At 48.7% G+C, this 72,089-nt stretch overlaps 1 protein-coding gene across 1 annotated transcript; it reads left to right on the forward strand.

The window, feature by feature from the left end:
* The first annotated feature begins 6,002 nt into the window (after positions 1-6,002).
* Positions 6,003-22,077, forward strand: HTR5A (5-hydroxytryptamine receptor 5A). Its single transcript, XM_040260137.1, has 2 exons — positions 6,003-6,746; positions 20,557-22,077. The coding sequence occupies exons 1-2, from the start codon at positions 6,003-6,005 to the stop codon at positions 20,887-20,889; spliced, it is 1,077 nt and encodes a 358-aa protein (XP_040116071.1). The 3' UTR covers positions 20,890-22,077.
* Positions 22,078-72,089: the final 50,012 nt, after the last annotated feature.

Raw genomic sequence — 72,089 nt, forward strand, 5'->3', positions numbered from 1 at the left:
AGAGACATTACTTTGCCGACTAAGGTCCATCTAGTCAAGGCTATGGTTTTTCCTGTGGTCATGTATGGATGTGAGAGTTGGACTGTGAAGAAGGCTGAGCGCTGAAGAATTGATGCTTTTGAACTGTGGTGTTGGAGAAGACTCTTGAGAGTCCCTTGGACTGCAAGGAGATCCAACCAGTCCATTCTGAAGGAGATCAACCCTGGGATTTCTTTGGAAGAAATGATGCTAAAGCTGAAGCTCCAGTACTTTGGCCACCTCATGTGAAGAGTTGACTCATTGGAAAAGACTCTGATGCTGGGAGGGATTGGGGGCAGGAGGAGAAGGGGACGACCGAGGATGAGATGGCTGGATGGCATCACTGACTCGATGGACGTGAGTCTGAGTGAACTCCGGGAGTTGGTGATGGACAGGGAGGCCTGGCGTGCTGCGATTCATGGGGTCGCAAAGAGTCGGACATGACTGAGCGACTGAACTGAACTGAACTGAAGTTACTCATCTCATTAGAGCCCTCCCAATGCGGCAATTTAATTTTACGATTGTAACGGTAATTTGAGCATTCAAGCTCAGTCGCCTCAGAACATAAGACATTTCAAGGCTGAAACACGTAAAAAGTGTCCTCTTCTTCTAGCATACACTAGTTCAAAAGTCTCATCACCGTCAATAGCTCATTTGTTTTAGGCCAGTGAGTAACTTCAGCCAGCAGAATAAAAGACAGTAAGTACCAAGGTTCTTCTCCTCCAGAAAACTGGCTCTCCGGGGCTTCTGCCTGCATTCACCAAGCCCTGTGCTGGAGATCAACCACGCTGTTATTGTTGTTTGGTCGCTCACTCATGTCTGCCTCTTTGCGGCCCCATGGACTGCAGCACGCCAGGCCTCCCTGTCTGTCGCCAACTCCTGGAGTTTACCCAAACCCATGTCCATTGAGTGGGTGATGCCATCCAGCCATCTCATCCTCTATTGTCCCCTTCTTCTCCCTCCTGCAATCTTTCCCAGCATCAGGGTCTTTTCCAATGAGTCGGCTCTTTGCATCAGGTAACCAAAGTATTGGAGCTTCAGCAGCAGTCCTTCCAATGAATATTCAGGACTGATTTCCTTTAGGATGGACTGGTTGGATCTCCTGGCAGTCCAGGGGACTCTCAAGATTCTTTCCCAACACCACAGCTCAAAACCATCAATTCTTCAGTGCTCAGGCTTCTCTATAGTCCAACTCTCACATCTGCACATGACCACTGGAAAAACCACAGCTTTGACCAGACGGGCCTTTGTTGGCAAAGTGATGTCTCCGCTTCCCTAAGACACCTGTAAGTGAGCCCTGTAGAGTTCCCCTTTTCCTGTGAGAGCACAGCAGTGAGGAAGGCCCATGACGACTGCTGCGGCTTCACACTGCTACTCTGCTCGAGGGTTGGGCAGGTCTCCTCCCCATCCACCCACACCCTTGATGAAACGCCAACACCATGGGAAAAGCCAACGATATCTTTCTGTTATTGTGAAAACAGTTTGGACCTTGCAGACCCACTGGAAGGGATTAGGAACCAAACTTTGAAAACCACCAGTCTAGACGACCCAGGGCCCTTCAGACCATGTAGAGGAAGCGGGAGGGAAAGCGAGCCTCGCCCTGGTGCAGGAACCTCCTCCTGGTTGCTGCTGGCTGTTCCAAGGGAGCTGGAGCCACTCTGATTCTCCAGAGTGATAGGGATGGAGCCGGATTGGTGGCTGCCCGCCAGGCTCTGAAGGCTGTGCTCACCCACGCTAGCCGAGATGCGGTCCAGTCCTGCACAACCGAGCTCGGAGCTGACCCCTGTCCCCGCCAGGACCCCACTGGGGCTGCCGGGACCAAGGACCGAAGCACACGTGGACTCCCCTCAGCCGTGTGCTGCTCTTTCTGCTGTCTTGCCTGCCAGGTCGGAGGAGATGTTTTGGAGATTTTTCTCTTGGCCTTCCTTATTACAACAGCTTCTACCTGCCCAGGTCAAGGAACCAGGGGGTCTGCCCACTGCCATTAAGTGTATTCCAATCATGGACTTGGGAACTGGAGAAATAACCAGTGACAGAATCCCCGATAGAAATTTCTGATGTATGATCACATGGGGATATCATTTAATGTCTGGTATATAATACAGATTTTCTGTAAGAAGGATTATCTGTTAATGAATCATTGATTTCATAAAATTGTGGTGGTTAGGGTGCGTAGGAAAAAAATCTTACCCATCAGATCCTTGCAAGTGGAGCAGAATTAGGTTCTATTCTGTTTCCAATTTTTTTCTTACTTTCAAACTTTCAGTTAAGAATCAGCTCCTACTTGAATGAAACAGAGGCATACTTTACCAATAAGAAAATGTAAAATAAGCCGTCTTCTATATGCTTCTTTGCCTTAATCACAAACTGTAAGTAACTTCAATAGACCACTGAGCCTGCAATCTAATTATTGCCAGAATGGCCACAAATTACATTTTATAAAGACATGTTTTGGTAGCTGTCCTACAATTGGTTAATGTGTCTATAAAACCACCACACAGCCTATCACCCTAGTTAGTTATCTGGTTGCATCTTTTCAGCAAGTAGCTTTTGTTGATGGTGTATTCATTTGCCAGAGGGCCATATGGAAACAGCACACAGCAAGTTAAGAAACAGGAATTTACTTTATGTTTGACAGTTCTGCAGGCTGGAAGCCCAAAGGCAAGGCGTCATCAGGTGTGGCTTCTCCTGAGGCCTAGCCCTGGGCTTTAGATGGCCTCCTCTTTGCTGGGTCTTTGCTGTCTTTCCTCAGCACACCAACATCCCTGGTGCTGCTATGTGTCCAGCTTCCTCTTCCTATAAGAATGCAAGTCAGATTCAACGAGGGCCCACTCTAATAGCCTCACTCTAACTTAATCTTATCTCTCAAGACCCTATTTCCAAACACAATCACATTCTGAGGTACTAGAGATCAGGACTTCAAAATGAGGGTTTAGGAGAGAGGATACAGACTACATGCAGTAAACAAGAAAATCCTATTCCCCAAAGCTGGCATTTCTGAAGTGCTTTATGGCAGATGAGAGCTTTACACCTGTTTGCATTTTTTCAAGCTAAACCTGTGGCCATGCTTTAAGATTAAAAAGCTGAAATGTTCTGATCTTTCCTTTGTGTCTGTGTAAGAAAATAAAACAGGATTTCTCAACAGAAATGGGCTCTTCTGGAAATATTCCATTGGATCTCCTCTTTCTTAGAGCATTCTCATCAGTTCTCAAGTTTATGATGCTCCCATTTGCACAAAATATCCTCAGTTATCCCTGGCTTTGTCCCTTATGGGACAGCTGCTCACTTAATGATCAGTACAGACAGCTGTGCCAGGCAGTCCTGGGGGGTGGGGGGGTGGGGGTGGGATATCATTTCAAGCCCATGATGTCTTCCAAGGGCTTCCCAGGTAGCACTAATGCTAAAGAACCTGCCTGTAAATGCAGGAGATACAGGTTGGGAAGATCCCCTGGAGGAGGGCATGACAACCCACTCCAGTATTCTTACCTGGAGAGTCCCATGGACAGAGGAGCCTGCTGGGCTACAGTCCACAGGGTCACAAAGAGTCAGACAGGACTGCCATGACTGAGCACGCATGATGTCTTCCAAATCTGTTCTGACATATGTCATTATCCAGGCCTTCCTTAACCATAAGTACAGCTGAGCCATCCCACCCAGCCATGGACCCCTGCAACAGAAGGCAGAACTGTTCAGAGCACTTTTTTTTCCCAAAGAAGGAGACTGTCTACATCTCATTCTAATTAGCTCTGTGACTCCAAAAACATGACGTTCTCTAAACAACCACGTCTGCCCCTTGACTAAAGCCACGCGGAGTAGCGGTGCACAAGGCAGCCACCGTCAGCTGTTTCCAGGAGACATTTGGGGAAGCAGCTCTGCAGATAAGCTTTATTTAATGAATAACATTCTCATCAACTTTCCCTAGCTGTGTCCTCTCCTCTGAGCTCACAGGGAGGGAGGACTTCTCTCTTCTCAGAGCAGTCTCCTGGGGCTTATTTCACTCCCTTAGAAGCAGAATCTGGTGTGTGTGTGCTCAGTCATTCAGTCATGTCTGACTCTCTGAGACCCCATGGACTGTAGCCTGCCAGGCTCCTCTGTCCATTGGATTCTCCAGGCAAGAATACTGGAGTGGGTTGCCATGCCCTCCTCCAAGGGATCTTCCCCACCCAGGGATGAAACTGTGTCTCTTATGTCTCCTGCATTAGTAGGCATGTTCTTGACCAGCAGTGCCACCTGGGAAGCCCATCTTTTTCTCATTTTCAAACAGCTAAAAAGTTTCCAACCAAATCTGTGGACAACCACTTGTGAACGAATAGGATCCAACGACACCCGTTGTAGGCACTTTGTAAAATCAGAAAGCTTAATGCCATCTCACTTTTCTGTCATCTCACTTCCCTGATTTTAAGTTATTTTATCTTGCTATATCATGTGTCTATCTGTGAGTGCTGTAAATCATGACTTCTGTATAGGAACTTTGATATTTTCTGTTACTGTGGGTTTGTGTGTGTGGCTATGTGAGTGTGGGTGGGGAAAGAGTTAAATGTGCCCTCCTCCTTTTTGTGAGATGGAGCTTTTATAACAACTTGCATCCATTTTTTGCCTTCACAAGAAGCAAATGTGGTAGAGCTCACTGGAGACTGCAACTTCTCCGTGACTTGGAGAAAATGGTCTAAACATTCTAGCTCCAGTATCTCAGCACCTCTAGGACAGCAGCCAACTGCTATCCTGCTCTTCCTTCTTAAAGGAAAACAACCCTCTAAGGGAAATACCAGGTGTTGTGTAAGAAGCATGCAATCAGGTGCTGAAATCTTTCAGAGGCGAAAAGCCAGTGAAATCATATTAGACCCTTAACTTGGAAAGTGAAGTCGCTCAGTCGTCTTGGACTCCTTGCGACCCCATGGGACTGCATCCCGCCAGGTTCCCCTGTCCATGAAATTTTCCAGGTAAGAGTACTGGAGTGGGTTGCCATTTCCTTCTCCAGAGGATCTTCCCGACCCAGGGATTGAACCCGGGTCTCCCGCATTGCAAGCAGACGCTTTACTGTCTGAGCCGCCAGGGAAGCTTTTTACTCGAAAGCTTAACTCGGAAGACAGGTATTAAAAGAAAGACCTGTGGAAAGCGAAGAACCCTCTCAAGGCATCGAGACCACCTCTAGAAAGGCCATGGGTTTGGAGTGCTTAGGGGAATATTTCAAGGAAAGTTCTTTGGTAAACTCGTTCCACGAGGGGCGCTCATTTAGGGGAGAAGCGGCAGCACCAAGGACAGCAGCAAGCTCCGCGCGCGCGGGCCAGGGCGGGGACAGCCGGCAGCACCCGGGACAGCGCCAGCGCAGCGCGCTCGGGGCCGAGAGGCGGCCTCATCAGCTGATGCTTTACGTAGGCTGGCTCCCCAGTTTGATAAGGCGGGTCCGGTGGGCGCGCCAGCACTCGCTCTGCGGGGCCACGGCCCCACACGGGGCGGGAAGGGGCCGGGGCCGAGCAGAAGGCAGGTCCCTGCCGGGCTTCCCCCAGTGCGGAGTTGCGGCTGCAGCCCGCGGCCGCTGAGGGGAGAAAGGGGCGGGCGGGGAGGCCACGCGGCGAGAACTACTGCGCTGACGCACCAGTCCTCTCGGCGGCCACACGCCCCGGGGCCGCGCAGCTTGTCCCCGACACTTGGGGGACGCTCGACTCTAGGGAAACAAACTGCTGTGTCTCCGCCGAGGCGAAGCGCCTTGGGCGTGCGACCCTTAGGTGGGCCCTGGCTGAGACGCAGCCCCCAGCCTCCGAGGACTTCAGATCTGCCGCCGGCTTGCAGCCCAGCGCCCGCCCATCCGCCACACCGTCTCCCACGGATGCAGGAGATCGGCCCGTTTCAAAGGCGCTCCCCAGAAACCCTGCCTCTGGCCAGAGGGGACAAGCCTCCGGAGTGGCTTCCAGCAAAGGGGCCACCGTGCGTTCTCCTGAGCGCCCCTTTCCTACACACCACGGAGCCGGCCTCCTGACCCAGAGATGGACCCGCCTGCGAACCTCAGCTACTTCACCCTCTCCACCCTCGCCCCTGGGGAGACCAATCGCAGCAACTTCGACGCAGCAGACCCGCGCCCCAGCCTGCCCCTGCTCTCCGTCTTCGGGGTGCTTGTCCTGACCTTGCTGGGCTTCCTGGTGGCGGCCACATTCGCCTGGAACCTGCTGGTGCTGGCGACCATTCTCCGCGTGCGCACATTCCACCGCGTTCCGCACAACTTGATGGCGTCCATGGCCATCTCGGACGTGCTGGTAGCCGCTCTGGTCATGCCGCTGAGCCTGGTGCACGAGCTGTCCGGGCGCCGCTGGCAGCTGGGCCGGCGGCTGTGCCAGCTGTGGATCGCGTGCGATGTGCTCTGCTGCACGGCCAGCATCTGGAACGTGACGGCCATCGCGCTGGACCGCTACTGGTCCATCACCCATCACCTGGAATACACGCTCCGCGCCCGCAGGCGCGTCTCCAACGTCATGATCGCGCTCACCTGGGCGCTCTCCGCCGTCATCTCCTTGGCCCCGCTGCTCTTCGGCTGGGGGGAGACCTACTCGGAGGGCAGCGAGGAGTGCCAGGTGAGCCGCGAGCCCTCCTACACCGTGTTCTCCACCGTGGGCGCCTTCTACCTGCCGCTCGGCGTGGTACTCTTTGTGTACTGGAAGATCTACAAGGCCGCCAAGCTCCGAGTGGGCCCCCGGAAGACCAACAGCGTCTCACCCATATCCGAAACCGTGCAGGTGGGTGTTAAAGGGAGCCTTAAAAAACACTTTGCTTGCGTTTGCACAGGCCTCTTCTCCAGCACACCTTCCCCCACGTTAGTGGGAAGTGGAAAATTTTTAGTATTTTGGGGCAAGGGAGGGGAGGAAGGGAAGGGGGTCAAGTGAGAGAGAGAAAGCATCACCCACTCTGCTCTGCTCACAGAGCATGCCATCGCTCATGCATTATTAACTTCCTCACATGTATGAGGGTCTGAACTATAGAATTATACAGGGTTCCACTAGGCTTGAAAATTCTGTGGATCTATAACCACCTTTAGAATGTCTGAAGAAGCTGGTGTCCAGGGCTGCACCAGATAAAAGATAAACGTGCAGACTCCTGTGCTTAAGAAGGGGTGTTTGAGGGGGTGGGAAGAGGGGCGGTGATCTGACTTGGCAGGAATGTACCAGGCAAAGCGCGTTAGTGTTTCAACCCCATCTAATTTTTTCTTTGCAAATTATAGCAATTGATTTTGCGAAAATGTGGTATCTCATGGATTACCATCATTCTCAGCATCCTCCTCTCCTGATGCAAGATCAGATGTTGCTCACACGCCTGTCTCAGAGCCTGCATCTGTGATCTGCTCCTGCGGGCCGTGGTGCTGCTTTCTGGGGCTACCCCTGCCCCAGCCCCACCCCCAGTCAGACCACATGTGCTGAGGATCACTGGCTTGCCTCCTGGCACAGGAGGAAAGCTGAGGGAGGAAATTAAAACCTAAGGCAGACAACTCCCTAGCTCCGTGCAAGGAGCATTTAAGGTCCAGCAACTGCTCCAGCACCCAGGAGGGCTCAGTCCCCATCTTCTCTCCACCCGCACCTCCTGCTTTTTCTTAACTCTTAGTAATCTGACCCTGTGGTGCAAGAAGATTCAGGAACCACAAGAGCTCAGCCCCTCCCACTCACTGCCAAGGGTGACCCCTTGAACCTAATTCACATGTGTAAGTTAGATCAGAAATCCATGCAGCACCCATCTCTGTTACCGGCTCTGGAACAACATCAATTCAATGAGCACACTGAGTACTACAGGCTGGCTGCTGGGGGTAAGAGGATGATCTTTGCCTAGGAAGAGTCTAACGCAGGGAGAGAGGCGTGTGGTGTGAACACTGTGATGTGATTGTGTTTTTCAAGAGTCAGAAGCTAATTCCAAGCATAACCAGTCAATCAAGCTTAGAGGAACCAGAGGTGAAGGCAGGGGAGAAGAAGGGCATCATCCTAGAAGAAAGAAGGAAAAGGGGGTGAGAGGCCCTCTGTCTTTTTATCTACAACAAGTCTCACCCAAATGACCCTCTCCCACCCCAGGAAACATTCGGAATGTCTGGTTATCTGATACTGTTTCTGATTATCGACACGTAGGACAGGGTAGACACACAGCACAGCCTGAACAGCAAAGAATTAGTGACAGATTAATGTCAACAGGGACAAATGTGGGAAACCCTGGCCCATGAGATTTCTACACTGGACAAGGAGTGCCGACAAGTAGGAGTGCCCCCAAACCACCTGGCATGTCCACGTGTGTGTACCCCTGCAGTTCCCAGTCAGGAACAAGGGGGCTGGCAGAGAGCCCACCACAGCCCTCCTTACACGGATCCTCTTCTGCCAGGATGCTCACCCAGGTAAACACAATTTGTGATCAACACCAAACGGCTTTAAAAGGGAACAGCAACTGTCCTTGTGTCCTGGAGGGCTTGGAGCAGAAGGAAAAGAGGCTATCACTACTCAGGTCTGGAGACGGCAGAAGCAAAGCACCACTTCATGTTCTTTCTCTGCCAGGTAACTTTCAAAAACGGGCCCCATGGCTTTGCAAGGCCTCTAAGCGATCCAGGGCTCCACCTGAAACGTGGAGCTGGCCTCGTTCTCACGTTACCGTGGAGGGTGGATTAAAAGCCAGGCTTCCTGATTTCTTGGTGGTAGCAGGGGCCGAAGTTTCTAAATACAGTTCTACCACCAACAATCCCTGTTGCCTAGGGAAACACAACACGTCTTCCCTGCTGCTTTACCTTCTGAGTTTTCCTCAGACACGCACTGAAAGCCTAACCGCTGTCAGGCATGGAGATGAAAGCCGGAAACATACGAGAGAGAGGCCTTGCCTTGACACAGCCTGATGAAACTGCGACTGAGGCTCCGACGTGAAGACACAGCTGGATTTACAGCCTGTAAGCGCCTGGGGGACTTCCCGGGTTCTCAGCGGGTTGACATCAGCTGTAGGAGCAGCTCTGCTGGCTGGGCTTTACTGGAGTGAATCCAGGCCTGGCTGCCTAACTTCCAGAAGTGAGGGGCTGACACGGCAGCGGGGCTTGTAAAACCGAGCCACCTGAGACGAAATGTCCTTGACTGAAGTACATCGAAGGCCCTTGCCGAGTCTTGCCAAGACATTCTTAGATTCTAGCGTTACTGCCCAGGAAGGAGCAGGTTCCCGGCGCAGAACACGCGGACTTGCCCCAAGTTTGAGGAGCACGTGGCTCTCACTCCCCAGCTCTTGGTCCTCACTCCGGAGAGACCGTCAGGACTGTCCAGCTTCTCAGCTCTGTTGCTGGTTCTCCTTGAAGTTTCATCCGTGGAGAGCTGGTGTTCAGACTGCACAGCGATCGACGTGCTCAGTCACTTGTCAGGACAGCGCTGGGCAGAAGCAGTCAAAGCTCTGGACAATGGACACTAAACCAGATTAACCAACTAGCAGAAAAACGTGGGTGGTTTCAGTTAGCAATGGGGATTTACTGCACGTGGTAACAGAAGGTTTAAAGGCTTAATGTAAAAAAAAAAAAAACTAGTTTAATTGATGCAAGTAATGTCTCTGAGGCATGGAGGCAAAGCCTTGATCACTGAATGGAGGGGTGGGCTTCAACAGACAATAGTTCTGAGACAGGTGCCATGTGGTTGGATCAGCCCTCCTGGAGTGTGCCCCAGCACCTTCACATCGGGACAAGGTGGCAACTCCACGACAAACCAGGGAGAGCCCATCTGAAGGTTCATGCGTTCCGCTCTCGTCCATCTGTCTGTGGCGTCTCGTCCACAAGAGCTCTAGAACCATTGCTATTTCTCCAGTGATGCCTTGAGGCACACAGAGTGCAGATACTCTCACACACAGACTGGTTATAGTCTGACAGTGTTGAAGGACGGCAGTATGTTTTGTCTGGAAGCAGTTTCTACTTACTGAATGTGCAGTTGTGTTAAACCGAAACGAAAGGATTCTCATAAGGATCCTGAAATACCAGCTACAAGTTGGCACACAGGATTATTCAAGATTCTCACCGAATTCTTCCATTAACTTAGGTTTTTTCCCTCGAGCCTTTTCAACAGCCACACCATAAACAAGAAAGCTGTACTGTTATACATCCACAATGAAAGGCAATTCCCCCTAGAAGTTTGCAAGGACAGGAAGCTGTTGGGTGATAATTATCTCCCTTGGGGTGACTTCACTGGGCAGATTTTAGATGGTTGTCATTTTGATTTTTTAGCCAAAAGGGGATATTGCTGCTTTCAAGGTTACTTCTGCTGTTTACATTTACTGTGGGCCTTATCTAGGCACCCAAATCTTCTAAAACAGAGGTGCTTCTCGATGTTTCATCTAGAGAGCCATATCTTGTATTGATTATCTGCTTTCTTTTTAAATTTATTTTTAACTGAGGATAATTGTTTTAAAATGTTGGGCTGGTTCTACCGCGCATCACCGTGAATCAGCCGTAGGTTTACATGTGTCCGCTCCCTCCTGAACCTCTCTCCCACCCCTTATTACCTACTTTCCAAGGGTATCTGGAAGTGTTTAACCCCATACTGGGCATTTTCTAAATTTTTAAATTTATTTTTTTCTTATTAAGTTCCCTAATTCAGGTTTGAGCCCATTTAGGACAAGACCATATGTCAGCTGTTGGGTTTATATCAGAATACTGCTTTTAATTTTCTATATAGTTTACAATTTTGAATCCTCAATCAATCTTCTCTTAAAAAATGGCTTCTGAAATTGTTTTAGTTTACATTTAAAATTTTCATAGCCAGGTTATATAGCTCTTCTCTCTTCTATCCTTCTAGTTTTAAATATTTTTCCTCATCTAAGGGAAATTTTAATTAATTTCACTAGGTGCTGCTGATCTGCAATCTAGGACAATAAGGCTTTTGTTCAGTACTCTTTAAAAATTCTAAATTCTACAACGGTTTCTTGCCCTTCTCCCTGAAGTTCAGGGGCTTCCTGGTGGCTCAGGTGGTAAAGAGTCCACCAGCAACGTGCGAGGCCTGGGTTCGATCACCAGGTTGGGAATATCCCTTGGAAAAGAGAATGGCTACCCACTTCAGTATTCTTGCCTGGAGAATCCCCGTGGACAGAGGGGCCTGGTGGGCTACAGTCCATGGTATTACAAAGAGTCAGACATGACAAGTGGCTTTCACTTTAGAAAAATTCTTCCTTATAGCCTATATCTCAGCTCTTGATCAAGGTTTTAACTGACATTCCGTAAGTTTGACTTCTTGCCTGGCAATTTTACAATGTGATTTTGTTTTACTGAGGAAACCCCTGAGGAAAATATAGTTCATTTAGGAAGTTAGGAAAAGCTGAGTAGAAATATGGGGGGTGTGGATGTGTAAGGTGGGGAGGTTTTCAGTTCAGTTCAGTTGCTCAGTCATGTCTAACTCTTTGTGACCCCATGGACTGCAGCACGCCAGGCTTTTCATTCCATCAGCAACTCCCAGAGCTTGCTCAAACTCACGCCCATTGAGTCAGTGATGCCGTCCAACCATCTCATCCTCTGTCGTCCCCTTCTTCTCCTGCCTTCAGTCTTTCCCAGCATCACGGTCATTTCCAATGAGTCGGTTTTTCACATCAGGTAGCCAAAGTATTGGAGTTTCAGCTTCAGCATCAGTCCTTCCAGTGGATATTCAGGGTAGATTTCCTTTAGGATTGACTGGTTTGATCTCCTGGCAGTACAAGGGACACTCAAGAGTCTTCTCTAACAGCACATTTCAAAAGCATCAATTCTTTGGTACTCAGCTTTCTTTATGGTCCAACTCTCATATCCATACATGACTACTGGAAAACCATAGCTTTGACTAGATGGACCTTTGTCAGCAAAGTAATGTCTGCTTTTTAATATGCTGTCTGGATTGGTCATAGATTTTATTCCAAGGAGCAAGAGTCTTTTAATTTCACATTTGCAGTCACCATCTGCAGCGATTTTGAAACCCAAGAAAATAAAGTCTGTCACTGTTTCCATTGTTTCCTCATCTATTTGCCATGAAGTGATGGGACCAGATGCCATGGTCTTCGTGTTTTGAATGCTGAGTTTAAGACAGCTTTTTTCACTCTCCTCTTTCACCTTCATCAAGAGGCTCTTTAGTTCCTCTTCATTTTCTGCCATAAGGGTGGCATAATCTGAGGTTGTGATATTTCTCCTGGCAATCTTGATTCCAGCCTGTGCTTCATCCAGCCTGACATTTTACAGGATGTACTCTGCAGAGAAGTTAAATAAGCAGGGTGACAATATACAGCCTTGACATACTCCTTTCTCAATTTGGAACCAGTCCGTTGTTCCATGTCCGGTTCTAACTGTTGCTTCTTGACCTTCATACAGATTTCTCAGGAGGTAGGTAAGGTGGTCTGGTATTCCCATTTCTTTAAGAATTTCCACGGTTTATTTTGGTGATGGACAGGGAGGCCTGGTGTGCTGCAGTCCATGGGGTTGCAAAGAGTCAGACATGACTGAGCAACTTAACTGAACTGAATTTTGATCCACACAGTCAAAGGCTTTGGTGTAGTCAATTTAAAGCAGAAATAGATGTTTTCCTGGAATTCTCTTGCTTTTTCTATGATCCAATGGATGTTGGCAATTTGATCTCTGATTCCTCTGCCTTTTCTAAATCCAGCTTGCACATCTGGAAGTTCTCGGTTCACATACTGTTGACGCCTCACTTGGAGAATTTTGAGCATTACTTTGTTAGCACGTGAGATGAGTGCAATTGTGCAGTAATTTGAACATTCTTTGGCACTGCCTTTCTTTGGGATTGGAAAGAAAACTGACCTTTTCCAGTCCTGTGGCCACTGCTGAGTTTTCCAACTTTGCTGGCATATTGAGTGCAGCACTTTCACAGCATCATCTTTTACGATTTGAAATAGCTCAACTGGAATTCCATCACCTCTACTAGCTTTGTTCAGTGCTTCCTAAGGCCAACCTGACTTTGCACTCCAGGATGTCTGGCTCTAGGTGAGTGATCACACCATCATGGTTATCTGGGTCATTAAGATCTCTTGTGTACAGTTCTTCTGTGTATTCTTGCCACCTCTTCTTAATATCTTCTGCTTCTGTTAGGTCCAGACCATTTCTGATCTTTATTGTGCCCATCTTTGCATGAAATGTTCCCTTGGTATCTAATTTTCTTAAAGAGGAAGAGTTCTCTAGTCCTTCCCATTCTACCGTTTTCTTCTATTTCTTTGCACTGATCACTGAGGAAGGCTTTCTTTTCTTTCCTTGCTTTCCTTTGGAACTCTGTATTCCTTTTCTCCTTTGCCTTTAGCTTCTCTTCTTTTCTCAGATATCTGTAAGGCCTCCTCGGACAACCATTTTGCCTTTTTGCATTTCTTCTACTTGGGGATGGGTTTGATCACCGCCTCCTGTACAAAGAGTTGGACATGACTGAGCTACTGAACTGACTGTTCATGGGGTTCTCAAGGCAAGAATACTGAAGTGGTTTGCTGTTCCCTTCTCCAGTGGACCACGTTTTGTCAGAACTCTCCACCATGACCCGTCCGTCTCGGGTGGCCCTACACAGCACGGCTCATAGTTTCACTGAGTTAGACAAGGCTGTGGGCCATGGGATCAGTTTCGTTAGTTTTCTGTGATTGTGGTTTTCAGTCTGTCTGCCCTCTGATGGAGAAGGATAAGAGGCTTGTGGAAGCTTCCTGATGGGAGGAACTGGCTGTGGGGGAATCTGGGTCTTGCTTTGATGGGTGGGGCCATGCTCAGCAAATCTTTAATCTGATTTTCTGTTTTGGGGTGGGGCTATGTTCCCTCTCTGTAGTTTGGTCTGAGGCCAAAATATGGTAGGGGCAATGGCATCTCCCTCAAAAGGACTTATGCCAGGACTGTCGTCTCCAGTGCCCCTGACCCTGCGGCAGGCCACTGGCGACCCACACCTCCACCAGAGACTCCCAAACACTCACTGGCAAGTCTGGCTCAGTCTCTTGGGTTCCTGCCCTTTCTCCTGGGTCCTGGTGCATACAAGGTTTTGTTTGTGTCCTTCAAGTGCCCGTTTCCTGTGGAAGTTCTGTAGCAAATCCCACTGGACTTCAAAGTCAAATTCCCCGGGTTCTCAGTCCCTTTGCCAGATCTCCAGGTTGGGAATTCTGTTGTGGGTCCTAGAATTTTTGCAACAGTGCAAGAGTTTCTTTGGTATAATTGTTCTCCAGTCTGTGGGTCATCTGCTCGGTGGCTCTATGGTAGGGCCAGTGGTGACCTCCTCCAGGAGGGCTTATGCCACACGCCACACCTCCCAGGTCTGCTGCAGCCAGAGCCCCTGTGCCCGCGCAGGTCACTGCTGACCCAGCCTCCACAGGAGACACTCAAGACACACAAAGGCAGGTCTGGCTCAGTCTCTGTGGGGTCCCTGGGTCCTGGTGCACACAAGATTTTGTTTGAGCCCTCCAAGCATGTCAGATGGGTATGGGGTTTGATTCTAAACACAATTTTGCCCCTCCTACCCATCTTGTTGGGGTTTCTCCTTTGCCCTTGGATGTGGGGTATCTTTTTTTGGTGGGATCCAACAGTCTCCTGTCGAGGGGAGGTTTTGGAAAGTTACAAAATCTTTAGGACCAACTCAACTATAAAAGCTGACTCTCAACTGTTTAGTGTTTGTCTTCTAACTTAAATATGTTAATTAATTGATTTTGATTTTCAGAGATTATTATGTGAAAAACTCTTTTTCACATTTATCAAGAAAAGAGTGAGAGTAAGGATTACAGTGCAGTTTAAAATAGAAGTTCACAAAGAAGAAGGCTAAGACTCTGACTAAGACAAACCACGACACACAAGAAAAAGGCCACCAGGGTTGGCCAACAGTCTGTGTGTGTGAACGGTTTCTCAGATCCTTGACCAGAGGCCAAGAAGCGGCCATATGATGGCCAACCCAATCATCGACGAGCTGGAATGCCAGCTACACAAGGTGATATTTATTCCATAGACGGACAGGATAGGGAATGCCCTCACTTAAGTTTTGTGAAAAACTTGAAGCAAAGTTTGATCAATTGCTTTTTGACAAATTGGTTACTAAGTCTAATGGTCTGCAAATCATTAGCCCTCAGGTCTGGCTTGGAAAAGATTAGAAGCTTATAAAGCCAGCACCTTATAGAACAATCCTTTTTATATTCAACAGAAAAATAAAAGGTATTCCAGGACAAAAATTAAACCAAAAAAATCTATGAAAATAAGAGTTTGCATATTTAGACAAACAACAGCCAAAACAAAGAAAACAGCAATATAATAAGTAGGTTATGGCATAACATTTTTCCTCAGTGGTAATGGTATACCTCCAGCACGAGACCTAACAGCTTTATCAGAAGAGGTGAGTGGATTTCCAAACAGCGCACCTTTCTAACAAGGTCGTTATTTGATATGAAGACCTGAGCGGAATGACCTTATTCAAATACACGTGTGCATGCACGCTGAGTCACTTGGCCATGTCTGACTCTGTGACCCCATGGACTATAGCCTGCCAGGCTCCTCTGTCCATGGGGTTTTTTAGAAAGAATACTGGAGTGGGTTGCCGTTCCCTTCTCCAGGGAATCTTCCTGACCCAAGAATCGAACCCGCATCACCTGTGTCTCCTGCATCGCAGATTCTTGACACTCTCAGCCATCAGGGAAGCCCATTCAAAGACACACGTGGCTGCAAAGGCTTGGATAACAAAACACAGAGAGTGAGAAGAGCCCAGTGGAGCAGGCTGGCACTCAGCTCATTGAGACTGCTGTGTGTCTGCAGACCCAAAGGCGGCTGGGGTCCGGGGCTCTGTGAATGCACCTGTAGTCCAAGTATCCTGTGAACGGTCCTCAAAACAACATCCATGGAAATCCCCGAGGACAATACAACCACCACACAGCACCTGAAATAAAAACACAGCTTGCTACAGACTGAGAGGAAAGCTACACCTGTCTGGCACCATCTCCCGGAGCAGGGCAGGACACCCGTCATCGATGGAGACAGTGTTGTGCTCGGGGACAGGAGGGTGTTGAGAGGAGCACTGAGCGGACATCCCCCATGCAGGGGGTGACTCAGTGAGGCCACTGTTGGCTCACTTCTGCTTGGGGACGCGTGCACTGGGGCACACCTCGCCCCAGCGGGCTGACTGTCAGACGTGAGGGCCAACACCAACCGGCTCGTCTGCCAGTGCCTGTTCCCAGAGCTGGACCGTCCTGGATTCACTGGAGGGGTTTAAACAAGCAGCGAGGCTCTGTGTTCCCACAACTACAGGACCGACGGCCTTTTCCTAAGCTTGTGGAAACGTTCTTACTCCGCCCCTTCTACGTCCCTCCCTAGGTGGGCAGGGTCATTCCCAGATTAGACATTCCGACTCACTGGTGCACCCTGCACGCGACGACGGTCTGCTCTCACCTGCCGTCACCCGAAGCCTCACTCCCCGGTGAGAGCCTTCGTCCCTTAGCTGCAATACCCACTACTGATTAGAATCTATTGGTTGTCTGTGATGTTAATAGGGAGGTGAAGCAGAATAGTTTGAGGAAATAAAAGGACATGCTAGATTTATTATTAACTACTGAATAGTTATTTAACTAGGCCTCCCAGGTGGCTCAGTGGTAAAGAATCCGCCTGCAATGCAGGGGGTGTGGGTTTGATCCCTGGGTCAGAAAGATCCCCTGGAGAGGGAAATGACAACCTACTTTATTCTTTGAGCCTGGGAAACCCCATGGACAGAGGAGCCTGGGGGGCTACAGTCCATGGGGTTGCAACAGAGTTGGACACAACTTAGTGACTAAACAACAAGTTCAGTTCAGTTCAGTCACTAAGTTGTATCTGACTCTGTGACCCCATGGACTGCAGCACACCAGGCTTCCCTGTCCATCACCAACTCCCAGAGTTTGCTCAAACCGATGTCCATCGAGTCACTGATGCCATCCAACCATCTCATCCTCTGTCATCCCCTTCTCCTCCTGTATTTAATCTTTCCCAACATCAGCATCTTTTCCAATGAGTTGGTTGGAGTTTCAGCTTCAGCATCAATCCTTCCATTGAATATTCAGGACTGATTTCCTTTAGGATTGACTGGTTTAGATAGCAACAAGTTATCTAACACAAAACCATCTTCATTTTTTTTTAAAGTTTCAGCTTTTAAAAAGCTTTTAATTTTGTATTGGGGTATAGTGGATTAGCGATGTTGCGATAGTTCAGGTGGACAATGAGGGACTCAGTCATACATGTATACATGTATCCATCCTCCCCCAAAATCTCCCCCACAACACACACATCCAGGCTGCCACATAACATTGAGCAGAGTTCCATGTGCTATACAGTAGGTCACAGTTGAACACATAACCGTTTTGGAAGAATGGGAAGTCTAAATCACAGGCACATGTCCCCCAAATAATTCATTTGTTTGGAGATACAAGGCCAACTGTTCATTTAGAAAATTTTTTCCATGGGAGCCTTAAATTGTGAGGCTTGTGCTTTAGAAATGATATAAGACTACAGAGATAAATGGGAAAAGTGAAGCTCGGCTTGAATGCTTTCACTTATTTTTACCCCCTTACCTCTCTTTCTGTGACTCTACTAACCGTGCTGAGTAACTGACAGAGTCATCAACAGAGTCTATGCCCCAGGCGTGATTAAGTGCTTTACTGCAATCACTGACAAGCAGAGCTAAGGAGTCCTTTAGTTGAAAGCCACAGGGTAAGCAGCCAAGTCAACCACCTGCTACCATGGGGAGCTGAAACTCCCCAACAGCAAAGCCCCTCCTCCAGCGGAGCCATTCCAGACCAACGACATGCCCACCAGGTGAGCTGGTGCTGAATGACTCCCCAAATGACCAACACCTCTCATCAAAGTCGTAGAGAGTGTGCTTTTCTGAGAAACAAGGAGTTCTCTAACCTATAAAAATTCCCAACTCAAAACAAACCATAAAAACAATGTATTTAGGGAGAAAAGTTTAACTTGAATTCAAACTAGAATTCTAAGAAGTGGGAGAAGACTGCATGGAACAGGAAAAGACTTGTTAAAAATGAATTTAGGCTCTCTGCTTAAAGGGGCCCCACGAATGCACTCCCCAGCTGCTGTGCTAAGAACTCAGAGAAAGCAATCATGGACTTGTGGGTCCCACTGACAAGAGAAATCCTCCTGAAGACAAGCTTAGGAATGAAAAACTGGGAAACCTTTAAGAGACATTTACACATCAATTCTTGTACAGTGGGGAATTCTCACAAATTCAATGAACACAAGCTGTGCGTGGGAACAGTTCAAGTTCAAAAGAACCTAGGTACAGTACCCTGGAATAACCTCGGACCTTATAGTTGTTGTTCAGTTGCTCAGTAGTGTCTCTCTGTGACCCCGCGGACTGCAGCACGCCAGGCTTCCCCATCCTTCACCATCTCCCGGAGCTTGCTCAACTCATGTCCACTGAGTTGGTGATGCCATCCAACCATCTCATCCTCCGTTGCCCCCTTCTCCTCCTGCCCTCAATCTCTCCCAGCACCAGGATCTTTGCTAACGAGTCAGCTCTTTGCATCAGGTGGCCAAAACATTCAGGATTTCGTAGTGCAACTGCCACACCCCTGCACAAGCAGGCCCGTGTAGGGCATTTAATGTTTCTCCACGAGGACGATGCCCTGAAGGCACGGGCTGCCATGAAACTGTCTTCCGACACTTGGGCCTCCGGCCCTGATGCTCACCTTTATAGACACACTCATATCCTGCACCTGAACGCATGGCACACACCTGGACAACAAACAGCCCTGTGGTGCCTCATCTCTCAGACGAACAAAGAGGTACTGTGCTGCACTCTGACGTGGGGTCCCTTTGGATACAGGTCAGGACTGGGTCTGAATGTCCCAGCAGAGTCTCAGTCAACAGGACAGAAGGTGGCCCCTCAGAATGGAAGCTGTGTAACTTTTTCCATTATGCAGTAGCAAACTCCCACAGATAAAAAGCAGAGCGCTGGGAGTGTATCTCATCCCTCACCAAAGGCTGGCCTCACGGAGGCAGCCTCACTGTGGGGCTCACAGCACCTCACAACTGGAATCTGTGTATCTGAAGGGCTCAGACGGTCTTCTGGAGCTGACCTGGAGGGGCACTGATGACCAGGGGGCAGGCAGGCAGTGAGTGGGGATGGGGCGGGGGTAGAGAGGCTCCCGCGAGTGGGCCGTGGTTCAGAAGCTTGTGTGTCGCTGTGTTCATTTCTGCCGTTACCCCAGAGCTTGGAGGCTGGTCTACATGCTCCGCCTTTACACAAGTGTGCTACAGAGAGTTAAGGGTTGGTCACGATGGCCTCAAAACCCTGAGCGGCCAGCGCCGCCCAGGAAAAAGTCTGAAAGGCAAGAGAACTTCTCAAGGACTCAAGAGTCAGGACTGGAATTACTGTTTCATTGCCACCTTGGGGAAATGGGGGGGAATGGGTTCCTTGATGACCTTCTGAGGTTGAGTTTTACTAAGGGAATTAGTGACTTTTCCTGTTTTCTTTATGCTGAAAAATGAAACTGAATACTGTGCTTGCATTTCTATAAATTAGCTCCCTGAAACGAAGTCCATGATAGACACTAATAAAAGAAGAAAGGTAACTGGTTCCGTCCAGGGGTGAGGCTCTGGAAAGACACAGGTGAAAGGGTCAATGTCACTTATTTTATATACACTTTTAAGAGCTGAAGAATAATCAACTACTTGTTTCAATATTTATGAACCTTTTCTTTAACTGTATAATGCTTGAGGTTTCACTGTCTTTCAAATAGATGACAGGAAGGTTAACATATAAATTTAGTAATTCACACAGGAACTAACATTCCCTTAACTACAGTGTTCCTATTTTCAGCTCCATTATTCTATATGATAAGTTATAAACAGTTCCTCTTGACTACAATTTGTAGATGCAGCCATGAACTGGTTACGTGGGTTAGAGAGACAGACCCTGTGACCTAGCCCACTGCCTAGAAGGTTGTGCGCTACTTGGGCGTGAGTGGGTACCTCTCCAGGTCAAGTGTACTGGGATCACAGAAAGCTGGAGTTGCAGAGGACAGAGTTTGATGTCAGGGTAGCCTCTCCACTAGTGAATGATGGATCGACCCAGAAACTGCCCCGCATTGTGACGGGGTCAACTAATTTGTACATTTAGCACATCAGCCCATTGTCATTTCCTCCTGTTTCAGGGGCCTCGTCATCAGACACATCTTATTCCAGTTCCTCAAAGATCTGGAGAAAAAAAAAATTAAAAACTGGAATGGAGGAAAGAGCCTCCTTTCCTCGGAATTCCACCTCCTTAGAGAAGGTTCGTGAAGCTGGAGAAACTGCCTTCCAGGGCACTTTTGCAAGCCGAGGTAGAGGGAATCTGAGTTTAACATCTCTTGTTTTCCATAAAAGTCAGGGCAGGGGATAAACCAGAAGGAGATCAAAAAGATTTAAGATGTCAAAATGTGAGCAAACACCCAGCTCTGTCGGCCCGGGAGTGGGGGGAACTGACAGTAGGGTCCCTGCAACGGACAATTAAAAGCTTTCTCTTGAAGTGCACGTGCGGGAAACCGGGCCCACCGGAGTCTCCGGTCAGCCTGCCCCGGGCGTGGGATGGGGGTGGCTCTCCTGACGCTTCCGTTTGCCTTCTCCAGGTGAAGGGCGCAGCTCAGCGGCCTGAGATGGTCCTCGCCACGCACCGCGCCACGGTCACCTTCCAGGCCAACGGGGACGCGTGGGGCGAGCAGAAGGAGCAGCGCGCTGCCCTCATGGTGGGCGTCCTCATCGGGGTGTTCGTGCTCTGCTGGATCCCGTTCTTCACCGCCGAGCTCCTCAGCCCCCTGTGTGCCTGTGACGTCCCGGCCACCTGGAAGAGCGTCTTCCTGTGGCTCGGCTACTCCAACTCCTTTTTCAACCCCCTCATCTACACGGCCTTCAACAAGAACTACAACAGCGCCTTCAGGAACTTCTTCTCGAGGCACCGCTGAGCACCAGGCTGGAAAGGCAGGGGGTACTCACCCATCTGCCCATCCCCACCCGGCAACCACCTGCCAGAGACAGGCCTTCCAGGTCCCCAGGGTGGCCCCCAGAGCCAACTGGCTCACTGCCGCACTCCCAGCAGGAAGCGAGTCTGCACGGGCAGTTCCCAGGACCTCATTTTATCCCATTTATCTGCTTGTCCTCACTCCGCACTGCACAGCCACGGACTTGGCCCACAAAGTGCCCTTTCCTCTCCAAAGTCCCCCACAGCATGGTTTAGCATCCTCATCCCAGAAAAGTCAAGCCAGCCAGAGGGGAGGGAGGAAACACATCAGTCCAGGCAGGATGAGGACAGACAGGAATTGATGAGCAAGGAGTCACAACGGGGACAGCTAGGGGGAAGGAAACCACAACTGCAAGTTTCCCGGAACAGTCCCCACTTGCAGGGCTCCATTCTGTGGTTCCAGGACGTTCACCCTAGTACTTACCATGTCCCAATATTTGCCCACAAAACATTCTCTCTCAACATATCAAAGTACACAGCCACATCTGCAAGACCAGTCAATATGGCCCCACACACATGCACACCGAACCTATGGAAGAGGCAAGTGTTCCCACTGGCCAGTTTATTCTAAAATGCAACCCAAGAGCTTGGAACTGGAACTGAAAGTCAAATCAAATACCGCCTTCCGTTTTGAAGCAACTGTCCACAACACTGAGATATCTACTAGCTCCACAGAATCTGTCAAATTTGCTTATTTACTATGGGTTCCATTTGTATAGAATTTATTCAAATGTTGCCAAACAAATATTTCTAGCCTCAGATCATGAGATTAGAATAACAAAACTGTCACAAAGTTGTTGACTTCTTAAATATAGTTTCATCACTAAGGGCTATGAAGGCTTATTCACCAAACAGGGGCACTTTAAGGTGATGGGTGATTGATCTGTTAGCTGCTGCTGTGCACTGGTATGTAAATACCCACTGTGAGACCGATACTGGCAACGATGAAAGCAGAAACGTGGTAACTCTTTAATGAACATGGCAATGTAACTGGTGAGGCAAGACAATTAAGTGATGATATGGTGTTTATGTGATCACACAAAACTTTAAAAAGGTCTTGGACAACAAAACTGCCTGTGGTTTGCTATGTCCCTGATTCTCTGAATGCATGTGTTTAAAAATTATATATTATGTCTGAATTATTACAATACAGATATATTGTTATATGTATTATTTTGTACATACTAAATTATATTAATTAACATATTAAAAATAGGAGATCTATGTCCATTTGTTTTAACACTTGCTCCTTGGAAGGAAAGCTATGATCAACCTAGACAGCATATTAAAAAGCAGACATTACTTTGCCAACAAAGGTCCATCTAGTCAAGGCTATGGTTTCTCCAGTAGTCATGTATGGATGTGAGAGTTGGACTATAAAGAAAGCTGAGTACTGAAGAAGTGATGCTTTTGAACTGTGGTGTTGGGGAAGACTCTTGAGAGCTCCTTGGACTACAAGGAGATCCAACCAGTCAATCCTAAAGAAATCAGTCCTGAATATTCATTGGAAGGACTGACGTTGAAGCTGAAACTCCAATACTTTGGCCACCTGATGCAAAGAAGTGACTCACTAGAAAACACCAATGCTGGGAAAGATTGAAGGTGAGAGGAGAAGGGGACGACAGAGGATGAGATGGCTGGATGGCATCACCAACTCAATGGAGTTTGAGTAAGCTCTGGGAGTTGGTGAAGGACAAGGAGGCCTGGTGTGCTGCAGTCCATGGGGTCGCAAAGAGTTGGACACGACTGAGCAACTGAACTGAACTGATGTCCACTTGTGGTCTTGGTTTGAAGTTTGGTTTTGCATTCACTGCAAAGATGGCTCTGATGCCTCAGTCAGCACCAAGTTCCACGGCAACAGTAGACAGTAGGACTCGATGCGTGGCCCAGACTGAATTTATTTAGAAATCAGGAGGGCAATTCCTGTAGGGCAGACCTGGGCGTCGCATCTCCCACCGCCTGGGTGACGATATACACATCACCACCCTATGCACACCGCACCCCCACCGATCAGAGCCACGCTGCAGGGACCCCACCTGGGACTAGGCCTGAAGTCCCTGGCAGGGAAGAGAAGCAAGGGGTGTCGAGACTTGATTCTCACAGGATCAGTGGAGAGCTTCTGGAGCCCAGCCTCGGAAGATACGTGAGCCTTGACGCTCAGGGAGGCTCAGGCTGGGAACGGGAGTGGAGTGGTGCCTGTTTACATACACGGAAAGGAAAAGCCATTTAAAAGAAGACTCTCTACAGTTGCACCCTATGGTCCAAAAGGACCAAGTGATGATTATGATTAAGTTCTGTCTGACCACAGGGCTCCAGCCCAGCTTCTCCTTAAAGCCCAGGCTGGGTGAGACATGGAGGGGAGGATCGGGGGGCGGGGGGCTCCCATCCCAGGGCAGGTGGCTTTTATTTCCCAGATGACTGTGCGATGCTGCGGAGCAGAGATGCTCGAAGTGAAGTGGAGTCGCTCAGTCGTGTCCGACTCTTTGCGACCCCGTGGACTCTAACCTGCCAGGCTCCTTCGCCCATGGGATTCTCCAGGCAAGAATACTGGAGTGGTTGCCACTTCCTTCTCCAGGGGATCTTCCCGACCCAGGGATCGAACCCGGGCAGCGCAGGTGGACGCTTTGCAGCCTGAGCCACCAGGGAAGCCGAGTGACCTGCTGTCAGGCTGATTTGGCAGCAGGACCCTTCACCAAGTGCGTGCGCTCTCTGGGAGACCCTCACAGAAGAGCCGAGATGCCGCGCGGCTCAGGCGGTTGTGTCCTCTCTCCCTTCGCTGGAGGGCAAGGAGCCGCACAGCAGGCTGATTCAGTTCCTGCCTCACTAACACTGCATTTGTTCCTTGGTCTGTGTGGCTTCAGTTCCCATGGAGACTTCTCTGAGGGGACGGGGTTCTAAAAATCACAAATTTCCTCTCTCCAGATACACAATAAAGTAGGTTTCGGATATGAACACCTTGGGAAGAGAAGAACTAGCCTGAACTAGCATCTTCTCCCTGGTGAAAACCAATGACATAAATAATACACATATTTCATTCACCACTTCCAAGCTATGCTTCTGTGCTCTAATTGAAGTGTTAAGTTAGCACACACACACAAAAAATCACTATCTCCCTCCTTGGTCCCTGGAACATTCTGAGGCAGCTTATAATAAAACCAGACAAGAAAATAATTGTTCTAATAAAACCTGTAAGCTCTTCAGAAGACTTAGCAGAATGCCAACAAGGAGAAATTGGTTTTCTGGAAGTATAAAGAGAGTTCACCTTCAATCACTTCTCTCCATAAATTCCAAGAAGCCTGATAACTCAACCCCAGCCCACCAAACACAAAGAGAATAAAGTTAGAGGCATAAAGCAAACCCTATACACAGCCCGGACTCCTCTGACCTTGTTATTTTGTGGGTGTTGCCCTTTACATTGTTAATAACATGGACATGTTGGCACTCAGACTGAGCCCACACTGGTGTGAATGCCTCTGAGGCATTCACTGTGGTCTTAATGAACTCTAATTCTATATTTCTTGTGACGATGGATGCCAGTCTCCAGCCCTGGTGTAGATAAATGAGCTAATCTCCTCCTCCTAGGAAGTCACCAGAGCCAGAGCTCTGGTGTTCTGAGGGTCCTCCTGCAGCTCCATGGGCAACAATCAATAGACATTAAGTCATGTTTACGCCCAAAGCACTGGACCTTAGATAACTGTCTCCAAAAATGGAAGGCGCCCTTGCTAGCTGAGGCCCTAATGAGAGAATTCAGTTTACAGATCTACTCTTTGAACAAACCGCTTACCAGTGGCCCTATTCACAAAGCTTGCAGAAATAATGGGACTCAGCCACATAGAATCTTTGCTTTAGAAATGATGGGTTTGTTGCTTTCAACTAGTCACATTTGCACATGGGTCTTTGGAACAAGGTAAAATAACTTTTCAAAAAGTGAAGGAAAAAAAAAAATCTCTGATATTTCAACAACAAGTTGAAAACCAGTCTCTATAGTGGTCACTGGAGCTGGTGCCAAGAAAAGACAAAATCAAACTTCACCCAACTAAACCTTTCCCTTGATTTCATCTATTATCTAAAACTTCTAGTCTATGCAAATTTTGTTTTCAAACTTTCCTCCTAAGATGCAAACCCATTACAGACTGAATGTCCCCCAAACACACATAAATTCAAACACCGAAGCCCTGACCCCAGAATGATGGTACTGGGAGATGGGAGGTGATTAGGTTTGGATGAGGGCACGAGGGTGGGGCCCCACACACCAGAGAGCTTGCCCTCTCTCTCCATGCACACAAAGAGGAGACCATGTGAACACAGTGGGAAGGCCACCATCTGCAGGCCAAGAAGAGAGCCCTCACCAGACACCCAATCGGCTGGAACCCTGACCCTGGACTTCGGCCTCCCCAGCCTCCAGGACTGTGAGAACACACGTTCCTGTCTGCAGGCCAGGAAGAGAGCCCTCACCAGACACCCAATCGGCTGGAACCCTGACCCTGGACTTCGGCCTCCCCAGCCTCCAGGACTGTGAGAACACACGTTCCTGTTGTGTGACCCACTCCGTCTATGGTATTTGCTATGATAACCTGAGCTAATTCAACCAGTGTCACTAGCTCAAAATGAAACTCCAGGAGGAACAGATATACTTTTTAAAGAAAATATTCACATGCCTTGTTCTCATACATTTCTAGGCAAATAGACTTCTCCCTGGTCAGGACAGGTATCCAATCCACCAGGAATGTAAATTAAAGCTGTTACAGAAGGACTAGGTAGATCCATACAGCTTTGTGTAGGCGTTCTGAGAAGACAACATTGGCCTTGAAAACTCTGAGAGGAACAGATTTTCTAGGTATTAGAATTAGGTTTGTGTAGAGAGTTTATGTCAGTTAGGGTTCCCCAGAGAAATGAAATCCACAGAAGGGTGTATACGTGTGTAGCAACAGAGAGAGAAAGAGGGAGGGGAAGGGAGAGAAAGGGTGTTTAAGGAGTTGCTCAGGTGATTGCGGAGGCTGGCAAGTCTAGCATCTAGAATCTACCACATCAGCTGGCAGGCTGGAGACCCAGGAAACAGTTGATGTTGCAGCTGGGACCCAAGGGCCTTCTGACCTCAGGGCATCTCAGTCTTTCCCTCCTAAGGCTTTTAACTGACTGGATGAGGCCCACCTATATTATGGAGGGTAATCTGTTTTATGCCAAGTCTACTGATTCAAATGTTAGTCTCATCTAAAAATGCCTGCACAATAGCCAGGACACAAAAACAAACTAAATGTCCATTGATGGATGAATGGATAAAGGAGGTGTAGTACATACATACAGTGGAATATTGGCCATAAAAAGAATGCAATAATGCCATTTGGAGTGTCACAGATGGACCCAGACTGTCACACTGAGGGAAGTCAGTCAGACAGAGAAAGACAAATATCACACGACAGGGCATATATGTAGAACCTGAAAAAATGGTAGAAATGAACTTATTTACAACACAGAACAGAGTCACTGATGCAGAAACCAAACTTATGGCTAGCAAGCAGGGGAGGTAGAAGGGATACGCTGGGAGACTGCAACTGACATACACACACTACTGTATATAAAACAGACAAGAACCTACTTACAACACAGGGGACTCTATTCAACACTCTGTAATCATCTATATGAGAAAAGAATCTAAAGAAGAGTGCTTTGTATATATGTATAATTGATTGTTTGCTACACAGCAGAAATACAACATTGCGAATCAACTATACTCAAATAAAAATTAATTTTTAAAAAGTAATTTTAAAAGAAACTTCAGAAACACCTAGAATAATATTTAGCCAAATATCAAGGAACAGGTGGTGCGTAAAACTCATGAGCCCAGAGGCTAGCTCTCCTGTCTCCAGCTGCTGAGGCATGAGACTTGGTGCCCACAGAGAAGAGATGCATTCTCACAGATTCTCTTCCGTAACAAGGCTAGTGATGTATCAGTGCTGGAACAACAGTAAGCTCTCAAATGATTTTTGAATGAAAGTCAAAGTGTAAACCCTGCCTTTCCCACTGAAGGAATTATGAAGAGTGGACTTGGACGTCATGCAGTGAGGGGAAGCACCACAGCCCTCACTTCTCAGTCCTTTCTGAGATGCTTGAGGAAGATTCGGCTAGCACGTGGGGGGGCTGAGGAAGCAGTGTCCTTGCTACCTTTGCACTGCAGCATCAGGTATGAGCTCAGCTCTAGGTCCAACATGTAGCCAGAGTGACAGAGACTTGGTGCCCACAGAAAAGAGATGCATATTATGAATTCTCTTCCATAACAATACTAGTGATGAGTAACAGAGTTGTGGCTGGATGGGTGGAACAGCCTGTTGTGCTGTTTTGAGACAACACACAGGTGTCCAGAAAGATGATGAACTGATAAGAGGGCACAGGTGGGGATTGTAAACTAAGAGGTAAACGGCTGAGATGGCAGGCCCAAGGGGTTAGTGCCAGGTTTCAGCACGTCATCTCGAGAGGAAAGATGGGACCATCTCAAGTCAGAGGTCAATGGTCCAGGAAGAAAGCCTGACTAGCTATTTCAGAACCAACACAACTGTGGATCCAGAGGATACATGCTAGACTGTGAGCTCATCCCTCACCAGGAATGCCTTCTTTCGCGGGAGTAGAGGTTGAGAGGAACATGTGCTGAGACCATGGGCATGTATCTCAAGAGGCTGAGTCACCCAAACACGTACTCAACATACTGCGGAAGACACATAAGTGGACTGCACACTGCAAAACGTGCAAAGGACTAGAGAGCGCCCCAATCCGAGAGGCATCTTGCTCCTCCCTAATCCTCGAAGTCCAAACCGTCCCAACAATGGTTCCAAACACTGACTCCAAGCTCGCTGCCCATGACCCTCAGCTTCTGCAGACCTTCTGAGAGACAGTGCAGCGAGTAAGCTCAGAGCAACACTGGACTCAGGCTGAACCGTCCACATTCTACATCGAGTGCCGGCAAACTTTCTCTATAAAGAGCCAGAAAGCACACGTTTCAGGCTCTGCAGATCATACAGTCCCTGCCGTAACTATTAACTCTGCCACTGTGGCACCAGAGCAGTCATACACAACACAGAGGTCAGTAAGAGTGGCCGTGTTCTAACAACACTTTACTTATAGACATTGAACTCCGGATTTCATATAGTTTTCACGTGTCATTAAGTATTATTTTCATATTTTTCCAATCATGCTAAAAAAAAAAAAAAAAAGAACAGTTAACCAGTGTATCACACAAGAGTAGGTGGCAAATTTGGGCCACAGCTTAACTTTTAAACTATTAATCTTTTAAGTCTTTAAATGTCTTGCTTCTTGAAGAACAGTCATCTCAATTGTTCCATTGTAACCTTTTAATAAAAGCTTGCATTTTGTCCTGAACTTTCAAGAAATGTTACACTACTCTTCCTTCCTATGTATGCTGCTGTTGGGAGTCTAATGCCAAACTAATTTTCTTTATTCTCCTTTTGGCCAGGAGGCCTAGGGTTCATCTTCAACGTTTGTTTCACTAGGTTATATTTCAATTTTCCCAGCTATACAGTAGTAGACCTTTCAATGTGTATATTCAATTTTTTTTTTCAGAAAAACTTCCTTGAATTAAATTCTAAATAATGTCTTCTACTGTTTTATTTTTCTAGGGAACTCATTTGTAGGTTGGATGCTCTTTGCTAGTATTCAGTACCATGAACTCTCTGATCATTTCTTTCTCCTTGGCATTTATGTTTCTCCATTATGTTCCTTATTGTGCTTTTGGTTATATATCATTTCCATTGTTTATTTCTGTAATTTAGTATTCACTTTTGAATTAACTTTGTCTTTTTCTTCTGTAGCTTTTCTGTGTTTGATCAGTGCTCACTTCATGCCTTAATATTTTTTGCTGAGCTTGAGTTTTTGACTCATGGTGACCTTATCTTCTCATTTAATTATATATAATTACACTATGTATATAATGACATTAGATTGTCATGGTTTTACATTAGCTAAGCCTCTTATACCAGGAAAACATCTGAATAGAAAACTGAGCTGGGAATACAAGGAGGTAGCTCAAAAAAGGTACATATCACCAATACTATGTTGTACACTAAAAACAGTAAACATATTGTTAAATACTATTCAATATGCTAAACTTCTCTGTCCATGGAATTCTTCAGACAAGAATACTGGAGTGTGTAGCCATGCCCTCCTCCAGGGGATCTTCCTGACCCAGGGATTGAACCCAGATCTCTTGCATTGCAGGCAGACTCTTTACCATCTGAGCCACCAGAGAAACTCCAATAAAAGAATCTGAAAGTTGAAAGAATTGTAACATCTTGGCATAAATGAGCCACGCTCAGTGCTGGGATGGTTGTGAGTACCCTCATTCCCAGTTGGTGAGGGTGAAAAATTGCCTCAGTATTTTTGAAGGTCCATTTGGTTCCATTCAACAAATGCTTGAATATTCTACTTAACAAATGCTTGAATATTTAAGGAATGCTTGAAAATGTGTATATTCTACTGGTTCTTCCCACTGCCACATTGGAGATGAGTTCCCAGGAAGCTATGAAAAGCTTTCTATTCCGAAAAGAATACATTCCGAGAAGGTGGTGCTTGTGCTTGAGTACCGGCTCTTAAGTCCAGCTGAGAATCTGACTCAGAAATGCTGACATCCCCAGGAAGTTATTTCTTGGTTTCCCTGTTCATTTGTCTGCAGTATTTCTGGAAGATGAAAATGAACTTTGCTTAGGGAGAGGGTATCTCTTCTTTGGAAAGAGTCTTTGGTTGAGTCTTTGGGAAAGAATGGAAGGGGTGGACGAGACTTGTGGACTGAGACGCCTGTTTTATGATCAAGCCTCTAAAGTGTGAAAACAAGTTGGGGTTTGTCTCCATCAGGATCCATGTCTGAAGGCACACAGCCAGCACACTCTAGAAGCAGTGATATGATCTAATTTTTAAGAGAATTACATTGGTGAATTGGAGCTGTGAGGCCTCTCTCACGTTCTCATGTCCTATGCCTGCCTTTTGAGTGCAGAAAAGATTTAGTTGAGAAATAAGCAGAGAAATGGGAAAATACAAAAACAAAGGAAAATCAGTTAAACAAGACCAACTAATAATAGTCATTAAACACAGTCAAGGACCTTTATTTCCTCCTCAAGGCTATACATAATATTCTGAGCTGTATCTTGTGAGCTATTTTGTAGATACTGAAACCCCTCCAAATGGGAGAAGCTAACTATACGATGAGCAGACTATAGCCATGACATAAGCTGCCACAGTCCTGAGAAATGGACTCAAAGAAACGGGAACAAACCAACCCAAAAATGAAGATTAACTGTACTTAAAACAATCAAGATGACATTGATCAAACCACTATGATCAATTTCAAGATGACTATCAGAGCTGCCTGTTCTGTTTCCGTATGTAGCCTCGTCCCTCCACTTGTGCACCCCTAAAACTCCCCTTTAAAAGTTTTTGCCCTTGGGACTCCACCTTCCAATGCAGGGGACACAGGTTTGATCCCTGGTCCCAGAACTAAGATCCCACATGCCACAGGGCTACTGAGTCTGTGCATGCTGAAGCCCAAGTGCACCTAGCGAGAAGCCCAAACATCCGGCTGCTGCAACTAAGACTTGACACAGCCAAATAAGTAAATATATATATATATATACACACATACATATACCTTTTTTAACAGCTTTTGCCTACTGATTTTAAGTGGGGAGCTGGTCTTCAGACACAAGTCTGCCTTCTCCCCCAGTTGCCCGCCTCTGAAATAAAGCAACCTTTCCTTTCCGCCAGCACCTGCCTCTCAAGCACGGGCTTCTGAGTGGCAAGCAGCTGGACCTGAGTTCAGTAACACTGGAGGGAAGCAGTGTCTTCAGAGTCTTGGTGAGCCCGGGCTGGAGGGGGTTTGGCCTCGAGGTGTCACAGGAGGTCAGCATGCACTGGGGGCAGCAGGTGGACGCAGAGCAGCAGCAGCAGCAGCAGCAACAGCTCAGGACAGCGGACTGCCAGTGGAGTTCACGCTCAGAGACCTCTCCTGGCCTGTGACCCTGTTCCGCTCACATCTGTTACTGAAAGCTCTGACACTCTTTGTTGTAAGTCATTAAGAAGACAATCTGGAAAGCCATCAACACCAGAAAAACATATTACATCAAAATCCAGTGTTTGTGGGTTAGGATCCAAAGTGCTCACATCCTCAGTTCAAAAAAGTCCCATCACAGAGGCTGAGCTCCCCAGAGCGATCATGTGACTAATTTCCCAACCACTTCTTTGGGCAGGACACCAACCCCATAGGGAGTTGGCCTGGGCATGGTTATCCTGTGATCCCTTCTTACTGCTTCTGCTTCTGGGTCTCACAGTGGCGGGGAAACTACAAAATTTAGGTGTAGTGATCAAAACGCCATAACTGGCTGGTCCACATTCACTGGAGTGAAGTGGGACAAGGTTACATCTGCAGACACAGACATTCCCCTATCACCACGGGGTAGGGGGACAAAAGGAAGTCCTCACAAGACATGGCAACATTTTACCAGTAGGAAAACAGTAGGAGCAACATGACTATTAATCAGCAGGGAATCTGACAAAACCGCACAGAAAAATATACACAACAGAAGGCCATGGAGTCACTATACCGCGTCTGTGTAAATTACAGGAAGTGAGGACAATGTATTTCTACCGAATATTTCTAAGAACCAACAATATAATATTAACACTACTTTAAAGTACACATTTATATATGTAAGGTTGTACATCCTAGAAAGTCATACAGCAAGACATAAAGGATATTTTTCCTCCAGGTGCTAGGATTACCGGTGACTTTTTTATCCTAACTTTTACAATATCTTCTAACACTCTGGCAGTGATTGTAATTCACAATCAAAAACAAAGGTGTAATTTTGAGAGCTTTTCACCGAGACAGAGCTGACTTCTAGGAGGGAGAAAGCTTCCTTAGTATTCAAAACAGACTAATTTAGCAACAATATTTGGCCCCATAATAACAAAAGAAGCCAAATGTTCCTCTTAGAAGTCTGGCTAGAAAAGCACAGCTCTTTTCCTGATGATTGCCCCCCGTGATTTATTAAAGTAATAAAGGCTTGTTGCAGAAAATTCCAACAAAGTGTGTTTTATTATCTGTCACAGGGTGATCCAAGCAAGGCGTGTGGCTCCCCATCTGTCTGCTTCAGGCACTGGGACTTCCAGGGAGGGGAGGAGCGAGCCTTTCTGTGCCTGCTCCTCGCCTGGGCAGCCTTGCTGATGGGTAGACAGTACTGTTCGGGATGAATTATTCATGGAAGAAGCTGTGCGACCATAAATATTCAAGGGGATACATCTGGTTTCTCTGACGCCCTGTGTAGGGCAGAAACAGTACATTTGTATGGAGTAAAACAACTTGTCAACCCCACAACTCTTCCTGCCTGGGCCCAAGATCTACAGCAGAAAAGCAGCTTCTGACTCTTCACATGAAGTCCAGCTGGGACACGTGGGCATGTGAGTCCATGCGCAAGCTTTCACCTGGATAGATGCTGCTAACAAACACCTTCAGCCATGTTCCCCTTAGCAGACTCAAGGCTGTTCTTGGCGTTTGGGATGGGAAGCGGAATCACCTCACATTTTTCTACAGTGAAATATGGCCTCTAAGACACTAGGTGAAGCCTCAGAAGTAGAAAAAGAAGAAAAGTGTTCTCAAGGGGTTTGCAGTTAGGGGAGAGCATCTGGGTGCTGCGTGGGGGATGGGGGTCCCAGGAGGACACAGACAGGACTTCCTCTTAGTCTTCCACCTCGGGAAGAGAATGAAAACCGTCCCAACATCAACGTACCCAGTCTCCAGGCACACCTACTCTTTCACACTCACCCGCAGTAGAGAATTCCCAGGTCTGAAGGAAAGCAAGCTTGGGGAGATGAGCCATGCCCCTCACTGCACCTGCTTCAGCAAAGTGCTCTGCTGCCCTCTCTCCAAGTAACACTTGGCAGTATTGTGCACCAGCCATACGGCCCTCCGCCATAACCCTCATGGATGGGGATAGGTAGGTAGGTTTAGTTGCTCAGTCGTGTCCGGACTCTTGCGACCCCATGGACTGTAGCCCACCAGACTCCTCTGTCCATGGGATTCTCCAGGCAAGAATACTGGAGTGGGGTGCCATTTCCTTCTCCAGGGGATCTTCACAACCCAGGGATCGAACCTGGGTCTCCTGCATTGCAAGCAGACTCTTTACCAACTGCGCCACCAGGAAAACCCAAGCCACCCTTTTCAAGGTGTTTCATAAAACCCTAATTCCAAGGAATGTTAATAGCTACTGTGTGAACATATGTGCTCCGTATCTACAGCCAAATAAGTTTTAAGAAATACTGAGTAAAAGTTTCTGGAAAAAACCTACAGAAGCCTGCACTCTGAATCTCTAAGATTCCATCAGGAAATTCTGCCCTAGGGGATTTGTGGGGTGCCTGGAGACACCTGGAGACATCTGTTGTTAAAAATGGGGGCTGGTGGGGGGAAGGGGTGCTCTACTGACATCTAGTGGGTAGAGTCTGGGGATGCTGGTAACATGTGCAGGACGGCCCCCACCCTTCCCAACAAGGAACTATTAACTGCTCTCCTGTGGCAGCCAGGCCTGCTCCAAGGACCCCAAACTTGTTCTAAGACAAAGGTTAGAGTAGGACTGGAGGCTGTTATATAAGCTGCCACATCCACTTTCTGGCAAGAAGACCCTCCAGAGCCCATTGCTTGTCACAGGGCTGAGCCAACAATGGCTTTTACATTTGTCAGTGTTCATGTTTTACAGGATCCTCTAAGTACCAACCCAATACCCTCAGTTTTGCCTCTTTATCCATAAAGGCTTTAATATTTACTAATCCGGCCCTTTAGCAAAAGTTTGCCAATCTTACTCTGGACGGCTGTTTTAGAGATTATTACACAAAAGTGCCACAAGCTGGTTAAAGGCTGACAGGGCAATTAAACTGTAACCTTGAGGTTATCTCATCCACCAGAGGGAAACCGCAGGGAGGACAGAGACTCCTCCAACTGAACACAGACACAGCGGCCACATGGGCTGTAGGCAAGCAGAATACGGACAAAGGTCCCAGGCGCGTGCCCACTAGAGTGTAAAAAGGCGATCATCTGCAAGCTGTTTTAACTCGTGTTTGGAACAGTGTCTGTCCAGCACTCAGGAGACGCTCAATACACGTGTTAACTGAATGGCAGCTGACTTCCATTCCCCTCAGCAACACCCTGCAGAACTTTAGAGTGTAAGGAAGCATGTGTAGAAATAAAATGTGCAAGGACATACAGCACTTAAGGTCAACCCACAAACCTGAACTTGCTCAAATTATCACATTCATTACAGTTCAATTCCTCTTTCCTCTAGGTGGGTGGCGCCCTTCGACTGCCAAGCTACAGTGCAACTCTAGAATCTTAGCCAGCGCCATAAGAAGGGGAAGGAGCCCGCCCGTGTGGCCGCAGCCAGGGTCCCCATGGTAATCAGTGAGACAGCCTGCCCTGTGAGTGCGGCAGCCACTCCCCCTCCGGTGACATGGCTGGAACGTGGACAGCAACATTTATTTCCATCTAGATCTGCAGGTCTCAGCTACAACTACAAGTTCTTATTGCCTGGAGAACTTAAAAAAATAAAAATACTGATGCCTGACCCTGTTCCTCTGAGTTCAACTGGTCTTGAGGGTGAACTTGTTTTTATTGAGGTGAAATTCACGTAACACAAAATTAACTAAAGCAAACAACTCAGCAACACCCAATGTAAGAATCACCCTCATATAATTTCAAAACATTTTCATCTCCCCAAAATAAAACCCTATACCCATCAAGCAGTGAACTGCCACTTTCCCTCCCGACAGCAACCAACCTGCTTTCGGCTTCTACGGATTTACCTGTTCTGCATGTTCCTTACAAACAGAATTATACAGTATGTAACTTTGACTCTTTTGCCTAGCTTCTTTCACTTTCAGCATAAAGTTTTTGAGGTTCATCCCTGTTGGACCATGTATCCATACTTCATTCTTTGTATGGCTGAATAACATTCCAACGTCTGTGGACACCATAATGTGTTCATCCGTTTGTCTGCTAACAGCCACTTGCGTTGTTTCCATCTTTTGGCCACTGGGAATAGTGTTGCTGTGAACATCCAGTGACAGGTGTTTGTCGGAGTCCCCATTTCCAGTTCTTTGGGGCATATACACAGCAGTGGAACTGCTGGATCACATGGTAATCTTGTTTAACTTCCTGAGAAACAGCTAAACCGTTTCTCTAAGGATGGACTGGTTTACAGTCTCAGTAGCCACGTGTAAGGGTTTCTGTTTCTCCACATCCTTACCAGTACTTACTTGCTGTTTTGTTTCTTGTTATTCTCAGCAACCCAGTAGATGCAAAGTGGTACCTCACACCCCACTGTGGTTTTGACTGATGTTTCTCTAATGCCTTGGGGTGTGGGGCATCCTTCCACATGCTTATTAGCCACCTGCACGTCTTCTTTGGAGAAATGTCTGTTTAAGTCCTTTGCCAACTTCAAATGGGGTTGTCTTTTTATTGTGAGATGTAAGAGTTGTTTATAAATTCTATACACTTGACCCTTTTCAGACATATGACCTGCAAATATTTCCTCCCAATCTGCTGGTTGTCTTTTCACTTCCTTGATAATGTCCTTTGCTACACAAAAGTTTTTAATGTTAATGAAGTCCAATTTATCTATTTTTGCTTCCATCATTTGTTCTTCCGTGTCATATCTAAGAATCCATCGAGAAATTTAAGGTCATAAAGATAAAACCGCTTTATTCTGATTTTCATAATTTCAGCTCTTATATTTAGGTTTTTGATCCATTTTTAGTTGTTTTTTAATATCATATGAGGTACCATTGAGCTTATTTTTGCATATCATATCCATATGTCCAACAGCTTGTATACTCTCTCTTATAAAGCTCCTCCCAGGAAGTTCTTGCATGCAGCCAGACGAATGCATCACTGGCCACTAACAGGCCTGCTGTGTGTCCCCACTCATGGGGTTTAGCAGGAACCTGACAGGTAAATTCCTTCCATTTCTACCCCATACATTTGTAGTCCCCCCCAACCCCATCCCCATCATGGAAAATTTTTTCTAGTCTCCGGGTGGGACAAGTTTCGTGCTGAAGTTCTGGCAAAGACAACCTGTTCACGCCCAGTGCCTGTGGGATCAGGCTTCTGGAGTCGAGCATGGAAGACTCGGGGGCGCTGTCTGCTTTGAGCACAAACACATTTTCCCCTGCGGCAACGAGCGTGGGTGTGGCTGGGGCTCCTGCAGGTTCTGAGGCTGTCATCACTGAAGACTTCTTCACTAGGCCCGAGGGCGTGGCTACTGACCTGGGCCACCGTCTCGCATCACTTGCTATGTTCTCTGGTCACAGTACGTGAGTTGCGCCATCCAGATGGGTTTCCTCCAACTCCCTACAAAGAAGTTCGCTGCCCAGGTTCCAAGTCCCCAGCCTGAATTTGCGAAGAACTGATTTATAAGACCATGACACGATGTTAACATTGTTTTACAGTTTCAAAATAATTACAGTTCCCCTGCACGCCCTCATTTCAGAATTACGAGGCAGGCGCTGGCTCCACCCTGCAGAAGGGGAACGGGAGCAGTGAGCATGGGAGATCTGGGCTGGGCTGCTGCTCTGTGACCGCGGAGACGCAGAGGAAGCTGGGAAATAGCCCTGGAGCCAGAGGAGCCACTGACTCGAGCAGTGGCCAGACGTGGAGGAAGGTGAGCACCTAGACATCAGGCTGAAAGAGCAGGAGCACACCTCCACAGCCAGGAAGCTGCGCCCTGCACAACCAGCGTGGGGGAGGGGACAGGTGGGCAGCACCTGGTACCTCGGGTAATCTCTGTGACCTATTCATGGAGTGATCGCCTTATTTCTGCGTGCACAGAGACTCAATCTGGAAGGCTCTGCTTGTTTGTAGCTGTGAGATTCCACACTGACTGCCTCGTCCTCTAATCCTGCACGACCTGATGCCCAATTCAGTGCAAGTATCGCCCCATCCAGCCTACTGGTGTTTATACTACCACAGTAACCAGAGCTCTGAATTCACGGTACAAATTCTTAATCCAGTGCCACGTTTAGTGAGGGACTGACGACTGCATTTATAATTACTCAGTCTTCGGTTTGCCTTCTCTCTAGGCTCAGTCTGGGAAACCAGTCTATTTTTGCTTTCTCCTAAAGGGCTTCTCTCACCACTGGAAGGGAAACTGACAATATCAGTTATTCCTGTGGCCATTCAGGACTCAGTGACATTTCTGGGAGCTGCTGCTCACTCCTGAGGGAGCAATTAAAATTCCAGATGGGCATCCTCCTGATGTTGGCAAAACTTGACACAGGCTAGCTCCCTTTCTCTTAAGAAAAGGTGCCATCCTCCATCACGGTGAGGGCAAGGAGGATGCACATGCCTCGGGACCTGCTCTGGTAGCTCAGCTCAACAGACTTCACTGACAATTCTCCAACTTCATGAGTGTGCACTCTGTGGAAACGCTACCGACTCCAGGGCAAGGCCTTTTTTTTTTTGCTGAACTTCTGTGGGGACTGCCTCTAGGTCCCCTTGTTCCTCTGCCCAGCCCTGCTTCCCTTGCTCCCCTGCAAGGATGCTCCCCAGGGCACATCCCAGGGACTGCCCTGCACGCTTGCCTCCATCGCAGAGTCTGTCCCCAGAGAACTCCAGCTACGGTACCAGGGATTCCCCTCATCCTCTGCTGTCCTCTACTGAGTCTCAGGCCTTTCTCTGCATCAACCTGAGCTCCATCACAGCACAGGGGAGAGAAAGCCCCCAGGCCAGCTTTTCAGGACTAACCAGCATCAGTCTCCAATGGCACACTCCAGAGCAAATGCCTCTTCTCAACTTTCAGGACAGTTCTGAGCCTGGGCCCCCGTTCTCAGGGTTCAGACGAGAGATATTTTATCTGGGTCCAATGACAACGTGAGGCTGAATATCAGCCCTACCAGGAAAATGAGGGAGAGAAGCATGGCTCCCGTTCCAGCATCTGTGAAGTTTGCACACATCTGTCCAGGTTCCAGAAGCCCAGGGTTGGGCAGACAGCAGCACCTGCTGGGGCTTTTGTTTGTTTTTTGTCTGATGGCTGATGCAAACTCCCCAAGCACAATTCAGGAGCCACCTGCATCACTGTTTTTTCATTTTCTGCCCTTTCCTCTGTTCAGGAGCATCTGGTCTCTTTAAATACCATCTAGCAGGCTTCTATGGAGCCCACTGCTGAATCTGGCACTGTAGCAACATCTGAACATTAGCGATACAGATATAAACACATTTCTTAATTAAACCTTTGTCCTGAAGTGAGTTTTGTGGGCCTCAAGTGGGAGGGGTAATGCCTCTTAAACAATTCTTATGACAATCTACTTGTCCAGAAATAGAGATAACACAGAACATGAATGGTGATTTACACATGAGAAGTGGACAGGGATATGTCTCAATATAATCAGACTGACTTGGTAAGTGAACACATACCTAGGGTTTCACACTCTTAGCAGGTAAAAATATCCTTTACACATACAGAACAAAAATGGTCAATTTATACTGACATGTACCTTTCTCCCCTTTTTCTTAATATATTGTGGTGTTTTTTCCACATCAGCATGAGAGGAATCCCATTTGTGTGTGAGCACATGCACGCATGCATGCACTGGGGAGGGGGGGCAGGGGCTCTGTACTACATGTCATTCATTCTACTGAGGATCTTCCCAATCCAGACATCAAACCCGGGTCTCTCACATTGCAGGCAGATTCTCTAACGCCTGTGCCACCAGGGAAGCCCATTTATACAATAAATCATCTACAATTCCTAGGAGAATTATTTGGTCAAGGAGTATGAGTAGAGTTTTAATAAGCATTACTAGCTTGACCTCCACAGCTGTTATTTACAGACAGCAGACAGGCATTGCTTTCCCTACTTTAACCAATGTTATCAAACATTCAAATCTGTGCCAGTATCAGAGGGTAAAAAATGGAACCGGAAAATAGTTCTATTTGCATTTGATGTCTTAAGTTGAGCATGTTTTCCAATTTTATGAGCCTTCTTTATTTCCTCATTTTCTCACTTTCCTGTAGAGACATGAGTCTTTACAGCAACTTGTGGACACATCATATACTACGAAAATCAACCCCTTTTCTGGGATGTTATCAGCCAAGTGTTCTTCCCACTTGATATTTTGACTGTATACAAAGACACAAATTTCTGTATGGCAAAAGCACCATAAGCAGTCAGATTAATTTCATGGCTTCTATGTTTTATGTTCTTAGGCCTTGCAGCGTCAGACCAGGAAACAACTCTCCCATTGATCCTCCTGGTACTTAAGGGTTCTATCATTCTTGCCTCTAGGTTTCTAATCCATTTGGAATTTATCCTGGTGTCAATTGTTCAACAGCTGTTGATCCATTTTCCCACTGTGGTTGTTTTAAATTCTTTGACCCTCCTCCCTTCAAAGGGTGAGGCTAATTTCTTTCACCTTGAGTGAAGGTCAGACTTAAACACTCACTTTTAAGTAAGAGAATGTGGCAGAAGTGAAGGTTTATGGCCTCTGAGACCAAGTCATGGAGGAGACTGCAGCTTCTGCATAGCTCTCTCTTGGGTATTGCTCTGGGGGCACCAGATGCCATGCTGTGAGGATACTCAAGCAGCCCCATGGAGAAGTTACACAGGGAGGAACTGAGGTCTCCGGCTGATGGCCAGCATTCAAGACACACACGTGTGGACAAGCACCATGGAAACAGATGCCCCAGCCCCAGCCTGCAGTTGAAGCCCCAGCCAAGAGCTGCACTGAGCCTCAGAGAAGACATTAAGCCAGAACCACTCAACTGAGTCACCCGCGAATTCTTAACCCAAGAATTCATGTAAGATACTTACTGCCCGTGTACCATGGTGTTTTAAGACACAAACTTCAGGGATGAGCTGCTCTGCAGCCACAGAGAGCTAACACACATAACACACCATTTACTGAACAATCTACTCCGCCACTAATTTGAGATGGCATTTTTTTTTTTACACTAAGTTTCTATATGAATGAATGGGGGTCTAGTCTGAATTTTCCCTTATGTTCTATTGATCGATTCCATTGGTCTAATTTAACCATAAAAGGCTTTAAGTTTGGTATAGGACACTTCTTGCCAACCATCTTTCATTAACCTCAAAATTATGATTATTGTAATTTATAAACCGTTAGGGAGAAATTACATAAAATCGGATGACACTGTGTAATCCAGTTTCCCCGGGGAACATTCTGAGATGAAGATCTGAAGGCGGAAAAAATTTTAGGGTAGTGGAGGTGATGGAATTCCAGTTGAGCTGTTTCAAATCCTGAAAGATGATGCTGTCAAAATGCTGCACTCAACATGCCAGCAAATTTGGAAAACAGCAGTGGCCACAGGACTGGAAAAGGTCAGTTTTCATTTCAATCCCAAAGAAAGTCAATGCCAAAGAATGCTCAAACCACCACACAATTGCACTCATCTCACAGGCTAGTAATGCTCAAAATTCTCCAAGCCAGGCTTCAGCAATACGTGAACCGTGAACTTCCTGATGTTCAAGCTGGTTTTAGAAAAGGCAGAGGAACCAGAGATCAAATTGCCAACATCCACTGGATCATGGAAAAAGCAAGAGAGTTCCAGAAAAACATCTATTTCTGCTTTATTGACTATGCCAAAGCCTTTGACTGTGTGGATCACAAGAAACTGTGGAAAATTCTGAGAGAGATGGGAATACCAGACCACCTGACCTGCCTCTTGAGAAACCTGTATGCAGATCAGGAAGCAACAGTTAGAACTGGACATGGAACAACAGACTGGTTCCAAAGAGGAAAAGGAGTATGTCAAGGCTGTATATTGTCATCCTGCTTATTTAACTTCTATGCAGAATACATCATGAGAAACACTGGGCTGGAAGAAGCACAAGCTGGAATCAAGATTGCTGGGAGAAATATCGATAACCTCAGATATACAGATGACACCACCGTTATGGCAGAAAGTGAAGAAGAGCTAAAAAGCCTCTTGATGAAAGTGAAAGAGGAGAGTCAAAAAGTTGGCTTAAAGCTCCACATTCAAAAAACGAAGATCATGGCATCTCATCCCATCACTTCATGGGAAATAGGTGGGGAAACAATGGAAACAGTGTCAGACTTTATTTTGGGGGGCTCCAAAATCACTGCAGATGGTGACTGCAGCCATGAAATTAAAAGACGCTTACTCCTTGGAAGAAAAGTTATGACCAACCTAGACAGCATATTCAAAAGCAGAGACATTACTTTGCCAACAAAGGTCTGTCTAGTCAAGGCTATGGTTTTTCCAGTAATCATGTATGTATGTGAGAGTTGGACTGTGAAGAAAGCTGAGCGCCGAAGAACTGATGCTTTTGAACTGTGGTGTTGGAGAAGACTCTTGAGAGTCCCTTGGACTGCAAGGAGATCCAACCAGTCCTTTCTAAAGGAGATCAGTCCTGGGTGTTCACTGGAAGGATTGATGTTGAAGTTGAAAGTCCAATACTTTGGCCACTTCATGTGAAGAGTTGACTCATTGGAAAAGACTCTGATGCTGGGAAGGATTGGGGGCAGGAGGAGAAGGGGACGACAGAGGATGAGATGGCTGGATGGCATCACCAACTCAATGGATGAGTTTGGGTGAAATCTGGGAGTTGGTGATGGACAGGGAGGCCTGGCGTGCTGCGGTTCATGGAGTCTTGGAGAGTCGGACACAAATGAGCAACTGAACTGTTCTTGGAATCAGCATCTTTGAGAGAGTGATGGACTCCACCCAGATCAACGGACAGAACAGACTGGGCAAAGAGAGCTGAACTGCGGCAGAGAGCTCAGCCATCCCACAGCAAGCTCTGATGCTGGGATAGCCCTTCAGAGACACGCTGAAATGAGGCAAGCGGGGCTCAGCTCTTATACCTGAGATCAGCCACTCACTGGTGAGGAGAGCTGTCCTCGGGGAGAGAGCTACTCTCGGGTGAGGCCAAGGGCAGCTTCTGAGGACAACATTCCTAGAAGCTCAGGAAGTCAGTGCCTTAGTCCTGAGAGGGCGATCTGGGTAGGATACACACAGACGTTGGGTCTTCCTACCCAGGACCATGGCACAACTTTCAGTCTGCTGAAGTGTCTTTCGTATCTCTCAGGAGTATTTAAAAACACCCCTTGCATGGACTTTATAAATTCTTTAAGCTTATTTCTCATTAAGTTTTGTGCTGTCAATGTAAATAGGATTTCTTCCAATAATTTATTATCTTTGAAATGTGAAAGCTATTGATTGTTGCATTATAGTTTTGTACCCTGATGCCTTACTAATTTCTCTTATTGTTTGGTTTTGGGCTTGGATTCTTGTCTTGGATTTTTCAGTTATAGAACCTAAAATAATAATCAATTTTATACCGGTTTTGTGGTTGAGATGGACCTATTTTAGTCAGGTTAAAGAAACATCCCTTGATGACTTCTTAGAAAATATATCCAGAACTGTGCTTTACTGCTTTTTTAGCCTTACCCTAAATCTTCTCAAAGATACCCATAATTGATTTTTCATTCAGGACTTCTTCTGATTAACTTCACCAGCGATCATCTCAAAACAATACAATGTAGGAAATAAAGGGGGCCTGACAACTAGGTTCTCATCCTGGTTCTGCCACTGTGGCACAGGGTCTTCCTGGTGAAGGGCAGGAGATGTGGCCTCAGACATCTCTGTGGAGGCAGCAGGTTAACTCCTGGTTCAGAGACAGGCCCCAACTGTGTGAAAAGGGTGCAGATGCTGGGGACATCCACCAACCCAGACAACCATCTTTGATCCTTTCTTCAATCCTTGATTAGTGAGAAAGGCCAGAATATAGTTTCAAGGTATGAAGTGCTTCCACCAGGAAGCAAATGATCACTAACACTGTAGAAGTTCCAAGACTGCAGCTTTTACAGACCAGCTGTGACCACCTGGTATTTGAACAGCACCTACTGATGAACATGAAAGGTGTTTTTTATCCACAGAGTTTAGCCGATGTTTCCCTCTGGACAGGCATGAACAGAAATCTTTGTTATCAAGTGATATCTACCTAGCAAGTTAGTGCACCGTCTGGAGAGGAGCCCTGGGTCGCAGTGTGTTGACTCACTGGTTTGCGCTACGTGGGAATTCCGCTGGGTCAGCAGCATGACTGCGCACTGGTCTGCACTGATGGGGAATTCCCCTGGGTCAGCAGTGTGTTCACTCGCTGGTTTGCACTGATGCAGAAATTCCCTATGACATTTGGGTGCTTCCACTTTGGGGCTGTTGGGAATGGTGCCTCCATGAGCACGAATGTACAAGTGTCTCATTGATATGCTGGTTTTGATTCTTTGGATGAATACCCAGAAGTGGAGTTACTGCATCTTATGGCAGCTGCATTTTGAACTTCTTGTGGAATCTCCATACTGTTTTTCAAAGTAGTGGCACCATTTTACATCCCCTCCAACAGTGTATAATGGTTTCAATTTCTCCACATCCTTGCTGACACTTTTACTTTTCTGATAACAGGTATCCTGACAGGTACGAGGTGGTATCTCATTATGGCTTTGATTTGCACTTCTCTGATGCCTAGTGACATCCTGCCCTTTTCCTTTTTCATGTCTTCTTTGGAGAAATGTCTACTCAAGTCTTCTCCTTTTTAAAAGCAGGCTGTCAGCTTCTCTAGTGTTGAGCTGTAGGAGTTCCTTTCATGTTTTGGAAAGCGACCCCTTAACAGACATATGCAGCACAGATATTTTCTCCCACTCAGCAGGCTGTATTTTCACTCCGTTGACTGTTCCCTTTGCCCTTCAGTAGAGGACAGTCTTCAGTGTTTCCTAATTCTCTTTAAAAACAGCTACAATATTCACCCCCTTCCTGCCCTGCTTGTAGGTGTGGGGAGAAGTGAGATAAGCTGCCACCCTCAACATACAAGGTCAGGGCACCCAATCACAATCACAGCCTTCTACCACGACGCAAATGCTGCAGAGTGATTTTGCTTCTGTAAATGCTCAAGTCCAGGTGGCAGGAAGCATCTTTTTTTAGAATTGACATTCTCACATGTCTGACTCAACAGAACTGCTATCACTGCTAAATTTTTAGAGGTAACTGTTAAGTTAGCACTGGACTCACGCACACAGACGAGATTTAACACAGCACGTTTGTGCTGGGAACCATGAGGGAATTCCAGCGGGCATTCTGTCTCATCTGTGTGGTGCCCCTCTTGAGTGGAGTGGCTGTAACTTACCATCCAAACGAATACACTTTTAAGACAAAGGACAGCAAGAATCATGCTGGAACAGCATCTGAAAACAAGGGTGGTAAAGCCTCGGTCTTCAGAGTAAACTCCAATGTGTCTTACATGAGGAATTAATCTTCACCGGGAAAGTGAAAACCAAAGACTGTCAGCAACAGCCTCTTCCTTCAACGTGCTCCCCAAGAACAGTGTGCTGGGTGGGGCTTTGCTGGGCCCCAGGCCAGGTGCCAGTGGCAGAGAAGCACTGCTCCTGCTGGTGACCTTCACGTGGGACAAGCATGAGAAGGCTGCTCTGTCCACAGGAAGCACATCAAGATGCCAGGCAGCAGGCGCTGGGGGTACCTGCCCTAGAGGTAGAGGCTTGGCGCACCCCAAGGCCTGGGGTCAGGGTTCATAAAAGGTGCACGCCCAGGCCTGAAGCATGGCCCAGTGTCTGATCCAGGGCAGCTCTTCCTGCTGGGGGAGTGAGACAAGCCCCCACTTTGAGGAAGGGGTTCCCACATGACCCAGAACAAGCTCTTGGGCCTGCTCTCAGAGGACTCTCTTCATTTCAGAACAAGTTTAAAGTTAGAAATGCAAGAGAGGTGAAGGGGAGCAAAGAGAAAGAGATGGAAGGGGTGGGGAGGTGTTCCCAAACTGGTCAGGGCTTGACTCGGTCAGCGTTCCTGTTGCTCCTTCAGCAATTAACAGCGGGCCCCTGGGAGTTCCCCAGAGATCTAGTGGTGAGCACTCCGGCTTTCACAAAGGTGGCCTGGGTTCCTGGCCTGGGTTCAAGGCCTGGTCGAGGAACAAAATCCTGCAAGCCTCACAGCGAAGCCAACAAAATAAAACAGTGAAACCAGGCACATGAAGCAGGAAGACACTTACGGGAAGGACCTACAGAGGATGCAGAATTGAGAGCAATTCTAGAGAACCAGGCAGGAAGGAGGAGCGCCCCCGGGCACAGCAGGTGAAGAGGTTTCCCAGGGCCTCCATGCTGCAGTGTACACATCAACACCAACTGCATTTTGGTCACTCCATGTTCCCACTGCAAACTGCACGACAAGCGTCCTGTTGGCCTACTTGGGCCACGTGCCTGCCACTGGTCAAAATGATTTTGATGGTAGCCCTGCCTGATTGCAGCCAAGGAGAGAACAAACAAACGAACACCTCATTTCAACAGAAAAGTGCTGCTAAGTCGCAAAAAAAAAAGGTCCTAAAGCATTCCGTGCTTTAGGAGCTCCGCCTCAATGGTGGGGACAGGGGCAGGGATGGCGCCCCCAAGCTCAGAATCCATCCTGGACTCCCATAGGAGTGGCTCCGGATTCCTCTCCCATCTTCGCCCTCTCCTTACCCCTACCCCTCCTCCTGCTTCCGAGGTTCACTTCCCCTGGGCCTTTCCTCCTCCCACCACGCCACGTCCAGGCTAGCATGCAAGCGTCCCTCCCCCACAGACACCCATGAGTGTCCAGGCGAGCTTCCCCCCAACACACACACCTGTAAGTGTCCAGGCGAGTGTCCACCCCCCCACACACACACCTGTGAGTGTCCAGGCAAGCATCTACCCCCAGACACACACCCCGCTGTGAGTATCCAGGCAAGCGTCCCCACCACACACACACACTCATGAGTGTCGAGGCGAGTGCCCCCCACACACACACACATTGAGTGTGCAAACGAGCGTCCCCTCTACACACACACACCCGTGAATGTCCAGGTGAGTATCCACACACACACATCTGTTAGTATCCAGGCAAGTGTCCACCCACCCACACACACACCCGTGAGGGTCCAGCTGAGTTTCTCTCCCTCCACACACACACACGAGAGTGTCAAGGTGAGTGCGCCCACACACACACCTGTGAATGTCCAAGCGAGGGTCCCCCGCTACACCCACACCCATTAGTGTCCAGGCAAGCATCCACCCACACAAGTGAGTGTCCAGGTGAGTGCCCCTCCCCCCACACACATCTGTGAGTGTCCAGGTGAGCGTATACACACATACACACGAGTGCCCCCCCACACACATACGTAAGTGTCCAGGTGAGCGTCCCCCCTCCCACACACACACACCCCCGTGACTGTCCAGGTGAGTGCCCCTCCTCCCACATACACATCTGTGAGTGTCCAGGCGAGCGCCTCCCCCACACACACATACCCGAGTGTCCAGGGGAGCGTCTCCCCCCCACACACACACACGCACGCAGGCACGCCTGCTGCGGCGCCTCCTCTCAGGACCCCAGCGCGTCGCCCTCCCCTACAACACTGCCTCACCAGGGCCTCAGCTTCCGTCTCTCCGGACTCGCAGCTCTGTCCACACGCGGCAGGCCGGCCCCCTACCTGGTGGGACCTGGGCATCCCCAGGCGGCGCAGCACAGACGTGACCAACCCTTCTGCCCCACACGCTGCGAGCCCCCTTTTGAAACCGAGGTTTGCCCGAGGAAGGAAGCCGGGAGAATAGGCCTCCTGGGGAACGGCAGGGGCCGGGATGTTTTCAGGAGGGACAACCAGGGTGGCGGGAGGCTGGGGAGCCGCAAAATGTGACTGCAAAGAGGAACGAACCCAGGGAATCGTCGTTCTCTGCTGGCGACCCCGAGCTCCAGGTCCTTAGCAGGCGGCCTTTGGAAATGGCGGCGCCCTGGCCTTCCAGGGGAACTTCCGGCCGAGACGTCAGGGGCAGGATCACGCATGCCCAGTGAGAGGGTCGGGGGGAGGGTCCCGACCTGTCTCAACCAGTCAGAACTCATGGTGCGCTCAGCTGACTCTAAGGTGCTGAGAAACGGCGGGGACAGACATCCACCTGTTTGGACTTCTTAAGGCTTGGAGGCGGAGAAGGCAATGGCACCCCATGCCAGTACTCTTGCCTGGAGAATCCCATGGACGGAGGAGCCTGGTGGGCTGCAGTCCGTGGGGTCGCTAGAGTCGGACACGACTGGGCGACTTCACTTTCATTTTTCACTTTCATGCACTGGAGAAGGAAATGGCAACCCACTCCAGTGTTCTCGCCTGGAGAATCCCAGGGACGGGGGAGCCTGGTGGGCTGCAGTCCGTGGGGTCGCTAGAGTCGGACACGACTGGGCGACTTCACTTTCACTTTTCACTTTCATGCACTAGAGAAGGAAATGGCAACCCACTCCAGTGTTCTTGTCTGGAGAATTCCAGGGACAGGGGAGCCTGGTGGGCTGCCGTCTATGGGGTCGCACAGAGTCAGAGACGACTGAAGCGACTTAGCAGCAGCGGCAAAGAGACTCCCGCCAGAGGGCCATTTCCTTTCGCTCGTCAGGTCTTCATAGCCCTTCTGCTTTGTCCCAAAGGAAGGATACCCCTTCCTTTGCTTGTAAGCCTTAGTTCTCCTTGAGAGCTCAGCGCAGACTTAATCCCCCCCAGGTGAACTTCTGGCTCACACACACGTGCACTCACTCACAAACGTGTATAGGATCGTGCCTCTTCACACACATGTACACGCTCACACCTGTTCAGACGTGCACACTCACACATGTTCACATGCTCACACCTCTTCACCCAGTGCACACGCTCACACCTGTTCACACATGTGCATGCTTATACCTATTCACACAGACACACACCTGTTCACATGTGCAAATACACCTGTTCACACACACACACTCACACATGCTCACAAACGTGTACACACTTGCACCTGTTCACGCATGTGCACATGCTTGCACCTGCTCACATATGTGTCCACACTCACACATGCACGGTTCCCCTGTGCAGAGCTGTGCCCTGATGTTGCAGTTGCTCTTTGTCCGTCTGGGTCCCCACCTGGAGGGGTGTTTCATTCACCTTCCTGCTATATGCCTAGCCCACAGCCTGGTACAAAGGGCTCAATCAGTGTTAATTTAAAAAGCTCTGACTGTACAATGGCTGGGTACAGGGCTATCTCAGAAGCATGCCCTCTCTTGGGGTCCAGTGTGCCAGGAAAGGAGCAGATGAGTTGAAAGTTAACGGAAACAGGTAAAAGGCTTGGCCCACGTAGTGTGCATCCTTGTACGGAGGTCTGTCTCAGCTAAGGCAGTAAGGCCCTGCGTGCTCCGAGGAGGGAGGGATGGGGGGGTGCCGGGGAGAGGCTCTACTCCAGGAACCCGGAACCTCCTGCCTGCTGCTCGCCTCCAGGAAGCTCTTATGTGATTGCTGTTCAGCCCTTAAGTCTGCTCAGTCCTGCTAATCACTTAGTGCGGGATGGAAGGGCACACGGTCAGGCTGAGGCCGGAGCACGCAGTGTCCACCAAGGAGCACACGGCAGCTAGTCACTTGTGACACGAGGCCACGGCGATGCTGTGCTGGCCGCAGGGACAGCCGGCAGGGGAGACTCAACACCCCCGCAACCGTGTTCAAACAGCTGCTGAGCGGCTGACACTGCAGGAACCCCCGACGCCTGGACTCCATGCAGGATTTCCCACCCTCTGTCCACTGGGACTGCCCTGGGCTGAAGAGCAAGCCCCTCTCGTCTCCTTTCTTGAAGTTCCCCAGTCTTCATGGGTCTTTCACACCCGGGTTATCTTGGCACAATCCGTGTCCTGTTAATTAGATGAGATAGGGATGATGATCAAGTGAGGAGCTCGGTGTGATGAGATGACCGCAGGCTTGCAGACGGCCTCTCTGCAGCTGTGGGGATCAGCTCGTCCTCCCAGCACCACCTCTCTTGGGGTGCTCTGTGGACTGTCTCCACCTACCCCAGTCCATCCTCCACCCTCTGCTCCCCACACCACAGAGACTCCTGGAGGCTGACCGTGCCCGACAGCGGGTGAGTGGATGGTAATTCAGCCGCTTTCCCTGTGCGTCACTGTGGACTGCCGTCAGTGGGTGGCACTGTCGGCGCCTGGGCTGGGCTGGGCCGGCCTCGATCCTGGGGGTTGGGACACCACTCCATCGCCTTGGGGGACTGCAGGTGGAACCACTTCCTGCTGTTGCCCATCCTGGGGGAATCTCACCCTCCCCTTCAGCTCTCATTTTTGTGGAGTGCATGCGTTACGTTTTCTGTGCTGTTGCTCTAGCTGGGACCTCAGGGACACGGGTATCACTGCTTTTCCACTCAAGTTGGTCCTGGGAGAACACGATCACGGTACCCTCTACCCACATGATTCAGGCTGGCGCCACCAACCCCTCCTTGTATAACTGGCTCCGGGTGGCAAGCGACCCCACCAGGGCCAGAGGAGCCTTGCCTGCAGTCTGGGCGTGCTCCTCGTAGGAAGAGGGACTGTCTCCCGGCGGGATTCCGAAGTATCTCCTGGTGGGAGTTCACTGGCTCTGCCAGTGGTCGGCTTCCCCGCCCTGTGGAGCAAGTCCGCCTGAGAATGAAGCTGTGACAAGAAGGGCCCAGAGATGACAAGAAGCGTCTGCGACATCGTGTAAGTGTGTCCCCACACCTGCTGGACGCCAGCCCCACCGTCACCGCTCTCCTGGTCGAGGCCTCGCCATCCACTGGGATTTCTCTTGATTCAGCGGCGGCAGCACAGTCCTACGAGGATTCGTCCTCCCTGGTCCCAAGCCTTTGTGACCCAGCTCTCCAGCGTGTGTGTTTCAGGGAGAGAAATAGACGTGAAAGATGAACACTGTTTTCCTAAAGCAGGAGAAGGCCAGCAGGGCTCTTGCTCCTCCCGAGGCAGCTACTGTGGGGTCTTTTTGCCACATCCCAACCAGGAGAATTTTCACCAGGATGTTAAACAGCTCCTGGCCCGGGAGCTGTCTCGCCTCTCTCCCCTCCCCTCCCGCTGATCCAGACCAAGCTGGACGTGTCCATCCTCACCCGCCTTCCCCAAATCAGAAGTGACTGCGCCGCCACTGTGATGTTCATTGTCTTGGGCAGTGACAGATGATGTTGCAGTTTCAGAGAAAATTAAGTCATCAACTCCCAGGCAGCCCTGACATCATCAAAACATGTCCAGGCTGGAAAGCCACGGGCCCTCGACTGACTGTTGGAAATAATGGGCCAAAGGCAGGCAATTATGTGTTGACATCAGGCTCGGCCGCCGTGAAGGGGTGCGGAGTTGTAATTCCTGCCCGTGGGTCATATCAAGATTTGGAACCAGAGCCCAATTTGAAATAACAGAAACTCAAAAGAATGGATTAGACGGGGTGTCATTTGGGGTACCTCTCTCTGAACTGCCCACAAATCCCTGCAGGTTATAATCTAATGCACAATAATTACACCCACTTCCAGGCGGCTGCAGGGGGGTGGACGACGGGTGGGTGACGGATGCTTGCAGCCCCGTCCGGACTCCCCCTCCTGCCCGTAAGACCTCTCCTTTCCCTGTGCTTTCAACTCTGGTGCATCGCACACGTGGCAGCCGCCGGTGCAGGTAGAGGCCCTCCGTAATTAAGGTAGGTGATTATAAGCAGAGGTGCCCACTGGACTCCCCTGGAGGCATGTCACGGAGGAGACAGCAGAGGTCTGGCTCCTGGGCATTGGTCCCAGAGTCCCGGGCAGGCCCAGGTGAAACAGACATAGGTGAAGCCAGGCCCTTGGGGCCCAGCAGGGCTCAGGCTGGCTTCAGCCCAAAAGGAGGGAGAGCAGAGGTCGGGAAGAGCCAGCCTGGCTTGCCAGAGCCGTGGTAGACCTTAACCGGAACACTTTCAGGGGTGGGGGGGTGGTGATCGTGCACATTTCCCTCATTTTCAGGGACTCAGAATTTCCACGTGGCAGGAGAGCCACCTCCCCAGCCCAAGACCTACCCCCAAGCCCCGTGTGCCTTCCCTTGTCACAACCATCCTCCCCTTGCTCTGTATCTGGGGCCTGGCCTGGGTGAGGGTCTCCTGAAGGTCCCAGGACACACGGGTAACCTGCGAACCTGCGAGAGCCGTCGCCACAGGCTCCCAAGTTGACGAACCTCCAGGCTCTGCCCCTCCGCCCGCAAGCTCCCTAGAACACAGTTAGACCTCCCCAGGACCCCACCGAGACTCTCCCATTCACTGACTTGGGCGAGAAATACTTACAGACCCCAGTGCTGTACCACTTGGCGCCCCGGGCCCGAGGGAGACGGGCGAGCTGCCATCTAGCTCAGGGAAAGCACATGGCAAGTAAGACAACAGACAGAAATGAGGGTTAGTTACAGTGACTTAGAGCTGCACCCATGGTGAAGCAGTGCAGAGCGACGGAAGCGGTGCTGCCTTGGGGTGTAGGTTGTAAGTCTTTGTTGATACTAGTGAGCGGAACACGTTTGCTTGTTCGGATGTTTTGTCTCTTCTATTAATATTATCTGTCAGCTTATGAAGCGTGAGTGTCTACTTGTTTCCATCTGTTTAAGCAGGAAATACACTCAAGAAACGGTGAGTCACTCCCTGAAAAGGTGAGAAGTAGCCAGGGGGAGGAGGGCAAATCAACACCAGCTGTCACACAGAAGGACCAAGTAAGAGAAGGCACTGCAGACGGCCAGTTAGCCAAAAGCTGGGCCGGCCTCGCGACACATGAGGCAGAGCTCTCTCGATCCCTGCTTGCCTTAGCAAGACAGAGGCTTTCCCCTAAATGGCTCATATAGCAGAATGCAGAGCAGAAGTCAAATCACATCAGTCATTAAAAAAAAAAAAAAAAGTTTAAAAATACATTCTTGAGAAAACCACAAAATCTCAAAAATAAATAAATAAAATGTTGAATAAGGCAAACATGAACAAGAGCAGCTTCAAAAGACCTCAGGTAATCACCAGCAAAACTAATATAGGCGAGAAGTCAGCCAGCCGGCTGGTGCCTGAGGCTGGAATTCTGTGGACTGCAGGACAAATGTGAACAGGTGGGCCACCTGTGTTCCAATAAAGCTTTATTAACAAAGACAAGGAGGTCCCCACCAAGGAGACTCATGAAGAAAACCTGGAGGGAAAAATAAGTGGACTGTCAGTGGCTGGGAGATGGGGAGGCGGAGAAGGGAGGGAAGTGAGTTGCAGCATCTGTGTAAGTGCTGGTAGCATTTTAGTTTCAAAATCGTGAAAAATGTATGGATATTTCGAAGACAAACAGTAACAAAGTACTGTTAAAGTACTATTAAAAATTCTAAATATGTTCTCTTTACAAAATATAATGAGTAACTGATAAATAAATCGTTGATTTTTATAATTTAATGGCAACTTACATTGATAGTTAGTGTATACATGCATGGGTTTCCCAGGTGGCACTAATGATAAAGAACCCACCTGCCAAGGCAGGAGATGGAAGAGGCGTGGGTTTGATCCCTGGGTCAGGAAGATCCCCTGGAGGAGGGTGCGGCAACCCACTCCAGTATTCTTGCCTGGAGGATCCCATGGACAGAGGAGGCTGGCAGGCTACAGTCCATGAGGGCGCAGAGAGTCGGATACGATTGAGACAACTTAGCACCCACGCACACACATGTACATACATATCTTTTCAAACAGTTGAATAAACGTAACATTTATCCTCAAAGTATAACAAAATGATGTTTATGTCACAGAAAGGAAGTGTTTGAGATCCAGAGCTATTATTCTGTAAAATACATTACAGGTTTGCAAAACCGAACTTTGGGAGGAGTGGCGGCCTCTGCAGAGAAGCCAGGTGATGCACAGCTGAGATTCCCCCCAAGGCTGGTTCAGGGTTCCCTGGGAGGAGGCGGGACCAGGGTGGACAGCATCTCAAAGCATCACAGGGGCAGAGGGTCCCTGGGAGGGGTGACCGGCAGGTCAGGGAAACTACTTGGGACCCCAGACCATGTGATTCTAGCAACTGACTTTCTAACTGGCATTCTGGGACATTTTTACACAAAATGACACTGTTGAGCAAGAGTTCTTTACTGAGAAAGGGCCTCCTTCAGGATGCTGCGTAGCCATGGAAACCAAGGAGGGAGTCCCTGCGAGGACCCCTTTCCCGGGGTGGAGTCAAGTTTAGGCTGCTACCTTCCCACGCTTCATTTTCCCTAAACTCATCCTGTCTGCTCCCTGACCTGCGGCTTGAAGTAAAAACATCACGAGGCCCACACGCTTGCCCCCCAAAGTTCCTGATACCCATGGAATGCTGAGGTCCCTCAGAACCAAGGCTCCTGAAAGGCTCAGCACGTACCAGAGACTCAGGAGGAGGCATTCTGGCCAGCCTGGAGGCGGCCGACAGTGATGATGGTGACGACTCTTTTCAAGTCCATACCTCCCCTTCCCCATCCCCGCCCAGGTGAGACACGGAGGCTCTCTTGGATTTACACAGCGGAAACCAGTGCCCCATCGGACACAGGTCTCCACTTGTCTAAGGAGACCTTCAGCATCACTCCCTCCATGCTGGGATGCTCCTAGCTCCTTCCTGTCTTTACTCAGGACCCCTGAGGTCTGGGCAGACCCCACTCTGGCCTGAATCTAGCTCGTTCCTCTGGGTCAAGTTGGCCTCATGTTCTCAGCGCCAGTGATGTCCTAGTTTAATGCTGCATTTGGCGGGAGCTCAGTCCTGCCCTGACTATGGTGGGAAATGAGGAGGCGAGAACAAGCCAGGGACCCTAGAGAGAGGCTGAAGCAGACAATAGAAAGTATCTCTATTTACCTCAATGTTTCCAGTTTGAGTCAAGGCAGGGTCAGCGCCAGGGCGCCCTCGGGTTGGGGGGGGGGGCGAGTCTTGTTGAAAGAGTCAGAATGTGAAGGAAACATGTTGGGGGCCAGCGTGAGGAACTCCGCCCATGGCAAAGGTCATGAGGAAGGAGGCTTGGCATACGCAAAGGCGTGATCAAGCCTCAGGAAACCCCCTGTTCCCGAGCATCTACCCCAAAACCAGAGTCTGTTTTATGCTCTCCCTCATCACCGTTTCTCTCGGAGAAGGAGTAAACGTGCAGCTCCAAGGCAATAAACATTCCTGGGCGTGACAAGAGTGTTCCAGCTTACGGACTCCTCTGAAGGTTATCTAGCCCGCCTGTATAGGTTCGTCCGGCCACATGTGATTGTTTACAGCCTCCCAATCTGAGAGGCATGAGATGCTTTAGACTTACTAAAGGCAAATTCTTTTGGGGAGTTAGAAATGATTAGTATAGTGGGTTGGTTAGGAATTATATTGGTGAAGGGTTTTTCATTTGTTGTACCAATAATTGCTGCTAATTCCCTGCTCTGGGTGGGACAAGGATGTCTCAGGTCAGACCTCTCTGCTGACAGACTAGCTTGTGTGACAGGATTATCCATCCTCCTGCCACTACTCACATGATTGTTTACTACCTCTCAACCATAAACAGCACAGAGTTTTGGAGTATTTTGAGAGTCTTAATTAGCATAGGGCTTTTCTCATTGTTGAGTCAATGATTGCCACCAGGCTTCCATATCCTTAGGCACCTGGGAATATATGAATCAATGTATTTGGAATATAGAAAAGGAAATATAGTAGTTTTTGATGTTAGCAATACTAGACTTTTTGAGTTAATGGATTTTCTCTTTTGTAATAGATCACTGTGCTTTGTTATAAATCATTGTGTCTTTGTTATGTAAAAATGTAACTTTATCACTATCTTAAGACTAAATAGATCTTAAGGGGAGCACTGATGAAAGGATTTTCATTTGTTGGACTGATGTTTGCTGCTAAATTTCCATATTCCCTGCCCGTATAATGAATATAACTAACATATAGGAGAAATAAGTCCTAACCATTAAGCATATAGGAGAAATAAGCATTAACCTTTAGGATGAATCCTGTTAACCTTGGGTTAAATAAATTCCTTTCTTGATTGTAACTCACCACCCTCACCCTATAGGAATGCAACTTTATCTGGAGGGTGGTGCCTGGTTTAAGAAAAAACACCCTTGGAAGAAATAAGGTTTTTGGTTATCAGAAAGAAAGGACCATAGAACTCAGCAGGTCTCCCTCATGGCCAGAAGATGATGTAATATCCCTAAGACCCTCGCGTGACTCTGTATTCATCCCTATGTGTAACAAAAGGTATATAAGCAAACCCAAAAATAAAGAAATCGGATCAGTTTCCGGAAAGACTGATTCCACCATGTCGCTTCTTTCTTGCTCCCGTTTCTCTGGCTGAATTCAGCCTCTTTTCTCCACTAATTCTCCTACTACACTATCCGTTTCTAATCTCTCTATATATCTGTAATTAAATATGTAATTTTCCAAAGATGCCGACGCCGTCCCCCCACCTTCAAATCACCCTGGATTCACCAGGGCTGGACCCCGGCAGAAACATAGAATGTGGAAAGGACAGCAGTTTTAAAGTAACATTAGCTTCCGCTTGTACCAGGGCTTCCCAGACAGCACTACTGGCAAATAACCCAACCACCAGTGCAGGAGACATAAGAGGTACAGGTTCGATCCCTGGGTTGGGAAGATCCCTTAGAGGAGGGCATGGCAGCCCTCTCCAGTATTCTTGCCTGGAAAATCCCATGGACAGAGGAGCCTGGCGGGCTACAGCCCAGAGGATCGCAAAGAGTCGGAAATGACTGAAGCGACTTAGCATGCACACACACGCACTTGTCCACATACACAAGTGCCTTAAACATCCGTAAACGCTTCTGGCCCCAGGAACATGGGAGTGCTAACGGCACCCGCCTCGTGCCCATCTAAGAATGGCCAGACCCCAGCCCTGAGAGCCAGGACCACCTCTGCCGCCCTTGCTCTGGGATCCGCCGCTCTCAGCCAGGCCCCTCATCCTCCATGGCCGGGCGGCGCCCGCTCTCTGAAGCCCCAGCACCAGCTCTGCAGCTCTGACCCCCGCCTTCACCCTCCCTGCCTCTGTGCCTGGGCGCACCCACTCCAGCAGCCCCTCCACCCACAGAGAGCAGCTGCCCGTCCAGCCTCCTGCTCGTCCACTCTCCTCCAGCCCTCTCGCACGTCACAGACGTCCTTCCACCATTCATGCTCTCATTATTCACTGGACCAAGTGAAGTTTTGACATGCGGCCAAGCCAACCTACAAAATGGCCATTTTATAAGATTCAAACAAATCATTAAAAACGGCAATTTTCCAAGTAAGAACACCCCAGACCTTTGGATTCCCAGTTTCCAGAGTCCTGGAAGGTGGATTCAAAGGTATGAAAAATGTACTCGGGCTGATGGCACCCTGGGGCTGCCAGCGCTGGGCAACAAGAAGGGCCACGGTTTTCTATTAAATTAAGAGAGTGGCTCACAAGTGGGCCGCTCCTTTGTGGGGAAGGGGGTCTCACTCTACACAGGTGCTTGGGGTTCTCTGAGTCCTGGTCCTGCAGATCACTCCAGTGTCTAGTGAAAAGAACTCTGGATCAAGATTCGTGAGCCTCGGTCCTTAGTTCAGTCAGAGTCCTGCTTCACCATCCCATCCTAGATGTCTCTGAATCAACAGGGTTTTGTTTTTTTTCCGATCATGCCACATGGTGGCATGCAGGATCGAACCCTTGCCCCTACAGTGGACACGCAGAGTCTTAGGGAAGTGCTTGGATGTCACTTCTTTTCGGTATGCCACGTGCCCACCAAGATGCCCGGCATGCCCCTCCTCTGAGCTTCTGTGTCCCTGCAGCATTGCCCCAGGTGTCTGCCTCTGTGGTTTGCAACACCCGGCATCTTAGCACCCCTTCCTGAGAAGAAAATGAACCTGCCCAGGAGTTGACGTCACCATATGGCCAAAGCTGCTGGAGCCAACAGATGGAAAAAGGAGAAACAGAACCTGACTCCAGGGATTCCAGAGAATGACGCGACCCTCCTGGGGCCCCGGGGCCTCCGGCTCGTTCATCAGCAGGCCGGAGGCAGCCTGCTTCCAACCCCAGATGTCCCCTCACCATCCAGGTGACCTTGAGCAAGCCATTTGTCCCCTTCGAGGCTGGGTCTTCACCTGAAAAATATTAGCAACAGCAGTTTTTTATTCAGAAGGCAGTTGAGAGGATGGATGCGAGAAGAGCTTAAGGTGTGTGTCCCATAGCAGCCACGTGTGCTGCAGGGCTCAGGGGTCCTCCCTTGGAGTGGACTCCCCTGGGGACAAAGGACTGAATCACCGAAAGCTGTGTGTGAAGCAGACACGCAGAAAATCCCCCGCAAGGCTTCTCGCCCTGCATCCGCCCATGCGAACGCCCCTGCGCTGCTTTGCAAGCCCCCTCCAGAGCCCTTGCTGACAAGAACAGTCCTTGGGGACTGTCCACCCCAAACCCTGACCTCTGCATCCTCCCACGCCCGGGGCCAGGTCCACACCACTCAGCCCTGGACGACGCACAGGCTGACCATTTGCTCTGTGCTCGGGGGGAAGGGAGGGAGTAAAAGTTATGGCTCCTCTTTAGAAGTGTCCCTGAAAAGGACGCATCCTATCAATGGGAAAAGTACTGCCCCCAACCCTAAAATGTCTGTTTGCAGAAGGGCACCTCACACCCTGATGGCTGTAGCTTTCCATCCTACAAGATTCTCGGGATGGAAGATTTAGGATGTCTGCATAAAGCCGTGGACCTTCTACCTACAAAACTCCCCTCCTCCCCACCCCAAGGACGCCTTTCAAACTGCGGTTCTGTAGGAAATACTTATTCTTGCGGCAGCTTGGTTTCCTTATTTGTCAAACGGGTGCAACGTGCTTTCAGGGCTGTAGTAAAGATTGAATGAGGTCATTCTGCAAGGCACGCAGCACATGGAAAGAGCTGTGATACACATTGCTGCAGCTGCTGCTTGCTCGCTTCAGTCGTGTCCGACTCTCTGCAACCCCACGGACTGCAGCCCACCAGGCTCCCTTGTCCATGGGATTCTCCAGGCAAGAATACTGGCGTGGGTTGCCATGCCCTCCTCCAGGAGTCTTCCCAACCCAGGGATGGAACTGGGTCTCCCACATTTGCAGGCAGATGCTTTATTGCTGAGCCACCTGGGAAGCTCCCAGTACACACTGCCTGTCATCATCTCCTAGGTCAGCATTTTCCAAAGCACATTGTTCCCCAATAAATTACCAGGCATCAGATCAAGAAAGATAAAGAACACCGTGAGATAAAGGCACTTTTGGGAAAGCTAGCTAAAAATATCAACCAGCTTCTCTAACACCTATTTCTTAGGGGCTTTGATTTGAAACCACTGGTATGATTCTCCAAGTGGAAGACGAGGGATGTGGCAATTTACCTGACCTTCGAAGCTTGTTTCGTTGGCCCTCGTCTGGACACAGTTTGGGGAGTGTGACCCTGAAGGATAAGCGTCCCCACTAGACCACCTACTGCTGAGGGCAGGGACTCGCATACTCTCACTGTTGGTGAAGAGTTCGCTGACTGACCAGTTAGCACAGAACACAGAAGACACCTCACTTCTGACATCAGTTGTAAACTTTGAGGTTCCCCAAATCACCCAGAAATGTAATAACTTGCTAGGAGGACTCAGAGAACTCATAAAAGCTGTTACACCCACAGTTACCACGTGTTCCAGGGAGAAGCTACAGATAAAATCAACCAAGGAAAAGTCCGGGAGGGGCCCAAACACAGAGCATCCGCCGTCCTCTCCCCGTGAAGTCAGGACAGGGTGAGCCTCACAGCATCAGCGGGCAGCAGAGCTCAGGGAACACGGCCACCAGGGAAGCCAGCCACGCCCAGCCTTCAGAGCTTTCCTGGGGCACGCTAGTCACGAAGTCGTGTCCAGCTCTTATGGCCCATGGACTGCAGCCTGGCAGGGTCTCCTCTGCCCATGGGATTCTGCAGACAAGAATACTGGAGTGGGTTGCAGGCGATCTTTCCCACCCAGGGACTGAACCTGTATCTCTTGCTCTGGCAGGCGGATTGTTTACTGACGGAGCCACGTGGATGGCTCTATTGACCACATGGCTAATTTCAGCCGCCAGTCTCCGTCGGGATCTACCGCCGCTACTCGGCCAAACCCCCATTCCAAGGACACTGTCAGACTGTCCAGTGTGACCAAGGTCCCAGGCAAACAGGTGCTCCTAGCAGGCAGGCCATTCTAAGGGCTCTGAGACTACATCCCAGGCGCCAAGGGCAATGACCTAACTGAGGCACCAGGGAACCCAGTGACCTCTTTTCTGGCAAGTGTCAATTCCTTACCGTGCACTGTCCTACCCCAGTAACTTGTTCTGTGGTTGTTTAGTCGCTAAGTCATGTCTGACTCTTTTGTGACCCCATAGACCATAGTCTGCCAGGCTCCTCTGTCCATGGGATTCTCCAGGCAAGAATTATGTTTACCCTATTGAAGAAAACCTTCCTTTCATTTGTACTCTGGTGCATTTATACAGTAGATACCTCTTTCTCCAGAAAATAAAAATATTCTTGATCTAAGCTTGAAATGGAAAAAAGACAATAACACAAATAATAATAAATAATTTAAATAAATAAATAATAAATAATAAAAAGTTTCTCACACCACTTGGTAAAAGACTGTAATAGAAATCCACTCTTTGGAATCAGCCTCATTATTATTGAGTTCTAGAATAGCCAGTCCCACCAATGCTCCCACACACTTGGAATTGAGTTCCAGGGCTCTGCTGAATGCCAGACGAGCTTTCTCCAGTTTGTTAAGTTTCACAAAGCAATGGCCCATTCCTAAACGAACTTCTGCTGGACAACCTGGGTTAGTCCGCAAGGCTTTCTTATAGTAAGCTAGAGCGCCTCTGTAATCCTTCTTGTTGAACGAAATGCAAGCTTTACCAAACAGTGCTGGAATATTACTGGGAGACTGGTTAAGTACAAAATGAAACTGTGCGTCAGCCTGATCCATTTTGTCACCTTCAAGAAGGCACAAGCAGGCTCTTCCCAACAAATGGTTCTGATCATACATAATAATTTTATCTGCCATTGTGTACAACATGGGTGCCTGTGGAATAAGAGCCTTCTTACTGCCTGTGTAATCAGATCCTCCAGGCAAGAACACTGGAGTGGGTTGACGCCCTCCTCCAGGGGATCTTCCCGAGCCAGGGATCGAACCCTTGTCTCCCGTGTCTCCTGCGCTGGCAGGTGGATTCTTTACCACTGAGCCACCAGGGAAGCCCAGTAACTAGCAGCCAGTAGGCCTTCAGTGACACTTTTTGAATGGATGAGTAAGTGAAACGCACCTGTTGAAATCGTGGGACATCCTGTTAGTCCCAGCCTGTTGGGCTTTCCTGATCCCCAACTTTCCTGTTGGTCCCCAACACCCACATTTAATGATAATTACTGGCTTATATCTCTCTCGTATAAACTTACCCTGATCAAAAGCTGTCTGAACATGGCAAAATGTCCAATTCAATATCCTTTCATGATTAAAAATAAAATCTCTTATAATTAGAAAAAAAAGAGAATGTCCTTAATCTGATAAAGAATAGCTGCAAAATACTTGTGAAAAAGTATGAGAGCTTTCCCTCAGAAATCAGAGACTAGGTAAAGATATTCACTGCTCGCCATCACCATTCCTATTAACATTGTCCTAGAGGTTCTTGTCAGTGCAATAAAGCAAGAAGAGGCAATAAAAAGCATACAAATGGAACACAAGAAATACAATATTATTCTTCACAAATAACATGATTTTATATGCAGAGGATTCAAAAGAATCTTGTCTATTAGAATCAACAATCAAAATTTTCAAGGTCACTAAATACAAGGCTAATGTACAAAAATTAATTGTATTTTTATATACTAACAAAAAGTAGTGAATAAATGTAAAACACACACACACATGCATCAAAAACTTCAAATACCTGTGAATAAATCTAACTCTGCTCTGAAAACTGTCCAACATCACTGAAATAAGACCTCATGACTAGAGATATACTCCATGTTCATAGAATGGAAGACAGTATTACAAATAGCTCCCAATATGGTTTGCAATTCAATGAGGTGTCAATAAAACCCTAGCAGTGGGTTTCTTAAAGTTGACAAACTAATTCTAAACTATACTGTAAAATGCAGAAGGCCAGAAATGGCCGAGGCAGTCCTGAAGAACGCTGGAGGGCGCCTGGAACCAGATTCTGGGGCCTGACGTAGAATGGCAGTGACTAAGACGCTGCGGTGCTGGCACGGGAGGGAAACGAGGCCCCCAGACCAGCACGCAGAGCTGCTTCCGAGGTCCGTCCCTGTGGGCAAGCTCCCAGTGGTCGTTGGCCAGGAATTTCAGCCAGAGCACAGCAGGCGGCTCACTCCGCCGCACCACGACTGGGGCTCAGCTGGAGCAACCCAGACTCCATGGAACTGGCTGGAACAGCTGGCTCTGGCCATCTAGCCAGGCCTGAGCTCTGGCCCTTGGCCATGGGCATCCATTCCCCACTGGGGTCTCCAAGTGGCTCGCTTGAGCGCTCTTCCAGCATGGTGGTCTCAGCGGTCAGACCCTTTACACAGCAGCTGGCCTCCCCGGGCGTGAGGGTAGTCGTGCCAGGTGTCTCGGGGCTGAGCCCACAACGGGCACAGCTGGACCCACCATACTGTCTTGTCAGGATGGGTCACAAGGCCTGCTCGGAGTCCAGGGGCGGGAAGCAGGGACACAGCCTCCACCTCTTGCTGGATGAAGCGTCTGCCATTGCACGTGCAGATGTGCTCAGCTCTTTGAGCCAAAGCGACCCCACTACTCCGTGGCGAGACGACCGTGGTTGCTGTTCAGCAGTTACGTCGTGTCCGGCTCTTTGCGACCCCATCAATGGCAGCACGCCAGGCTCCTCTGCTTTCCACTATCTCCTGGAGTTTGCTCAAATTCATTTCCATTGAGTCAGTGATGCTAACCAAATGGATAGTCTTTTCAATAAATGATGCTAGTTAAATATTGATAAATATCCAAATACAAAGCAAAATGCATCTTGATACCTATGTTACAAAAGACTCACTCAGAGAAATCAATTCCAGGACTGATGTGGATCAAAATATGAAAAAAAAAATCAGGTTTTCAGAAGAAAACCTAGGAGGATACCTTCAAGCTTTTGAAACAGGCAAGTTTTTCTTAAACAAGACCCACAAAGTACTAATCATAAAGAAGAAAGTCGACAAACTGAACTATATTAAAACTAGAAACTTCTAGAATAGTCATAAAAAGATGCTATTAAGAGAAGAAAAAGGCAAGCCACAAAGTGAGGGAGATATATGTAATGTGTAAAGAACTGATATATGAAAACATATCTTTTAGCAATTCATAAATCAATAAGGAAATGACAGCCAAACCAATAAATAATAGAAAAATAGGAACTTTACAAAAGAGGGTGAATGCCAGGATACATGAAAAAGTGCTCAACTTTGTTAGTCATCAAATAAGAACAAATGAAAACCACAACAAGTAAATTCCCACCCAGAAGGATGACAAAATGAAAAAAGACAGGACAAGCATAAGCACCCATATGAAGACTTTAGAATATGCACGCATGGCAACCCACTCCGGGATTTTTGCCTGGAGAATCCCATGGACAGAGGATCCCAGAGGGCCGCAGTCCATAGAGTCGCAAAGACTCTACGACTGAAGCCACTTAGCATGCACATTAGTGGGTGTGAACTGGTACAATCACTTCAGAAAATTGTCTGGCAGGATATACACACATATCCTCTCTCCCAGAAGTTTCACTCCCAGGTACAACCCAACAGGGAAGCTCACTCTTACACCAACAGACACAAGTAAAAATCTCACAGCAGCAGCACCCCCCATAAGCCCAAGCAGAAATAAATGAGTGTCTGTAGCAGTAGCAGACATTACAGGCATTACATGGATAAATAAACTGTGGTACATCTGTGCAATGGCCTACCACACAGGAATGCAAATGGGTGAAGTCCTGACATGCAACACAATGTGGGTGAATTTCACAAAATCTTTCTGCTGAAAGTGGCGTAGTGGGAAAGAACCTACCTGCCAGTGCTGGAGACCTGGATTCAATCCCTGGGTTGGGAAGATGCCCTGGAGGAGGGCATGGCTACCCACTCCAGTATTCTTGCCTGGAGACTCCACATGGATAGAGGAGCCTGGTATAGTCCTTGCGTTTGCAGAGTCAGACAGGACTGAGCGCGAGCACGCGCGCGCGCGCGCGCGCGCACACACACACACACACACACACACACACACACACACACACACACATGCAAGTCAGAACAGCGCCACCCCTGGCAGGGGCAGGTAACTACTGAAAGGGACCTAGGTAGGTTTTGAGCAGTAATGTTTGTTTCTTGATCCAGAAGGTGGCTACATAATGTGTGCACTTTGTGAAATTCATAGCGCTGTACATTTATGGCCTGTGCATCTTTCTGTATATGGTTATATTTCAGCTAAAGTCAGTAAAGAAAAAGGAGAAAGGTGAATTTACTCAGATATTTGCTTACTCACATTTCTTCATTTTTCACAATAAACTACAAATTAGAAGAGAAAAAAGGAGGAAGTTGGTGTGTGAATCCAAAAGAAAACAGAGAAGGGGGGGGGGATGAGAAATCAGCGTTTTTACGAAGGCAACAAAACCAAGACACAAAAGGAAAGCAGTGACTACATCCCCAGTCACTATTGTGATGAAATTAAGTTTTTGCAATTAGAGTTGGAAATGCCTCACCCTCATTATGTTTAATATATAGGCCGTGAAATCACCCTTCCAGGACACAGGATAAATTGGAATTATTTTTAGTTCTTATAAGGGCTCCAACTTCAAACAAAATGTCAAGTTTAATGATTCCTCCAACTGCTAAGCTAATCAATTTTTAAAACTCATTTATGGTGCCACAGCTAGGTCACCAGTAGACACTCTGTATTTTCACAAGAAATTGCAGCTACCAGCTAGGAGAGCTCTGATTTTCTGTACAAATCGTACCAGTCTTTTTCCAGAAGAAAAATGATAACTGCATCTATTAGAAGGGAAAAAAAAACTCTCCTTAGGAATAAATTGAGAAATTAAAGTGTAAGTAACTTCATGAATTAAAATTGATTCTCCTGGAGAAAAGAAAATTAAAACTGGATCCCTACCAGACCCTACACGAGAAGATGGACTTAGGTAAAAGGAAAACCTCAGTGTGAGAGATGAAACTATGATGCTTATGGTAGAAAATTCAGATGAATGTCTCTGTGACCTTGAAAGTAGGGAAGGACTTCTTAAATGAAACTTCTAAATAGAGAACTATGAGGCACGATAAAAGGAAATTACATATAAATTAAAAATAAAATACCAGAAAAAGAAAAATGACTATGAGGAATAGACAGCAGGGCTGGAGGAAGACAGTGTAATGTCCAAAACTGACAAACAATTAAAAAGCATTCTTGCACCAACTAGGAAAAGACAACAGAAAGATGGGTTTACACAAAGGAAATCCAAAGAGACATTAAGCAAATAAAGAAACGTTCATGCCGCAGCTCATCAGATAAACACAAATTAAAACATCGTGATATCATCTCATACCCATTTGATTGGCACTAACTGGAGATTTGGACGTGCCAAGCGTCGGCCGGCCCATGGCAATGTAGGGCCCCCTGCAGCCCTGGTGGACGTGGGACTGGGGGTCACCTGGCATTGCTTGGTCAAGCGGGGTCTGCACACCCTGTGACCCGGCGTGACACTCCTGAGTGCACCCTCTGGAAAGCGGGGCGCCTGGTCCCGTTCCTCCCCCCGCAGTGGGACTGTGTATCCACACTCTGTCACCTCGCCACTCCCCACCAAAGCAGAGGCGTGCATACCCCACTCCACCCACCCTGGCTCGTCCAGGTGGCAGGTTTGAGGGACAGGACGACAGCAGAGACCTCAGATGTGCCTGAGCGTTCTGTCTTCACCTCTTGAGCTCCAACCATCCACCATCAGAACTCGCCCTGCGTGGACACTTGTCCAAGGAGAGGACAGAGACACGTGGGGCAGACCAAAGCCCAACCCACAGCCTGGAGGGGTTGTGGGGCCACTCCAACTGCAGGCCTGGAAGCAGGGAAAATTAAGTTCTTGTTGTAGCAGCCCAGTGTTTAAGGACACTGTAGCCCCGGGCAAGGGGTTCACTGCGCCATCGCTTGTGCTGACCGGGTGCCGTGGGTGGAGAGGTGTCTCCCAGAATATACATCTGCTGGGAATCTACAAATGGGACCTTAATCTGAAAAAGCGTCTTGGCAGATGTAATTCAGTTAAGGCTCTTGAGATGAGCTCATCCTGGCGTGGAGGGCAGGGGGTGTCCTGACCGAGGAGAGAAGAGGGTACACAGGCATGGGAAAGACGGTCTTGTGACCGTGGAGGCGGAGCCCCGGGGCAGCGCGTCTCCAGATGAGCGAGCGCCAAGCCTGCCGGATCCGCCAGAAACCGGAGGAGGGGCCCGGACAGACTCCCTGCCGCCACTGCAGCCTCCCGAGGGACCCGGCCCTGCCGACACCTTGACCCTGAACTTCTGGATCTGGAAGTGAGGGAGAGTAAGCGTCGTGCTTGAGGCGCCCTCGCCCCCTGCCCCCGCCGCCGTTTGTGGTCCTTTGTTAGAGCAGCTGCAGGTCACACTGTCAGGGGACTTCAGGGACCACTGGCCCCGGGAAGGACCACCAGACGCTCGCCGGGTGCCACCGCCCTCAGCTGGCATGGATGCTGGATCCTCTCCTCCAGATGCGCTCAACAAGGTTTTCATCACCCCCCAGGGCCCAGCCGCATGGTGGGTGTGGTGCCAGGGTGACGTGAGGGATGGACGAAGGATGGGAGACGGTCGGAGGGTCAGAGGGTCGCCATTCCCCAGTCCAGTCCTGGGGGAGGGTGCCGGCGCTCAGACCCGAGGATGGGCGTGGAGACGCGCACACAGCCGGGGGTTCAGAGGCCTCGGTCCTGGGGGACCCGTGCCAGCTGTCACCTGGGGGAACCAGCAAGACGCTGCTAAAGCGCCGTTGTCACACAAGCTGGGCCCCGTCTCACAGGCCAGCAGGGCCCTCAGAGCTGCAGAATGATGGTGTAGGTGGGCTAAAAATGGGTATTCAAGTCCCGGCCTGCAGCAGATCCATTTAAACCGAGCCACAGGGAATCTCCCCACCTACACACATCAGCGAGTGAACGCTGTGCTAACCGAGGCTCTTCTCCATAGGTGGCTCTGGCTTTCTAGTAGGAATCACTGCAGAACACACGAAAGGTCTTCTGTGCAGGCCCCTTCTAAGGGAAACCCTGGCTAAATTCTGAGAACAAAACTTATCAGCAGGGGCTGTCTAAAGAGCAGCTGGTCACTGCAGGGCAGTAAACACAGCTGGGGTGGACCTAAAGAAGACACTCCGCCTCTCGGACAAGATAGGACAAGTTGTCTAGGGGGTTGAGTCTGACCAGGCTGCTGTCATGACGTACCAGAGACTTGGCGGGCTATAAGCAACAGAGATTTCTTTCTCACTCTTCTGGAGGTTGGGACGCCCAAGAGAGCTCACTTCCTAGATGGCTGTCTTTTGCTCCAGCTTCACAGGACAGAGTGAGAGTCTCTTGAGAGTTCCTCAGACTGCAAGGAGATCAAACTAGTCAACCCTAAAGAAAATCAACCCTGAATATTCACAGGGAGGACTGAGGCTGAAGCTGAAGACCCAGTACTTTGGCCACCTAATGAGAAGAGCTGACTCACTGGAAAAGACCCTGATGCTGGGAAAGATTGAGGGCAGGAGGAGAAGGGGATGACAGAGCATGAGATGGCTGGATGGCATCACCGACTCGATGGACATGAGTTTGAGCAAGCTCCGGGAGGTGGTGAAGGACAGGGAAGCCTGGCGTGCTGCAGTCCATGGGGTCGCAAAAAGTCGGACACGCCTGAGCGCCTGAACAACAGCAACAGCAACACAGGTCAGAAGGTGCCCGGGAGCTCTCTGGGGGCTCTTTCACACGGACACTCTTCCGCTCAGGGGGCTCCACCCCCGTGACCCATCACCTTCCAAAGGCCCCGCCTCCTAGCCCGTCCCACTGGCCGTAGCGTTTCAGCACATGGGCTCTGGGGAGGCGCAGACATCCCCTCGGCAGGGCGGATGTTTCTGTTTTTCTTTTCTTTCCCCTTTTTTCACAGGCGGGAGGGGAGAACCATGCTTTCTTTATTTCCTCTGTTTCCTTTAACCATTTAGTGAGTTATAGATTCTATTTCTTTTCTTGATTTTTTAACATACATGTAATCTCTGCTTCACGTGCTGCTGTGAGAACCCAGCTCCTCCTAGGCTGGGCCCCTCCCTTACTGTAATTGTCGTGTTTTGTATCTGCTCTGCCAAGGAAAGGGCTGTGTCTTTTCAGCGCCCAGACAGAGGTGGAGACACACTGATTATGTTCATTAAAGCTATTGCAGGTCGCGGGCCGACTGAGGCCGGTCCGGCCGCAACTGCTGCAAGTATCTTGACAGCTAACAACAGCAGGTGAGCTGGTTGAATATTGCCATGTTACATACGTACAGGTACTCTTTTTTTCCAACCCAGACATGGATTCTTTAATTGATCTTTGTGTCTAGATGTCTCATTTTGGAAAACAAGTTGACTGATATTTTTTTCCCTTCCAGAAATAAAGGTCCTATGAAGGAATTGCCAAAACAGCTCAATAACTATGCTGCTCTGTGCAATGGGCCTAAGCACGTCTCTGAAGACCGTTTCATTTGGGGAAATGCTTCTTTCCTTCTGGAAAATGTTTCTTTATTAAAAAAAACAAAAAACACTGCGTTTACAGCACATTGTCCCTGAAACTTATCCTTTGCTCTTTCGAGACGTGTGTGTTTATTCAATCAGTGATCCCTCAGGAGCCAGGCAGGAGTGGGTGCCTGGACGGAAGCTGTGTCAGTAAGCCTTCCCTTCCCTCTTAGGGAGAAGAACCCCAGGATGGGTCAGTCGGGGACCAAGAAGCAAGTCGGGGGTCATGGATGTGTGGTCCTGAGGCAAGACTAGCCTCCCTGGTGAAGGCAGAGGGCCTGACTGTCCCGCGTCTGCTGAGGAGGCCGATGTGAGAACGGGGTGAGGACCTTCCTGTGCCCCGACACACTCAAAGGCCCGGCCCCCCAGCACGGTGTCAGGCGGGGCTGAGGGACACAGGGGGGCCCTTGGAAAGCCTGGGCTCCTGGCATCTCGTGACAGTCACCCCTGTTTTTAGCAGCTGCCTCTTCTGTCCAGGATTTAGGAAGGAAACTGGCCATCACAGTTTTCTGCAGCACAGAGATGTCCCCTTGGACATCTGAGAGCGACTCATCCTGGTGATGTTCTAGGCACTGCGGCCTCCTCACTATTTTAGGTTTTCCTGGAGGCTGATGATAACCAAGCTGCCCAAAAAGAACACATTCATTCATGTTTCAGTCATACATCTAACAAACAGGAATTAGAGAACTGTGAAGCTCCAATACTTTGGCTACCTAATGCGAAGAGCCGACTCATCAGAAAAAAATCCTGATGCTGGGAAATAATGAAGGCAGGAAGAGAAGGGGACAACAGAGGATGAGATGGTTGGATGGCACCACCGATTCAATGGGCACGAGTTTGAGTAGGCTCCGGGAGTTGGTGATGGACAAGGAAGTCTGGCGTGCTACAGTCTGTGGGGTTGCAAAGAGTCGGGTCACAAAGAGTCAGACGACTTAGCGACTAAACAACAATTAATTCAAAATTCTCAAATAAATTTTGTTAGCATGAGTCAAAGAAAAAAAGTTTCCCACTGTCAAGAGAGAACAAGCAGGAAGGCAGAAGAGCTGGTCCAGGTGGTACTTAAGGACCAGAGCTTCACAGTCATCCCAGAAAGGGATGCCTGGAGAGAGGCGCCAGAGGGGCTGACCAGGTAACACCCTGCAGGGTCTAAGGATGCTCTGTGGTTGCCTTCTGTGTGCAGGTTAACCTAACCCCACAGGCCTATAAAGTCTCAGCACTTCAGGGCTTGTAGATTTTCAATCAGAGAGACGAGGATGACAGTCACGTGCTCCAGGGGGTGGGATGAGCGTTCATGGATGAACAGCAAGGTACCGGATTGTTCTAGCAGGTTTATTAGAAAGAGCTCTGTGTGGTACCCAACATTAAGCAATTAAACAGCATAAGCAACTGTTTTCCTGCAGCTCTGGGGTGGTTTCCTCCTTCTCCTTCCTTTGTACCGGGCACTGAGAGGCCTGGGCTTGGAAGGTAAAGAAGGCCCTGTCTCTGCTTCGGGGGATGGCGCGGGGGATGGGGAGGGGCTCAAAGGCTGGAAACTCTCATTAGGAGGGGACACACAGTGAGGGCTGAAGTCCAGGCCGGCGGGACAGGGAGGCTCATGAAAACACAAGCAGGTGCCAAGGCACACACACACATGGGAAGCAGAGAAGTACAGAGGTGTGCTACAGCAGGGCTGCGTGTGACCTGAGCTCAGGGCTGACAACCCAAGTTCTGGGAGGGCAGCCAGGGCCTGACCCGGACCTGCCCCTTGCTGTGTGACCCTGAGTGAGCCGCTCAGTCCCTTGCGCCAGGTGAGTCTCTGCTCACCAGCCTCCGCCTGCTGGGAGGGAGCCCCCACCCTGATCACGAACGCTTGATGCCACTAGATATTCAGTTCTCAGAACTCCCAAGTTCTGACTCCAGCGGCCCTCAACAACTTTCTGATGATAACTTGGGCCTGCCTTTAGGGTGGGCTGGTTTTCATTGAGACTTGTTTCTCACTTTAACGTAATACAACCACTGGCATCTGGTTTTATACATCAGTCTCCGATGTTTGGCTAATGTGAGTTGTGTCTTAGGGACACACCACTGCCCGTGTTTCTGGACATGCCATGCTCCAGGTCTCACCAGCTTCCCAGGGAGTCAAGGGCTTGCCAGGAGGCCCCCCACTGGTTCCATGCTGTCCTGACTTTGCAGCCCTGCAGCCTGAAACAGGCCACAGGACTTTCCTCACCTATGTCTGAGTCTCCAGCTACCCCTCCCCACCAGAGGCACCACTGAAGGTCAAGACCCCAGGGCAGTTCAGCTGCAGGGACAGGTCTGACCTCTGGGGAGCCAGGTTGCAAACTTGAGTGTTCCCCAGGTTCAGTCCCCGCCGGGCTTGTTCAGATATGATTACTGCCCTGCCTCGAGGTTCTGACTCAGCAGTTTTGGGGTGGATGGAGTCTGAATATTTGCATTTTGAATGAGTTTTGCTCTGACTCTTCTAGGATTCATTCAAGGCAGGTAATTAGAAGTGGTATGTAAGCCACTTACTATTGCCTTCCTGTATAATCTAACTGTGGACACAAACTGGGTTTGTAAACGGCAGGACTAATAAAAGTCACGAATGCCCTGTTTGGGAAAAGCATCTTAGGGACTTTTTTTGGAAATCAGCGAATTTTTAGAAGATAGCTGCTCTCATCTACAGATTCTGTAACAGTTCCAGCCTCCAGCCAGCCCTGCTCGCTTCTGTCTGGGCCCCACAGTCCGATCTGGTGTGGGCCAATCTATCCTGTTGCTGTTCGTCCTGAATTCAGTGGGTTTCTGGTACACTGACAGACTCCCTCGGCTCATCTCAAGTCTGAAGTCAAGTCAGCAACCAAGGGCCTCTGCACAGTCCTGAATCAGATGGGGTTTTGCTCCCATTTCCAGAGCTTGAGCCCATAGTTGTGCTCTGAAGTGTATAGTTACCCCATCCCTGAGACTGTCCAGCTGGTGAATATAGCATGCAGTGTTAAACACATTGAACCCTTAAAGCTGTTTGTCTATTTCATCTTCATTGCAAAAATCAAAAACACAAAGGAAAAAAAAATAAAAAAATATGAGGCTAGCATATACTTGCACTCTCAGTGAAATTTAAATGTTAATACAATAGCATACCCATTTTTAAAAAGTCAATATTGAACTTGATGTTCTGCTCCCTAATTTGAGGGACAAGAAACCCAAGCTTGAAAGGACAGGGTGGGTACTGATTCGGAGAAACAGGTGTGGGGGTGATGAAATAAAATTCATATATTAGGACAAGACAAGGAAAACTTTAATGCAAAATTTTTCTCTGCCTGCCTGTGCCTCCTTTCTCCACTCTCGTTCCCCCAGGATGCACTGTGCAACCTTATGCTTTAACCAGAAATATCTGCCCAACCATAAAGACTAATTTATCTTCTTCTGGTACCAGAAGGTAATAGTTCTTTCTCAGTCCTGAAAGGGGTCATAATGACCCACCGCTCACCTTGAACCTGCAGACAGCTTTGGTGAACTTTATGTGCAAAGTCAACACATCGCTTCCCTGAAAGAGAACAGACCGGTCAGGGGACCTGGGGAGACACTGGACCACACCTCATGGAGCTTCTCAGCTTAAATGCTATTCATGACCTTATTAGTGTTACTAGCTATGTTACTTGTGGTCCATCTGTTTCACATTTCTTGCATTACCAAATGTGTGACTGAGCCTCAAGTAGAATTAGTAATGTTTAGGCAACTCAAGGACTTCCCTGGTAGCTCTGACAATCAAGAATCTGCTTGCAATGCAGGAGACCCGGGTTTGATCCCTGGGTTGGGAAGATCCCCTGGAGGAAGAAATGGCCACCCACTCCAGAATTCTTGCCTGGAGAATCCCACGGACAGAGGAGCCTGGCGGGCTATAGTCCATGGGGTCGCAAGAGTCGGACACAACTGAGCGGCTAAAACGATTGATCAAATACATCATTCTAAAAGGCCAGTGACTGTCATCGTGCGACTCCAGGCATGGAAGAGACACCAAGAGGAGCCGTGCCCTGGGCCGGAGCAGACCAGTGGGACAGCCGGTCTAGAAGCCTTTGATTCCTGCTAGCAAAACAGTCCAGTAACAGAGCATCAACAAAATCCTCCCCTGACCTGGGGTCAAGCTTTCCTCAAACCTTGGGACAAATTGGTCACAGAATGCCTCCCAAACTTTAGTTGAAATTAAGACCGAAAGGGAAGGGGGGGTGTAAAATAAAGAATGTTGCCCACCATCCAGTTCTACAAGAATCAAGCCGTTAGCCACTGCGGTTGCTGACCTTCAAGATACCTGAAAGGGATTCAGGGTGAAGATCAGAACAAGGGACTTCGAACTCCAGGAAGACCGATGAGATCGGCCCTCAGATGCCTATGAAGCCCTCAGGTTTCTTAGGGAGAAGATTTTATGAACCCAGCGTCTTGCATCATCCCATACTCAGAAAAGCACTAAAACCGTTGACTAAAATATCTGTTCCCTGTGAATAGCAGTGACTTTTTACCAAGTTGAGAGCTTGATCGCAGGTACTTCTAACTCCCCAGAATCACACATATACTGACCTCCTCACCTCTTCAGAACGGTTCTCAGAGCTCTCTAAGA

The sequence above is a fragment of the Oryx dammah genome, unplaced genomic scaffold, assembly GCF_014754425.2.
Source record: "Oryx dammah isolate SB20612 unplaced genomic scaffold, SCBI_Odam_1.1 HiC_scaffold_18, whole genome shotgun sequence".
In the NCBI taxonomy this organism is placed as follows: domain Eukaryota; kingdom Metazoa; phylum Chordata; class Mammalia; order Artiodactyla; family Bovidae; genus Oryx; species Oryx dammah.

Bases quoted from the DNA above. Each gene is read 5' to 3' on its own strand.
- HTR5A (XM_040260137.1), top strand. From the start codon at position 6,003: ATGGACCCGCCTGCGAACCTCAGCTACTTCACCCTCTCCACCCTCGCC. The intron at 6,747-20,556 runs GTGGGTGTTAAA...TGCCTTCTCCAG, and splicing joins CCATATCCGAAACCGTGCAG to GTGAAGGGCGCAGCTCAGCG.